Source organism: Miniopterus natalensis, chromosome 11 (assembly GCF_054644295.1).
Source record: "Miniopterus natalensis isolate mMinNat1 chromosome 11, mMinNat1.hap1, whole genome shotgun sequence".
Lineage (NCBI taxonomy): Eukaryota > Metazoa > Chordata > Mammalia > Chiroptera > Miniopteridae > Miniopterus > Miniopterus natalensis.
The window spans coordinates 24388315-24450027 of record NC_142091.1 but is presented as its reverse complement, the minus strand read 5'-3'; the positions used below and the strand labels follow the sequence as shown (position 1 = coordinate 24450027).

The following is a 61713-nucleotide window of genomic DNA, read 5'->3' as shown; positions in this document are numbered from 1 at the left end:
TTGGTTCAATAAAACCTTACTTGCAAAAAAGACTTTCAGCTGTGGAAGTAAAATATATATACTTTTTGTTGTTTAATAGCCTCTAGCCTCCACAATTATTTGTGGGCAACATTGGGTGATTCTGAGAACTTAGCTGAGCCCTTTTATCCCCAAGTCATATCTGAGCCTCTGAGTCACTGACCCAAGTTCCACCGGACATTGCTACAGCCACCACTGAGCCCACCTGCAGCTCTGACACACCCTCCCTCCCAGGGCTCTGCTCGGCCCCTGCCCATGCTGAAACTAGACCGTTTACCCAATGAGTCTGTCAGCCAGGGATGTTTATCATTTTACTGACGTTTTATTAAAGTTGTTGTCCCCAGTGTGTATCTGCAAAATAAAGAAAGGCAAAATCCTTGAAATGCATCTTAAAAAATCAGAATTATGTAAAAGAGATAGAGCTTGTTAAAACAAGAAAACTGGGCCAAAATGGAGCTGCTTATGCTAAGCATCACATCACCAAACCAAGATTTAATTACAATTTCCACTTTCCCAGAAATGGAATCTCAAACCAGTCAATCAGGACTCACCTGATTAGTATAAGTTAGGCAATCTGCCTGATGAGCCCCTGCCATCCCCTAAAGGAAAGTCACCTTGCAATAACCAACCCAGTTTTTTGCCTAGTATGACTTCCCTTTCCTGCTCCCTTCTGCTTATAAAAGACTGTCATTTTGTACAGCTCCTGGAGCTCCTTTCTGTCTGCTAGACTGAATGCTGTCTGATTTTTGAATATACCTTAGTTTATCTTTTAACAATCTAAAACAGTGATTCAGGAAAGTTAAAAATAAAGGGACAGGCAGAACGTTATGAAGCAAATAGAAACAGAAAGGAGAAGTTATGGATCTAAATATCAGACAGATTAGAACTGAGGCTCAAAGGTACATAGAAAGGATAAGTTTCACCATGAAAATACAGCAGTCATGAATATCCATGCAACTTTGATTAAGTATAAATTACAGAAAATAAAACAAGTTAAAAGAAACAGATGAAAAATAGGATATTTTTATGTGATATCGTGAATTATAATAAATATATATTTGGTTTTCATTCCTGTTCCTGGCACAGAGCTCCTAAAACCCTTGGAATATCCTAAGAGATGAGAGCTATAAGGGTGTCTTTTGTTATGTTAATGAAGTGACTTTTGAAGTGTCCCTTGGTAACCTAAGGATGGGAGCTAGTCACTGGAGAAACCAACCTTGTAATTAGAGGGTTGGAACTTTAAGTCCCAATCCCTACTCCCAGCCCCATCCCTTGGGAGGAGACGGGGGCTAGAGATTCAATCAATGCCAATGGCCAGTGATTTAATCAGTCATGATAAAACTTTAGGGAATTTCTAAAACCCAAAAAGGACAGGGTTTGGGGAGCTTCCAGGTTGGTGAACACCTGGCCGTGTTGGGAGATTGGTGTTCCTGGAGAGGGCATGGAAGCTCTGTGCTCTGGCCCCATCCCTTGCTCCAGGCATCTTTTCCATCTGGCTGTTCCTGAGTTATAACCTTTTATAAAAAACCGGTAATCTAGTAAGTAAAATGTTTTCTGAGTTCTATGAGATGCTCTAGCAAATTAATCAAACCCAAGGAAGAGGCCATGGGAACCTTTGATTTATAGGCAATGGGGCCAGTGGGTCAGAAGTCCTGGGCTTGTGACTGGCATCTGAAGACAGGGGGGGGTGGGTGGCAGCCTTGCAGGACTGAGGCCTTTACCTGTGAGACCTGATGCTGTCTCCAGATAGAAAGTGTCAGAACTGAGCTGAATTGCGGAGACACCTGCTGGTGCCCTGAGCATTGCTGGTGTTGATGTGAGGAGAAACCTTGCCCACACATTGGAATTGGGTGTTCAGAACCCCCTTTTACCTCATGCAGTGCATGACAGAAAAATGAACAACAAAACTTAAACAACATTAACAATACGGTAGAATTTATGTACCTCGTAATAGAGTACTCCTTTTTGTAGAATGCCAATGGAGCAGTCACAAAATTGAGAGCATATTAGGGTGAAAGAAAACATAAATAAATTCCAAAGTAAAAAAAAAAAATCAAACTTCTTAATTTTCATGCAATAAAAATAGTCATTAATGTTAAAAATCAGAAACTATAGAGGTCCTTCCTTCTGGGAGGTTAACAATTTTCAGTTGACTGTCTTGTAGATTACAGGGACAGAAGTGCCTCTAACTCCCAGGAACCAGGGAACCAGAATATTCCTTAACTCTATGAACTTTGGAACCATACTGCCTGGTTTTGAATTCCAGTTTCACTTTTACCAATTTGTGTGACCTTGGCAAATTACTTAAGTTCATGGTGACTCAGTTTCCTCAACTGTAAAATGGGTATAGTAATTGCACCTACCTCATACGATCGGTATGATAGTTCTATGAGTTAATATTTATAAAGTGCTAAAATGGATGTCTAAAACACAATAAGCATTATTGAAGTGTTTTGGGATTTAAAAATGAATGAAATACACATAGCAATATATGAGAGTCAATTAAAATAGGACTGAGGAAAATTTACAGTCTTAAGTACTTTTATCAATAAAACTGAAAGAATGAAATTAACTGGCTTAAGCTCCTATCTCATAAAATTGGGGAAAAACAAACCGAAAAAAGTAGCAGGAAGAAATTAATAAAGACATATGCAGAAATTAATGAATTAGATAAACTATAAAATAAGTAGTAAATAAACAAAAAGTTCAGATAATATAGATACTTTTCTAAGAAAAATTAACTAAAACTTATTTCAGGAAAGTTAGAAAATCTAAGACATAAATTTCTATGTTAGAAATATTGAAAGACATCAAAAGATCTGCCTCTTTCAAAACCACCAGTACCAGATGATTCCACAAGGAAGTGTGTGGAACCTTTGAAGAACAGGTATTTCCTAATCTAATTGGCATAGAAAAGGAAAAGAAAATTCAAAGTTTTAAAGTAAGCAAACTGTTGATAGAAAAAACTGACAAACTGCATAATAAGAAAAAAAATTAAAGTTATTTATTAGCTAAGACAATCTAACTACATTAGAAGAAGAATACAATGACTAAATGGGGTTTATTCCAAGAAGGCAATGATGGTTTAAAATAAGTAATATAACTTATCCTTTTAGTAGATCCAAGGAGAAAAGTTATGTGATCATTTTCACAGATGCTGACAGGTATTTCACAAAATTCAACAATTAGTCTTGTTTTAAACACATCCCCACATAGGAACCAATGGATACTTCCTTAAAATGAAAACATTTTTTCTATTTATATAGTTAGCTACTTTAGCCCCAAAGCCAGCATTTTACTTAAGAGCGAAATATCTGAGACATTTCTGCCAGTAATTAAGATAGTTATTATAGTTATTATTAGTTATTGTTAATCTCTTACTGTGCCTAATTTAGAAATAAATTTTATTATAGGTGTGTCTAGAAAAATACAAAGTATATCTATTCATGGTTTGGGGCATCCCCCATGCATAAGGAGGAACTACTGTCACCATTTAGTAAATATTGGGGTCAGTATTCAAATCCAGTTTACCAATTAATACTAATTCTGTACTTGTCTTATCTTCGTCATAGAAATGAACATTGTTTTTCAAAAAAGTCTAAGTCTGGATATTTTTTTTTTACTTCTCCATTGAACCTATCTCAATACCTTAAGCATTGTAGTCACTCAGTTCATATCTACTTGGAGAAATGAAATAAGTGAAATTATCTAGCTGCAGTTTCTTATCTTTCTCTTTCCACTGCAAATATCTCTGGATCTTCACCTTTCAACATTTCTGTGGCTTTTATTTATTTATTTTAACCCTCCCCTGAAGATATTTTTCTCATTGCTTTTTCCGAGAGAGTGGAAGGGAGAGAGAGACACACACATATCCAGTGGCTGCCTCCCGCACGAGGCCATGGCTGGGGATCGGGCCTGCAACCGAGGTGTGTGCCCTTGGCCAGAATCAAACCTGGGACCTTTCAGTCTGAGGGCTGATGCTCTAACCACTGAGCCAAACCGGCTAGGGCTTCTTTGTGGCTTTTAATTTTAAGTTTAGTTCTATCTTGAATTACATTAAGGAGCCATGGGATTGGATTAAGATATGGCTGATTGAATTAAAATAGTATTGGCCTACCAGCCCATTCCCTTTCAGGATGACTCCAAGTGAGAAAGCCCTGTGTGCAGCTGCGAGTGTCTCATTTGAAATCAGGATTAGTGGAAGGTAGGCTGTGTATTATTCTGTTTTGTTTTTTTCTTGTTAAATATGAAATTGAGAGAAAGGGAGAACTTTCTCTATTAAAAACTTAATGCATTTAATTTTTAGTTGTGGGAACATTTTTTACTTTTACCTTAGAAATTGTGATAGATGGAGTTACCATTTCTCCTAAATTAAAGTCTGGGCATTTAGAAGAGGTCTTAGGGGCAGGTCAATAGAATATTCAACAGCTTTATGCTGATGTACCAAAATGAGATTTATTCTCTTAATTTATCTGTTCTTGAGTTCTTGGATGTGGTTGGCAAATGGCACTAATTGGATTTCTGTTACCAGTCTCCCTGAGTAGGTTGATTTAAGCTATTTACCCTCTAGTTGGGGAGGAGAACCTTTTACTCTTAAGTATCTTTGGTTTAGGAAAGATAGGGTATACTAGGTGGCTGCAAACTGCTGTTTAACTATCTGTCTTAGTTTTCCTATTTCGTTTGTCTTGGAATTTTCCTAGCTTCTTACTATTCTGTAACACAACTCTGGTCTACTCCTTCAGTTTCCCACAAAATGAAAAGATTTTTGCCTTGATAAAAATCTTTCTTTAATGGTCCACACTTTAAAACCCCTGAAAAGGAAGGTCCCAATGCACTCTCCCTTCAGGGAGCACACCCGTGCCATTCCCTTCCCCCACTCTTTCCCTCACAGGCACATATCCCCTAACCTCTAAGGGACCCCATGAGACTTGCAACCAGGGGAACAGTGGGCAGTGGCAGCTCGTCCCGGGCTAACCTCCTGAACCTGTCTCCAAGGCCCCCTTTTCTCTGACTCCCCAGTGAGCCAGAGCAGCCCCAGCCTAGGGTCTCGGTTGCTTCTTCTATGTCCTTCCTTGTTTCATTGCCCTAAGTATGTTTTTACTGAGGTCAATAAATTATTGCTTGCTTTTCTATACTTTGTCTCTCTCTCTCTTTTTAAAATATGTTTTTAAATTGATTTCAGAGAGAGGATGGGAGAGAATGGGACAGGGAGAGAGAGATAGAAACATGAAGAGATAGAAACATCAATGATGAGAGATAATCATTGATCGGCTGCCTCCTGCACTCCCCGGACTGGGGATTGAGCCTGAAACCTGGACCTGTGCCCTGACAGGGAATCAAACTGTGACCTCCTGGTTCAAGAACTGACACTCAACCACTGAGCCACAACAACTTTGTCTCTCGATTGAAATCTTTCTTTCAAGAAGACAAAAACCGAGGTCTCTTCATCTGGCCAGTAACAGTTGGACATAAATGATTTTGCAGGATGTTGACAGATTGGATAGGGGTGATGCAGAGTGAATTCAATTTTTGATGAAACACATAGAGCCAGGCCATCAATCCATGATGCTTCATTTTGACGTTGAGTCCAAAAGGGAAAACATATTTTTGGATCTTAGAAAGTGTTCATACAGAATTGAGATTTCATATTATTAGGCAATTGCCTTTTATTCCTCCATCCTTGTTTTTTATTTACTTATTCTAAAATGTTCAAAAGAGATTAAGGCAATACAATTGACATTTAAAGTGGAGTTTAAAATGTTAAAATCTTTTCTTTTCATTTTGGTGATTGTTATTTTATTATTTGATCAAATTTTCAGGTTATTGAAGCATGTATGGGTTTTTGTGTCTTTTCATATTCAGGTTTCAAAGAAATATTTTCAAAAATAGTTTCCTTTAGCGAGATGATAAACTGAGGTTTACTAGCAGTGGAAAATGACATTTTGGAGCATGTGGTTGATCTGTGACAATGAAATTATATTGGAGTTGGTTGAATAAAATTATTTTTACAATCAAATTATTTTTTCAATCATATCTATCATACTAATATTTTTGACTGAACTATCAATAAAAAATATCCCATATCTTTTGTGCAAGAAACTGCTGAATCTTGGATTTAGTTTCTGAATGAATTGGCAAGCTGGGAGATATTTTTCCAATTGTAGTTGCTTAAAGAACTCAAGTTAGAATTGCTGGTGGTGTGTGACATATGTGAGATGTTGATTTGTTGTAGTGGTTAATATTTATGTGTTAGATGATAGTGGCTTCATGCAGTTCTTTAGCAACCTCAGCTGTATTCAGAACAGACCTTGGAATTTGGGAGTTTGATGTTTATTAATTTAAAATCTTAGCATCCGAGGAACATGGCATCTAGAATCTAAGATTTAAAATAATGACATTTCATCCAGCTGTGGGAAAAAAGGAAAATATTTCAAAAAGATATTGCTTACGTGGAATCCACAGACCCTCACAGAGCAGGCCTAGCTAAGAAACTGGGAACCAGGAGTGGGAGAGCGTTGTGATAGCCACTCCTGTCCAGCAGGTGGCGAGGGGGAGGGGAAGAGTGTTTACTAAATACAGGAAAACAAAAAAGTCCTGGAGCTGGGGCAGCCCCAGCAGTTTCCGGAAAAAGCTAAAAGTATCAGATCCACGCACCTAGAATTTTGAAGATTTGGAGTGAAAACACTTGAAGAAACCTTTATACATATAACCAAATCATGTTATTAAAAAAGTCAATATCTCCTTATATGATAAAAACGCTGAACTCTGGGAACCACCCAGGACCTGCTGGAGCAGGAGCGTGGAGTTGTCATCGAAGGCGCCAGCACCCCCCACCTGTACTTTGGCACGTGGAAGGCCACCTTCACTTAGCACACGGAAGACAGGGACCTGTACAGCATTGACTACCTGCACTTCAGGGAGCCCAGAACCTGGCATGCGGTGCCCCCAGAGCACCCAACTTGGCTGCTGTCCTTAGGAACAGGAGACTCAAGAAGCGACTGCCCAGGGCCTGGATCAAGAGGCACCTCTGGGAGGGCACAGAGCACAGAGCTCCAGACCCTGAGGCGGAGGACCAGCCCCTGGACAATGCTTGATCCCAGAGCTCTGCAACTTGTGGTCTTGCTAAGGCTTCGGTGGCTGAGGGTCCTTTGAGGGCCTCTGGACTTTGCTTCCTCCTGTCCTTCCCCACTTCCTCCTGTTTGCCTCCTGTGCATCACGTCTTGGCGCTCTTAATAATCATTGAAACAAGTAAGCAAGAAAAAAATAATTGGAGCTCTGGGGCAAAGTCAAGTTTGCACAAACACTGTTTATGTTTCTGATAGAGCTCCAAGAACACTGCTGGAAGCAGATGGATTCTGGATCCCCAGCAGTAGCATAAGTCACTGGTTGCATCTGCACTCTGAGGTGCTTGTGGTTAAAAGGTTTAGGTTTGACACCAAACAGGTTCAAAACCTAGCTCTGTCACTCATTACAAATTATGGGAGCTTGAGCAAGTTGGCTCACTCTCAGAGCCTCAGATTCCTCATCTGTAAAATGGGACCCTATGCCCACTGCAGATTGCTGTAAGGGCCTTAGTAGCTAATGCATTAAACCATCCTTAAGCAGTGTCCGTCATATACTCAGGGCTCAATTAGTGGTAATTATCATTTTATCTTGATGGCCTCTTTAGAGGCCACGTGGGAATATGAGTTCTGCATGACCTTTGGAAAAGTCTGTCAGAAATAGGAGGATTTTAGCGAAGCACCCTTAAGAGAATAAAAATAGAGGGGGGAAGTCCAAAGGGGACCCATGATTATTGCCCGGGAAGGGAGCTGAAACTTTGTCAGGTAATGAAATTGTGCATGTGTGTGCATGCATGTGCATGTGTGTGTGTATGTGTGCGTGTGTGTGTTACCTTCTGCTTTCCTGCTACAACAAGGAGTGAAGCCTTTGTTTTCTTCTTGGAGCAACAGGGAAGTAGGGAGATGGGGAGATTTTACCTTGGAGGTAGAAAAATAAGAGGGGTGCGGCCCTGAAGAGGTGAGGAAGATGGGTTGAGCCTGTGGCATGCACTGTAGAGAAGGAAGGAGACTTGGGGAGGCCTCCCTGGGTCTAGAGGGGCCTGCGGGACTTAGCTACCAGGAAGGCTTGGTTCTCATTCAGCGCTGACAAGGGGGCTTCTCCTTTCTCTCGACAGCACAACCAGAGCTGTGGAGTGAGATTCTGGTGTCCAGAAATGCCCACCGTAGGGGGCTGTGTGGCAGAGGCTCTGCCTGCCTCACCTGGGGCTTCTGATACAAGATGGGCCTCAGGACAGTGAGTTACGTGACGTCTCGGGACCTGAAACTTGCTGTTGGCCAAGGAAGACCATCAGTCCTGTGGGTGGAGGAACCTCTGTAGGAACTGGGGTTACACAGGGCATCTCACAGCGTCTGCGGTGAAGAGGGGAGAGGTGGGAGCCCCCACAGTGCCAGCGTGATGAAGGGAGTTCAGGCCTCTGAGCCGGATCCTCAGAGGGGTTGCCCTGAAACAGAGGCATTGGGACGAAGCCCTGGTCCTGGGTGGTGTCCAGCTTTCTGCTCAGAGTCCCCCCCCCCCCGCCCCCGGCTTCCCCTCTGTCACTGCTGTGCTGTACCTTCTTGTCACTTCAGTGAACCCGGGGCCACGAGGCCTGCTTCAAAGCGGTGGCTGTGCCAGCTGAGCCAGATCTCCCGGGCTGAGCCACTCCCTGCGTGGCCACTGGCTGAGGCTGTCCCCTCTGACCTGGCCCCAGAGCGAGGGGGCTTTCCCCAGAGAGAGGGTGGCTCCGAGGGACACTCCCGGGGAAGGCTGGCTCTGCTAGTCCATCACACGCGGCCTTGGGTCCTTCGTATGGGAAATCCTAGAAAGGCTGTTACTCTGGACAGTGATAATAATTCCGAATTTGTTGTTCCTTCCCTGTCGCCTCCCCCACAGCCCCTTGTTTTTCTCTGATGGTGAAGTGGATAAACGCTGCTGCTGCTGACGCTCTTTTCCCTCCACCAGGGGCTCAGGGCACTGACGTACCCGCTGGGTGTGCCTGTGCGCAAGGCTGGCTCTGAGGCCTTGCCCTAGTCGCTCTTTTACCTTCCAGCAGCCTGTTTGATGGGAGAACTGGACTCAGAGCCAGAAGAACGACATTTGAACCTGCCCTTTGCCACTCTCTAGTCACCTGACCTGCAGCAAAAGATCATTGATATTCTCTGAGCCAAACCTGCAGTGGGATGTAAAAGTGGCGGGCCTGTAGGAGGGGCTAATTAATTTGGATGGGCACCCATTCACTCCCCCTACCTCTAGGGCAAGCTCAAGGCTAAGGACTTGCTCCCGTATTTTCTCTTTCCCTGATGCTAAGTTCTACTGTCCCTCTTATCACCCATAGGCTTACAGGTTGCTTTTAAAATTTTAATTAATAGACTATATTTTTTAGAGTAGTTCACAGTAAAATTAAGCTGCAAGTACAGAGAATCCCCAACATACCCCTGCCTCCTCCACCAGAATCCACAACGACTTAGTGCATTTGTTGCGATCGATGAGCCTACATTGACACACATTATGCTCCAAAGTCCAGGGTTTACATTAGGGTTCATTCTTGGTGTTATGCATTCTATGGGTTTGACAAATGTTCAATGGCATGTACCTGCCCTTAGAGTACCATAAAGGATAGTTTTGCAGCCTAGAAGTCCTCTACCCATTCATTTCTCTCCTCCTACCAGAACCCGGGCAACCATTGACCTTTTTACTGCCCCCATAGTTTTGTTTTTTCCAGAATGCCATATTGTTGGAATCATACAATATGCTGTCTTTTTAGATTGACTTATTTCACTTAGCAGTAATATGCATTTAAGTTTCCTTCATGTCTTGTGGCTTTACTAGCTGATTTCTTTATCTTACTGAATAATATTGTGTTGTATGGATGTACCACAGTTTATCTGCTCACCTCCTGAAGGACATTTGGTTGTTTGCAAGTTTTGGCAATTATGAACAAAGCTATTATAAGCATTCATGTGCAGGTTTTTGTAAGGAAGTAAGTTTTCAACTAATTTGGGTAAATACCAAGGGGTGCACTCACTGAATCATATGGTAAAACTATATTTAGTTTTGTAAGAAACTGCCAAACTGTGTCCCACCCATTATTTTTATGGGTAGAAAACTTATTTTTTTCTCATGATCTACCACATCGTATTTGTACAAAAGGTCACACATGTTCCCTTGGAAACTCCACTCCTTGTCATGTTTGGCCGGGTTGCAGTGTTACCAAGGCAAGGTCAAGATTCCATAAACAGTCAGGAGCCAGAACACCCAACCTATGTTCCTACACTGACTTGTTGAGTCATCTTTCAATAATAAATCAGCTCTTTCCTCAGTAACTCTACTTCCCCATTTAGTCAAAAGGAGACTGTAGCCGCACTCCACCTGTGCTGGAGTTGCACACAAGTTCAGATGAGTGCAAACATAATTTGTGCTAAATAAATATAGCTATTATTATTACTACTCATAAGCCCAAACTCGTAAGACAAACATTAGAAGTTGTACTTGAATGCAACTTGGAGAGTTGGTGTTTGGGTCTTGGGACCCCTCTGAGATTTATAAAAGGTTTCAGTTGTGGATTTGTCTGCCTACCTGGCCACACTGAATTATTCATAAAGATTAACCATTACATCAATTGAGCTTCTGTGTGTGTAAAGAGTCCTTTTGAGATTTTTAAAAATAACTTCACTTGATATTTATTTTACTGGATTGTGACTATATATGGATTCAAAGTTGCTTTCTCCCCTAATGTTGGTGTTACCTTGCATCCTTTACATAGGACACCACAAACAGTTGCTAGGAATTGGCTACAGAGATAAGCAGGAAGATCTGAGTGGAACAGGAGCCCGGTGAGGAACAGCCCCTCACTCCAGCTGCCTTGCCCATGCCCCGCTCTGTGCACCGGCCTCCCAGAGGAAATTCCCCACATGCCCGCGTTGCCCCTCCTTGCCGCTGACTTGCAGCAGCTGTGGTGCAATGGTGAGGCCCTCTATTATCATTCTGTTATTATTTTGGTGGTTCTTTTAGAGATAAGCCATTTCAGGGAGAACACAAGTGGGGCAGAACTGAGCACTGTGGGGAAGGGTGTCACTGTTGGAGGTGCCACCCTACAAAATAACGTAACGTTTGTGTCGCTGGGTTTCTCATTTTCTTACCTCACCTCTGGCATGCTGGCATCGGTATACTTGTGCCCTAATTGTTCATCCTCTCCCTCCCACAAAAGGGACTGCATCCAGCTTTCCTTGTGTCATCCTTCAGAGCCTTTTCTCAAAAGATTCACATGGTGTCTGTGTATTTCAGGGCCCATTCATTCATTCATTGCATTTACTGAGCACTTACTGCGTACCAGGCACTGTCCTTCTAATTAGAGACACACCAGTGAAAAAGACAATGTTTCGACTTCCCTGGAGCATTAGAAAGAGTGATATATAATAACATGTCAAGTAGTCGTAAGGGCTGTTTGATAGGGCAGACTTGGGGGATGTGGTCTTTGAGTGTGTCACCTGAACACGGGCCTGAGGGGCATCATCTATAGGCAGAGGGACAACACGTGCAAATGCCCTGAGGTGGGTACATCCTTAATGTGCTCACAGATTAACAAGGTGGGTGAAGAGCAGGGGTGAGGGACCGGGTCTGATTGGGGGATGGGCACAACATGCCTGACCTCAGTGAATGCATACTCCTCCAGAAAACCACTGAGTGATTGGAGCAGTCTTTACGTAAGCTGGGTGGGAGGAATTCAGGGACCACAGAGCCTTGGAAAGCATTTATAATTAACAGCCATGCTTGAGAATGGTTCTGTCTTTCCCAGAAGATGCCAATCCTGAGAGCAGAAGCTCTCTCTGTTTTGGTTTCCTGTGGCATCAGCTAACACGGTACGTGTCTGACTCAGTAGGTACTTCGGACTTGTGTTGGATTAGGTGGGACTCCGGCAGACACAGCCAATCCCTGGAACTCACTAAATTGACAACAACCATTTCAACTGTTTATAAGCCACCTCAGATGGCAAGCAGTCAATATTTTGAAATTTTGCAGTGGCCCATATTTGAATAATGCAGACGGCTATGAAGCTGGTGTGAAGGAAAGAGGCACGTGGCTCCTGGGGAGTCTGCAGCAGCAATTGTCTGGAGAAACAGCTACAGGGCGAAAGGTCAGGCGAGAGAGTAGAACAGGCACCAGATTTAGAGTGTGAGGCTATGCACAGCAAAATCTGGGCTCCAGATAAGGATACTATTCAGGAAAGTGCTGGATTAGAAATTTGTAAAGGTCTCAGAATCCATTTTCTGTGAATGTCAAGGGTCCATTGAATTCGCTTCTCCTACCTGAGAAACTCCTTGGGGACCAGGCGGCCTCACCTCTCCTCTCTTGTGATAGCACTTTGACTGTGCTTACAGATGACCCTCTAGGACCCTAAGAACTTTATTTTTATCTATGGCTTATCTCATGGATTAAACCAGGTTAATACAAGTGGTTATTATCTTTCTTGGTTTTCTCTGTACTGGGAGGACTGAATGAATATTGTTGATTGAAGGAATAAATTCCGTGAAGCCATCAAAAGAAATGAAAAAAGGCTTAATATGATAAGAAGCAGCTAAAATAAATGAAAAGTCCCTACTATAGCATTGGAGCTTTCACACTAATTATCTTTTAAAATAAGCTACTCAGTTCTAAGTTGAAATAACTAAGTTGGGGTTGAAATAACTTGCAGAGCCAGAGAATAAGCTGTTTCTCATATTTCAATACACAATCTTCATTCATTCACTCAACAGATGTTGTTAAGCGCCCTTAGTGTGCCAGGCACTGTACTAGATGCTAAGGATACAGCGTAACATGGAGATTACAGTCTACTTGGAGAGACAGACAAGCAATTAGGCCGTTTCACCGCGCCACAGGCTCTCCTCAGCAACCACGGCAATATCCAGGCTCTCCCCAAGCTGATGGTTTCAGAGATGTATCTTGTAAGTTCAGGGCCAAAGCCTCATGGGGCTCTCAGAGGGTTTCAGTCTGTTCCCAGACGCATGGCAGTCCTCTGGTGGCTTTTTCTCACTCATGCTTGACAAATGGACACATGCTGTCTTATTGGGGGATGATGACTGCTCCAGGCATCTCTAGTCCTTCCCTGCCAGTTCTGCAGGGGCAGAGGGCTGGCTTTAATGCCCCACTGGCTGGCTGACTCTAAGAAGTGAGTGTGGCTTACTGTCAGACACCCCTTCCTGTGCCCATGTCATGGACATTCCTTGGTTCCTTTAGGGTGCTGGGCCGTTAGATTACATTTCCTGTGTTCCATTCTGTCTCCCCACTATCTATACCCCTGCTATGGACTGAATATAACCCCACCCCCATTTATATATTGAAACCCTGATCCCCAATGTGGTGGTATTAGGAAGTGGGGCCTTTGGGGAGGGATTAGGGCTTGAAGGGGAGCCCTCATGAAGGGGATCAGTGCCCTTCTAAGAAGAGACACAAGAGAGATGATTTCTCTCTCCACCATGTGAGGACACAGCAAGAAGGGAGCTGTCTGTAAACCAGGAAACAGGCCCTCACCAAGAACCCAACCACCCTGCCACCCTGACCTTGGATTTTCTACCTCCAGCGCTGTGAGAAATACATGCTGTTAAAGCTCCCCAGTTCATGGTATTCCATTATAGCATCTGGACTGGACAAAAACACACCCCACACTGCTTGTCGAAAGTTTACACTGGCTTCTCCAGGAGAAAGGTATAAAGAAGGGAGCTAAAGGGCCAGGCAAACACAGCCACTGTGTGATGAGTGTCAGTGTGCCAAGAACCCTGACTGCAGTTTATATACATCATTCGTGTTCCCTCCAATTGCGCAGTCTGTAGAACCCAGCAGATGGAGATCCGAAGCCCAGCCCTGCCATTTATTAGTGCGACTGCGGGCAAGTGACTCAGCTCTGAGGCCGAAGCTCCCAGCAGAGACGGTGGAGCTGAATGGTCATCGCACGAGTCAGACCCAGCTCTGCACTTACGAGCTGTGCGGCTTGGCAAGCTGCTCTTCTGAGAGCTCCCTCTTCTTCTTCCTTGAAGTGTAAATGGTCATAACAATACCCACAGCAATAAGGGTCGTGGTGAAGGTCAAAGGCATTCATATAAGACACTTTGAGCAGTAACCAGCTTGAGGTAAAAACAAACTATTATTTCACATCTTATTGAATAATTAAACAAAAAATTAACTTCAGCCTTAGCTGGTTTGCTCAGTGGTTAGAGCATCAGCCCTTGGACCCAAGGGTCCTGGGTTTGATTCCAGCCAAACGCACATACCTTGGGTGAGAATTAAAAAAATAAATTAACTTTAGCACAGTCTTTGGCAAGAAGCACACAGCAGTCCAGTTATTATTGATATTTTTTTATCATTACTTATTTTGTGCTATTTTAATAATATTATTAGTGTCATTTTTATTATTTCTTATTACTATTATTACTTTCGGAGTTACTTAGGGGTGGCAGACCTGCGATCCTCCCTGCTAAACTACTTGACAAGAGAGCCATGAAGGAAAAGGGCTGTAGCTTCTCACTCAAAGCACAGTCCAGATGTGAAGCACAGACATCACCTGGGGACTTGGATGAAACGCAGAAGCTCAGGCTCCAGCCCAGACCTGTGACTCAGGGCCTGGCTTCACGGACTCCCAGGTGAGCCACGGGCAAGTCTCAGGCCGGGGAGCACTGATGCAGCGCAGGGGTTCTCCACCCGCCGGAATCACCTTTGAAACAGGCTGATGCCTGGACGCCCACCGCCCTTCTCCTCCAAATCTCCCTGTTAATTGGCTGGAGGGCAGAATGGTGACAGCTCCCTGGCCATGCCCTGCACAGCCCAGTGGAGAACCCACGGGGAGGGGGGCTGCAGGGCTGGATGGGGGTTGGCTCTCCTCAGACACTGCCGGGCAGAGAGCTGGTTTGTTTCCTTTCTCCTCTGGCCCACTGGAAGTACACAGGGGTATGGAGAGGGCACATTCTTCACCCCCGCCCCCGCCATTCCCTGTCTTCATTCCAGCTCATGGGACACGTGACAAGGCTCTGTGCAGGCCCCTTGGCCAACGTTTCTGTTTCTCTTTGTCTCGGGTCACAGTGTCCAGGCTGTGTTGGGCCGGCGCTGCTTCTCTCACCCACAGTCAGAGGAAACCCAGCCAGAGAGCAGACCTTTCCTGTGCGCCCTTTGGCCCCTGGTGGGAAACTCACAGTGTCGTGTCCCCCCCTCCCCGGCTCAGGCGGGTCATCTAAGTGAGCATTGCTGTCAGGACGACGCCTCAGGCCCCATCCTGAAGTCAAGGACTCCCCCCAGGCTGCCTACTGTTTTCTGGGAATGAGGGTCCTGGAGTTGTCACTTTCTGAATTTTCAAGAGAAGCTGCACAATTGGAATTTTATTTAAAAATCTTCACATTTTAAAATGTTGGTAAATAGTTCAAAATTTTTATTTATTTATTTATTTATTTACGTATTTATTTTGAGTATTTTTTTAAAAATTGATTTCAGAGAGAGGAAGGAAGATGGAGAGAGAGAGAGAAACATCAATGATGAGAGAGAGTCATCAAGCGACTGCCTCCTGCACCTCTCCCACTTGGGGTCAAGCCCAAAACCAGGGCATGTGCCCTGACCAGGAATTGAACCTCAATCTCCAGGTTTGTGGGTTGACACTCAACCACTGAGCCACGCTGGCTGAGCAAGTTAAAAAAATTTAAATAAAATATTTCCAGAGGCTAGAGTTGGCCCATTGACCTCAGAGATAGGCCCCCTGTTGCAAAGTTCACCTGGGTTCCATGAGCCCATGGCAGCTAACCTAAATGATTTTGCTCTACATTTGGAGCTCATCAAAAAGGTGAGACACCTCTAAGTCGTGTGGCCAAAGGTTTGTAATTCAGGCTACTTGTTGGTTAGGTGGACCTTCTGCTGAAGGTTCACCCTATATATGCCTAGGCCTAAGCATGGCTGTTTCCGACTCTCACCATTTAAGATCACTGTTTGTCCATCTACGGTGACAGTGGACCTCTGCCTGACCTGGGCCAGATGTCATAGGAGTTGTGTAGAGTTTGTCATATTTCCCTAGAACAGCAGATCTGCAGGAAAGAAAGAAGGATTTATAATCTCGGTCTTCTCCCTCTCTACCCCTCCTTCCTCCCTGAATAATAGCCTGGCATTGACAGAGCTCCTTGTTTCCTGCTGCCACATCTGTCCCAGTGACCAAATGCTTCTCCCTCAATGTTCTCTTTATACAGGATGATGTGACTTGTGTTTGTTGCTAATATTAGACTTGCAACAGATGCCCTGACTGCTGGGTTCTGGGTACATGAGGAGCAGACAAATAAAGCGAAGACAGAGGGCTCAGATGCCCAGTGATTTTCACAGCAGAACTTGCTGCAAGGGACAGGGGTGCCACTATGCTAGCAAGGTGATGGCGACAGGCTTGTGAGAGATGTAAGAGATGAGTTCACCATCTACATAACTTTGGAAATGTAGGGAGAACTCTAGGGGGAAGCAGGCAGGGAACATAAAACATCAAGATATGGCATCTTCCCATGGAGACAAACAGTAATATCAAGGTCTGTGGTGAAAATGACAAGTCATCAAGACACCACTGCTGGCCAAAGTCAAGACCCAGGAGAGCCTGAAAGCAAGTCAAGCGGACAGTAGATAGGTCAGTGAACGTGGCCGACGTCATGGTTCTTTCTGCTCCTTTCCATTGTTTCTCAATAAAGCCCCTTTTTAGACAAATTAAAGGAGGGTGGTTACATACCATGAACCTCTTGGGTCTTAGTGTGAACCACTGGGACTTTCTTAGCCCCTCTCTCGTCTTCAGAATGCTCTCATCTCACTTTTGCAAGATATTTTAAGAGTGTCTTAATATCTATGTGTTTTCCCCCTCAAAGTTTTATTTAGTTGCCTGAATCCTGTGGAAGTTCATGTGTACAGTAAGATAGAGATTGTCTCTGACTGTTGCCTCTTAAACGTGCTACGTCCATTGGTCAAAGTTGACTAATCAAGGATCATCTGGTCTCAGAAAGGTTGTGCTGAAAACGTTCTGTGCTCTAAGTGTCTTATCTTGATTTGGAATTGAATTTTCAAGTTAAATTCTGCAGCTAACCTGTCTATAAATGGAATTTAATCTTTTTGAAAATAAGACCAGAGCCCTAAAATACCTGTCTTATAAATTCTAGATTTTTATAATTGTGATTCCCACCCCCCAAATGAAAGTCTGGCCTCCTACCTATAAAGCAGGGGTGGGGAATGTCCGGCTCGTGGGCTGTACATACAGCCATGAAGTCATTTGGTCTGGCGCTGCCAGGGCAACCGCAGGAGGGACTTGAAATTCAATAAATCTAGGAGCTTTTTTCATAGTTAATTTTTAAGTTGATGATAATTTTTTATGGCCCATGAATAATGTTATAAATATTCAAATTGCCCTTGGCAGAAAAAAGGTTCCCCAGCCCTGCTATAAAGGAACTATATGGAAGAAATGAGCTAGCATTTACTGAGTTTGCTATAGGGTTAAGTGCTTCACATTGGTTATTTCAGTCAATTCTCATATCAACAATACGAGATAGGTGTTATTGTCCAATTTGGAGATGAGGGATTAAACTCAGAGAGCTCAAACAGCTTGTAAAGAGCAGAGCTCAGGTTTAAACCAAAGTTTCCTGATGCGCCAACCTCTGCTTTTTCCATTTATCTGCACTTTTGGAGCTTCTGTACAATTCCCAGATGCTGTCACATGCACACTGAGACAGACACACACAGACAGAGATAGAATTGAATGTTTTCCTTACATTTTTTCTAGTGATAAAAATAGGCAGAAATTGTTTTAAATTGATAAGTAATTATAATGAGATGGATACTTGGGCAGATGAATTTCCAAAAGTTCCCTGTTGAAAAGAGAGATAACCTGGTAGCTTGGACTGTGAATTCCAGGGCAGCTGAGACCATGTTTTACTCACTCTGTGTCCCAGCAATTTGCCCTGAGCCTGGCCCATGAGGAGCACTCAGTATTTGTTGAATGAATGAATAACTGTCTCCTCTATCCATGTCAGTATTTGGAAGAAAGAGACCATCTACTTAATTGAAACAGACTTTCTTCATCCACTGGGGAGAGCGTTGTCTTCAATAATACTGTCATAGGCTGAATGTTTGTGACTCCCAAAGTTCATATGTTGAAACCCAATGTGTGACTAAGGTGTTTAGAAGTAGAGCCTTTGGGAGGTGGTTAGGTCAGAGAGCAGAGCCCTCATGAAACGGAGCCCTTATCAAAAAGGCCGCAGAGAGCTTGCGTGCCCCTTCTGAGGTGTGGAGACACGTGTCTGTGAACCTGGTGGGCTCTCACCAGACACCGATTCTGCTGGCAATTTGATCTTAGACTTCCCAGGACTGTGAGAAATAAACGTTTGTTGTTTATAAGCCACCTACCCAGCCTATGACATTTTATTTCAGCCTGAAAGGACCATGACAAATCCTAAACAATATTAATAGGGGTTAGGCAAGAAAGCCAAGCCAAGCAGTTCATCCGTGTCTGGAGAAGATAGATTTTGGGCCTCTTGCTTGACCAGAACCTCCATTTCATGTCTGTGTTATGGGGAAGGATGACTAAGTGCCTCAGTGATCCATGAACAACTAGCAAAAATGAAATCTTCCTGAGAATTTTCCTAAAATTTATACTTGCTAAATCTATAATGGTTTCCAGACTTGAACTGAATTTAATGTTATTTGCTTTAAAACAGTATTTTGCTTTTTTCTTTTGTAAGATAGTTTTTCTATATACAATTTTAAATATATAAAAATAGAATAAAGTAATTTTACTTATCATGCAAAGATAATTATTCAACTCTTCTTAGCCTTTTGTTATCCTTTGCATATGTTCACACAGTGTGATCATACTTTGCATAACATTTTTTATTCTACTTTTCCAATTTTCTTTCCACCCCCCACCCTGGAAGGTGTTCTTTGTTTTTTTTCTTTCTTAATACAAAGACAATATATATTCTAGTTAAGTAAAAATATACAGATGAAAAATTTAAAAAAATATTCAAAATAAAGAAAATTTAAATGGCGTAGTTTAAAACAGAATGTTCTGCATTCTCACATTGATATTTTTAAAAGAAACATGCAGTCAGCAAGGAAAAAAAAATAACCGGGGAAGCTCATTCTGATCCTCTTTCTAAATACACAGCATACACTCACGTCTGCGTGTCTATTATCTGAATAAACTCCTTTTGGGACCCAGCAGTGGAGCTGAATTAAGGTTGGTGGGAAGATGCTTGGGAGTCACTCCTTGGACCAGCCTCCAAGGCTCATCTTGCTAAGGCTCTCGTGGCTGAGGGTCCTTTGCTGGCCTCTGGACCTTGCTTCCTCCTGTTCCTCCCCACTTTCTCCTGTTTGTATCCTGTGAGCCACCACTTGACATTTTGGAGCAATAAATAGATTAGATAGATAGATGATAGATAGATGATAGATAGATAGATAGATAGATAGATAGATAGATAGATAGATAGATAGATAGATAGATAGATAGATGATAGATAGATAGATGATAGATAGATGATAGATAGATAGATAGATAGATAGATAGATAGATAGATAGATAGATAGATAGATAGATAGATAATAATCATTGGAGCTCTGGGGCAAAGTCAAGTTTACACAAACTTTATGTTTCTGATAGAGCTCCAAGAACACTGCTGGAAGCAGATGGATCCTGGATCCCCAGCAGTAGCATAAGTCCCCGGTTTCATTTGTACTCTGAGGTGCTTGTGGTTAAAAGGTTTAGGTTTGACACTAGGCAGTTTCAAAGTCTAGCTCTGTCACTCACTACAAATTATGGGAGCTTGAGCAAGTTGACTCACTCTCAGAGCCTCAGATTCCTCATCTGTAAAATGGGATCCTATGCCCACTGCAGATTGCTGTAAGGGCTTAGTAGCTAAAGCCTTAACCCATCTTTTAACAGTGTCCGTCATATGCTCAGGGCTCAATTAGTGATGATTATCATGTTATCTTGATGGCCTCTTTAGAGACCACCTGGGAATTCAAGTTATTCCTGCCTGAAGTAATCCTCTAACATCTAGACAAATATACAAAGACAGTTAACAACCCTAAGTACCTGGTAGTTCTATGGGCTAGATGCCTGTTTCAGCGCAGGCTGACGGAGAGAGATTGTGTATGTGTACACATGTGTGCTGCTTCTGGTGTAACTGACATTCTCTAATATTACTTTTAGCTGTCATCTAAAGTGTCACTTTGCTAGAAAGAAGACAGCTCTGCCCACAATTTCAGTTGAGCATGACTCAGCCTCCTGTCGGCCTGGGTGTCAACATCCCTTCTGACTCAGAGGCCTTCAGCCTCTCACTAGAGGATATGATCCAGGCATGCTTTCTTAAATTTAGTCATTACTAGGATAAGAAATCAGGCATTCTAACCCAAATAGGAGCTACTCCTCGATCCCCTCCCTCTCTTAGTAATCTAAATGGAGTTAATTTCCTTATTGTGGGTCAATATCTTATAAGTGCTAGACAATCTTCAGAGAGGAGAGCAAAGAAGTAGCTTCAGGGGCTTAGAAGGTAATTATTATTCCAGTTGGTGAGCCATTGTTTCAAGTATCTTACCATTAAGTGTGACTTTTTACTATTCATTGTCTTTCCAGAGCTGCCTCTCCCCAGATTAGCCTAGATGACCCTTCTCTGCCCTCATGACACATAGTACTTCCCTTAAAGAGCAGTCCTCACTCTGTACCATAATTGCTTGTCTGTCTATCTTCCCTACATACTTCACCTGGTGCAAAGGTCTGTGTCAGCTTTGCACTGGAACGGAGCCGGATACCGTGTGAAGTCAATGTGACCCAACTCACTGGCTGCGTGCAAGTTCCCAGCATGGGCCTTCCCCGGTCTAAGGCGGAGCAGCTCACAGAGGTTGCCCATGAGTGCCAGCCACCAGGCTTAACTTTGCTTCCCCTGAGTAACTGGCATTCATCACAATGGCTAGCTCATGGTGGATGTTGTTTAAAAAACACACATTTTGAAAATAAATGAATGAATAAAAGCCTGAGACTCCAAATGAAGTTACATAGAGAAAGGTTTTTTTCTTTCATTCATTCATTTACTCACTGTATTGAATACACTATGTTTACGTCTAAGGGAAAAGGTAGCAATTAGATACAGGGGAAATGCTAGTTTCATAAACACAATTAGAAGGGGCCTTTAACCTCACATAGGGCAGGAAGGGGCGAGGGATGAGGGCACACTTGTTAGGAAGGTAGGAGACTTGAGGAACTAATGCTTATCTGGACTGTGTAAAAAGAAAAAAACGAAAACCTAAAAGTAAATGAAAGAGGTGAGGGTATGAAAGTGTGCGGCGAGAATTCCAGGCCACGGGAAGTAGTTTATGGTGCAAAGGCTCAGGGACTAGAGAGAGCATCGCACGTTCGAGGAACTGCGAGAGCACAGAGGGCCCGGTGGGAGTGGCAGGAGATGAGGCTCGAGAGGGGTCTGGGGACCAGGTGCAGAGTCACCCTCCCAAATGAATGGGAGGTGATTGAAGGGTTGTAAGAGTAGGATGACATCATCAGATTTATTTTAGAAAGTCACTGCAGCTGGAAAGTGGATTGGCAGAGATGAAAGAATAAAGCCTGGGTGTGCGAGGCGAAGGTGGCTTGGTCTCAGGTGGTGGTGGTGGAGGGGATGCAGTGGTCATCGGAGCACTGAGGCAGTGACGGGGTGGGGGTGGAGAAGCACTTCGTTGGCTCATGTTTTCAAACAGCTTGAGATGGAAAAAACCAAACAGCAGAAGTACAAGTAGAATATCATTTTATTCCACATTGGCCATTACTTTTCCTCCTCAGGCCTTTGCTGTTGACAGACATTCGATTGGCATGGACATGGACATGAACGAAGAGGCCCAAGAGGATCTGGTTTGAAACCTCCTGCCCCATGAGAACAGTGAGTGGAAAAGAAAAGGGACTGGAGGCAAGAGGTAGCAGTGAACCATCAATGGACTATGTGTGGTACATAAAGATGCAGCTAAAGAGTCTTCCCCTGGAATGAGCAGTCTGCAAAAACTAAAATTAGATCAAGGCACTCCTACCCTGTAGTGTGTTCTGGAATCTTGGGGTGAGGACATTTGTAATTTGCAAAACTATGTTCAATATTACAATCATTTTATATTTGGAAGGCAAGCAAACAAAAAGAACCTCTTTTGCTTGGTGCTATAAACTAAAGGTAATAAAGCAGACAAAATCATCCTGTGGTATGTGCAAATGTTCTGCGTGTATATGTGTCAGGGGCCTGGGGGAAAACTGGAACGTGCCCTGGGTTCGGGATGAATGGCAGAGACATTTATGCTTATCCAAGGGTGGGAAAGGAATCCAGAAGGTTTGAGAAACAGTGAATTAAAGCAATATAAATACTTTAGTTATAAAGACCAAGAATTTATTTTATTTTATTTTCTGTATTTGTTAAAATATAACATAAGCATCACATTTGACATCTATTATCCAGACTCTATAGCAGCCACTGGGATCTAGAGACAAAGAAGACATCATCCTATCCCCAGGAGCACATAATCTAGCAGAGAAGACAGACACAGGAATTATTAATACCTTAACATTATCAGTACCATAACAGAAGCACTTACAAAGAACACAGGGAGAAGAGGGATTGATTTATAGTTGCTTATATAGTTCTTTATAGTTGACAACATGAATCGACTTGGGGAACATGTATAACCCCATATAATAATATAAATATAAAAAAATGCTATAAAATCTAGAATCCTCACAGCTTCCTAGGAGAGGCATTATCCACAAGAGAGGACATGACCAAGGTCTACAAGGATGAGATGACTTGGCTGAGATACAAGTACTAGATGGCCAAGTTCATCAACCCCAGATCAAAGGGAACTCCAAGTTTAGCCTCTTCTGTGACATCATATTAAATGTGCCTGGGTGTTGCTGTTTTTTTTGGTGGTGTTGTTTTTTGTTGTTGTTTGTTTTTTAAATGAAGATACAAATTTAAGTTTCATTTTAGGGACCAAACCTAGTCAACATTTTCAGGAATTGAAGCCTGTATGTAATTTGTTCTTAAGCTTCAAAATATGTTCTTCTCACAATCAGTCTCCTGCTTTGTAGGTTCACCTTACAGATTTGCTGTGACTCAGATGAAAGGCCACGCTTGGGAACCAGACAGACCTGGCTCAAATGTGGCTCAGGACTTGCTGGCTATGCCATCTTAGACAAGCATCAACATACTCTTGTCCTCAGTTCCCCACGTGACACACTGGGGAAATAAGATTAGGTAAGATGTAAGTAAGGGCACCTGGCCCTGAGTAGGTGCTCTGGCTCTACCTCTACCACCGCTGTCATCCGAGCTACCAGCCCTCACCTGGATTATTGCAAATGTTTTTCTTCATTCATTCTGGACCACTCCCATCTGCCCATTTCTGCACAGAGAGCAAATGTGATTGTGGCACTACCGTTGAAAGGTGAAAATCCTCAATATGTTTTATACTATTTCTTTCCACACTGTAGGTCATGAGCCATGAGTGGGTCATAGAAACAATGTTGTAGATCACCACTGGTGATTTTAAAAAGCAGAATACAATAGAATAGAAATGCCAGGTTGCAACGCCAATCATGAGCGTAAGTATTATTACATGAAACTTATTTCCTCATTGAGGGTCCTGTCAAACATGTTTGAAGGCCTCTGGCTTATGATGCCCTGAAGGATATGACCCCGCCTCCTTCTGTAGTCGCATTTCTCATAATCTCCCAGTTCTCTGCTCTAGACCCACGCCAGCCTTTCTTAACTTCTGCAACACATGCTGTTTTACTCTTTGCCCATTTATGTCATCTACTAGGTCTCAGCTCAGACCTCACTTCTTCAGGGCAAAGTCCTAAATCCCTGTGGGGGTCAGGTTCTCACAGATCCATGGTCGGTGTTTAATTATTCCTTGAATAGCATGCTTCTGTGATTAATGACAAGCTTCCCCACGAGGCTGTCGTCCTCACGACAGCAGGACCCCTGTCCTTGTGTATCACCGGGCCCAAGCGAGCACACAGGCCCTTGGTGGGGCGAATGATGCCACGAACCAAGCAGCCTGTGAGCCAACGCGGTTGCTGGGTCTCCATGTTTTGGTATTGGTTTTGTTTCTAAGCCTTGCACCAGGTGAACCACAAGGGCTGTACTGGCTCTCATCTTAGGCACTTCCTAGAGCAGGATTTCTTATCTCAGGTCCCCAGGCTTCTGATCTGCTAAGGCTGCATCGAAGTTGTGTTCCCGGGCAGGCGGTTGAGCCTTCCGTTGGGAGGGGGGAGACTAATTTTCATCGGATCTTTGAGGGGGGGTCTCTGCCAACCTTCTCCAAAGAGGCACAGTTCTTTGGGCATCTCACACCGCCCCTCTGCCTCCCCAAGGGTCCCCGAGGCGCGCTGGCTCGGGAGGGCTCGAGGCGCGCAGCCGGGGGCCGCCCCTCCCCGCCCCGTCCACGGGGCCGACCCGCTCGGATCTTCCTGCCTCGGGCGCGCGCGCTCCCGCCGCCCGCGGAGACGAGGCGGGGCGGCGACAGGTGCCCTGCGTCTCCGGGCCCCGCTGCAGCCCCGGGGACTTTGTGTGCATGCCCCGAGCCGCGGCCGTGGGCCTCTGCAGCCACCATCTTCAGGGAAGGAGGGTGCTCGGGAGGCGCGGCCTCGGGACGCGGGCCCGCCCCCGCCGCCCCGCCGCGCGCTCGCCCCGCCGCGCCGCGCCCGGCTCCCACTTCCCCTCCGCCCGGCTCGCGGCCTCGCGCTCCCCGCCGGCCCACGGAGCCCGCCCGCGGCCCCCGCGCTCGCAGAGGCCGCCATGGGCCCCGCGCGCTGGCTCGCGCTGGGCAGCCTCCTCGCCCTGGGCGCGCTGCTGGAAGGCCGGCTGGTGGGCGAGGGGGACGCCGGCTTCGGCGAGTGTGACCAGTTCTTCTACGCGGAGACCCCGCCTGCGGGGCTGGCGGCCGAGGGCCACGTGAAGATCTGTCAGCGCTCCGAGGGCGCCGAGCGCTTCGCCACCCTGTACAGCACCCGGGATCGCATCCCCGTGTACTCGGCGTTCCGCGCCCCGCGCCCCGCGCCCGCCGGCGCGGAGCAGCGCTGGCTGGTGGAGCCGCAGGTAAGCGAGGGGGTGGCCCAGCCCCTGCGCGGGGCTGGCCTCCGGGGGCGCCTTGCAGCCGCCTCGGGGGGTTGGACGGAGAAAAGCAGCCCCCGCGCTCTGGGTGGCAAGGTCGGGAAACCGGGGTTTCGGATCCACCCACTGCGCCCTGGGAGTTACTGCCCATCTCTCTCCCGTCATCGCCACCGCGGGAGCTCCGGGATCGTGGTTCGAGCCTCCGCTTTAGCCCAAGGGGGAGGCGGTTCTCGCTACATTTCTGTGTAGACAGCCGCAGTGCTTCATTCATTTCCTGAATAGTGAGGAGCGTGAGACCAAGACCCCGGAGATCCTTCAGATTAGCGGGAAGGCTCGTCTGGGAGCTCACAGGCCTTGGCGCTGGTCATTGTCACAATTTTTAGGGGGTGGATGGGCATTTTCATGCCCATTTTGCAAAAGGGGAGATCAAGGCTCAGGGGCAAGAAGAGATTTGGGGAAGACCACCCAGCCCTAGGGCAGGCCTTTTGGCTAGAAATTCACTGCCTTTCTACTAGGGAAAAGATTCCCCTCTGCAGAGGCCCCCCCCCCCCCCCCCCAGCCTGAAAACCCTTCCCTATGCACACAACATCGAGTAAATTATACCTGAAGTTGTGTTGAGGTAGGACAATAAAATGAAGGTTTAGGTTTTTAGAAATGAATGGGATGGTTACAAATAACGTGGAAACATTGGCTACCTTTAATTAATGCAAAGGACAAACCTGTTTTTCCTGACTCTTTATGTCTGTATTATCAGACCACTTGGAAATCATGTCAGCTCTCAAGGTATTGTGTCATGTTTGGTGAGGGTGACCAAACACTCCGAGAGGCCCTGCTGAGCCTTACGTAGCACGATGCTGCCCCACCTCAGCTCAGCCAGCCTCCCCTTTGGTCAGTTCTCCATCTCTCACCAGCCTCCCACCTGCCCCTGCACCTGCCCCAGGGGCCGAGTCCACCCCAGCTGGCAGAGGAGCTAGGCCACTTAACCTCCCCATTCATGGTGGCCACAGCTGTGCAGGACCACATGGGTGAACTGGAGACCTGCTTTCAGGTGCTTCATTCAGGACCCGGGGGTGTGATCTCTTGAATCTCATTCAGATATTTCTAGCTCTGAGAGTTTGGCCAGGGCTCAAGCAATCTGCACCTCAGTCTCCTTACCTTTTCCACCTCCATTCCCCCTCCCTCACCTGCTGATGTCAGAACCTATGAGATCAGGCATGTGCAAAAGCCTTTGTAAACTGTGCACACTTAAGACATATAGTATGTAAAATTAGTTCGCCCCAGCTGCACCCCGAGCACTCTGTACTGTCCTCCAGCTCATTAGGCATTGTGATTGTGGGCCTGTGAAGAAAAGAGATGATCTGGCCTTTTCTCCTTGAGGAGCTCATGGACGCCTTGGGAAGACAGAACATACATGTGAGGAAGACACAGGAATGCACGCTAAATAAATTTCAGTTCAATTCAATTCAGAACATACTTGGTAATCTCCTACTGTGCACCAGGCACTTAGGGTGCCAGGAGAATAGAGTGTAGCTCTTGAACTCAGAGGCTTTCTGGTCTGCAGGTGAAGCATGCTGGGTGGAGAGGTGGCTTATATGAGTTTTTCCATTGACTAGCTGTAAACTTGGAGATAAGAACAGGATGGCTCTGAGGAATAAACGAGTTACTATAGACAGTGTTCTCTGAGAGGTGCCTGGCACCTGAGTACTAGGTCCTTGTGACATAAGCAAAACCCCATAATTTAATAAAGGTAAACAAAGTCCTATTATAATTAATCTGTCTTGGAGGTGATAGGGGAGAACCTTAGGGTTGGGGTGACATTTGTGCTGTGCCTGGAAGGATGAAAGCAGAATGCAGAAGGGAGACCGGAGGAGGAAGGCGTTAGGAGCGGAGGGAACATCACAGGAGAGAGATGAAGATTAAGGGATTAGTGATTAGTGTAGGGAGTGGTTGGAGCAGCTGAAAAAGTGCATGGATTACAGTCTACTCACGTGTTCAGAATGAAGGGGAATAATGGAAGGGAGGGGTCAGGTGTGAAGGAGTAATCAAGGAGGGCGTAGGGAGGCAGCAGTTATTGAAGGAGTCACAAAGGAGCAAGGTTCGGCAGAGAGGAAGCAGACAGAACCTCACCTCGCCCTGAGCCTCTTGGGGGTGGGAGCGGGGAATGAGGAATGGGGACTGAGGAGATAAAAGAGCTTGGGGAAATAGTTGCAAGTGGCAGCCCTAGAGGTGAGACATATAGCAGTTCGGGAAAGTACAGGAGCCAGAGTTCTTAGCTGGGGAGGTCGGAATGATCACAGTGGCTGATGCCTCCCTCTGCAAGATGGACTTGTGTCCCCCTGACCCCCTCCCTTCCCTTCCCGCTACAATGTCAGGTGAAGTCGGCCAGGAGCCAAAGGCTGTCGGGAGGGGGGAGAAGCTGCAAGATGAGATGCAGGCGGGCTCTGGAGCACACTGCAGCAAACCTGACCGCCCTGCGGCCTGCTCCCCAGGCTGCCTCACTGCCAAGGTCCCCACTGCAGAAAGACGCCCAGGGCTCAGCGTGGACTTCTGGCTGCTTCAAAGCTATTTGAATTCTGAGTCACCTGTGCCCACATCACCTTTTAATGAGGTCAGCGTTACAGAGAGGCTGAGCAGACAGGGGAGGAAAGGCAGAGGCCAAAGGAGCTTTGGGCTTGCCTTTGGTTATGAGTCAGGCAGGGCTGCGCTGGCCCTGGGGCTCCCAAAGCCCGGTTCAGTAGCTTTCATGGCTGTCCTGCAGTTTCTCTTTGAAAAAACAAAACCCCTAAATTGAAGGATATAGAAACTGAGTCACTCTTATACTTAAAACCTTTAAAGTATTGGCTGCCCCACACCTGCAGGACAAAGTTCACCCTGCAGAATACAGTTTACAAGGCCCCTATGCCCTGTCTCCAGCCCCAGGCTCCTTTCCTGCTCCTCCCCATTCTCACATGTGGGCTTCTAACTATCCAGCTGCCTTGAGTGCCCCTCCTAAAGCGTGCGGTGTGTTACATCGTTTCTTTGCTCAGGCTCATTCCTTTGCCCAGTATGCACTTTCTACACTGCCCGCATCCTGCTCCTCACTTCTTCCTCCCCTACTCCAGCCTGTAAAACTGCCAAGGTGTCACCTCTTCCCGAAAGAATTGCCCACCCGAGTTAGGTCCATCCCTCAGCGCTCCTATAATTTCTCTATTTTTGTACTTCCCACGTTGGTTTATGATTACCTGCCTATGTGTCGGTCTTCCCAACGTGAGCCCTGAGGACTGCACCCTACTCATGCTTGTATTCCGAGTGCCCAGGGTGTAGAAAGCACTCAATCAGTATTGAATAACATAATTTGATATTAGGGTCAGGCAGGCAGAGAGCGGGTGAGATGTTCAGCTTGGACTTTCTTGGTGGGGAGCTTACTGCTGCAGCAGCTTGTCCTGTAGCTGGCCAGTGGCCACTGCTACAAACATAGCCCATGTGCAGAGCTGGAACCTTCCTCGCAGTCCACCCCATCAGTCCTAGCTCTGTCCCAAGTGATCTGGACCTCTGCTCTGGATAACAGCTCCTTAGTGTCAGACACACGGCCCCATGTCTGCCCGTGTTGGGGGAACTTAAATGGACTCTTCTGAGGAATAGAATGAGAGCTTTAAGAGGGAGCAGAGAAAACACAGCTGCTTAGGTTTTCTTGTTGTTAATCTCCACCCAAGGATTTTTTTCCATTGATTTTTAGAGAGAGTAGAAGGGAGGGAGAAAGAGACAGAGAGACAGAGAAACGTGAGAGAGACACATCGATCGGTTGCCTCCTGCACGCACCCTGACGGGGCTGGCAATCCAACCTGCAACCCAGGTACTTGCCCTTGACTAGGAATCCAACCCGCGACCCTTTGGTGTGGTGCTGGAACTCTAACCACTGAGCAACACTGGCCAGGGTGAACTGTCTTAGCTTTTATATGGAATGTGGTCACCTTTAAATTGAGAATGAGAAGGCAGAAAGAGAGAGAATATGTGTTCCCATTCTCATGATGCCAATGAGGTGGAGGTTTCTAGTCATGACTCCAGAGACCTGAGAACTGGGTTCTAGTTTAGTACAGGGAGCCTCAAACCATGTAGTTTCTCAACTCCTTTCCACTGATGGAAGAATTTGTGGATGAGGTGCCAGTAATGCCTTTCTGAAGTACATTGTCAATTCATGCTAGAAGCTAACATAATACCCTATCATTTTATAAATGTGAATACTGGAAGGATATGCATGGTTTTATATTCAGCTTATACTTATTTAATCTTGCAAAAATACTGTGAGGTAGATACCATTTACTTCATTGTAGAGGTGAGGAAACTGGCTCAGAGAGGTTAATTGATGTGCCCAAGGTCACACAGCTTGGATTTGGACTCATGACTATTTGCTCCTAGTCCATGCTCTCTCCTTACCATATTCTCTTACCTCACAGTAGATCCATTACATTAATGGTGGTAGGAATTTAATGCTTATCTTTTATGGGAATCTTAATTTCTACTCCATTTCTGTTTCTCAATAGTTGAATTACAAGTGAGAGCACATACTTGGTCACATTGGTGTTGATGTAGTTTCAGTGGAACTACAGTGGAAGGGACATTCTGGTGAACTGCAAAAGCATCCTCCTAAAGTGCCCAGTGAGGTCACATTTCAGATCTGAGTAAATGCATGTGAAGAGTTGTCACAACTTAGAACCTTAAGTTCTTGATCTTTAATTTCCACCAATGTCTATGGCCGTACCACCCTGAACACACCCAGTCATGTCTAATTTCCACCAGTGGCTTCTTGCCTACACACCCTAGAACTGTTAGACACACTGTCAAATTTATTCCAACATCAGTCCTTTTCTCATTGTGTCAGAGAACAAATAGATAGTAGACGTCATACACTTAAATTTCTGTGTAAGGGATGCAGCAGATAGGACAATTCTGATTCTTACTCCCCAGTTAAGAGACTCAAGTTCAGGTTCCTGCTTTGCCACTTACTGGCTATGTGATCTTAAATTCTTCCAGTACAATTTTTCCCATCTGTTAATTAAAGGTAGTAAATGTTAATTTCAGAAAGTGATTTTTACAAATAAATAAGATAACACACATAAGCATGTAGCATAGTACCTGAAATATGGTAAGGTCTTAGTAAATACTCACGTATATACTCTATTAAGGTCTTAAGTTAATTAGGTGTTAGATTCACACACACATGAATGTTGGAATAGATAGACGACTCTTACAATTCTATAAATCTTTCCTAAAATGTAAACTAGCCCTCTGTGTATCTTCTCAAATGCAAGGCCTATGTCCCACATTCAGAAAGTGCATGGTGGAAGATTGAATGAATGGAAAATTGAATGGATAGATTTAGGTAACTGAGAAAACAACAACAACACAGGTGCCAGAAATACCTCTACCCTCCCTGTCCTGATCAACCAAGAGCTGTGTTGTCACAAAACATTCAGTGAGCAATTACATTCCAATCTATTATGCTGAGCCTGGCTAAGGCTGGGAAGCACCTGACTGAAAGGGCTGATACCAACATCAATCGCTCACAGTTTCTTTACTGGAGTGCAAACAGCAAAAACACCAGTCACGAGGGCTATTCATTGCATTTTCTTCCTTTTCTGGCTTTTTATTTACCTCTAGATTCAGTGTTTCCATTTGATTTGTGGTCAGTCTCAGGAGCAAGTTAAGCTACTTGCCCTATATTGGCAGTACGTTTTAGGGACATTTTGTCCTGAAACAGTCTAATGGTGGTGGATCTGTGCGCCATTCTTTCAGTTCAGACTTAAATTTGGACAATCCAGGAAAGGAACTATCGTTTATTGATCCCGTACTACATGCAAAGGTCTTCACAAATTAACTCATTCATACAGTCTAGGTATTATGCTCCATGTTTTATAGTTTAGGAAACTGAGGTTCAGAGTGGTTACATAACTTACCCAAGGTCACACAGCTGCTGGATGGCAAAGCCTGGATTGAAGCTTGTGGCTGCCCACCTCCAAAGCTCTTGCTTTACTTTTCTCCTTAGTATTATTTCTTCTCTGTCCTGCTGTCCTCCAATCACAATATCAGTGTTTTCTCTCCATATTCCAAATTGACTGACTAGATTTGCTACTTTATTTTTATTTGGATGAATTAATTCAGTTCTTTGGATGATGTATAGCTTTGCTTCTAACACACAATTCTGAAAATTCCACCTCTGGATTGTCATTAGCTCAGCTGTTAGCTCATGCTGATTGAATGGTGCTTTCCTTGAGAAATACAGGTTTTATTCTTGGGGTTTCAGATTTCTCTTCCTTTTATGCTGTCAGCTTGACAAGTGAAAATTTGAGAAAATAAGTCCTCCCACTTGCCAGTAGCTGTCGCTTCCGATGATCTGGTCTTGCTCCTAGAATTACTGTTGGTTCACGAATGTTTTCTCCTTCAAGTTGCATATCATGCCTCCCGATTGGTTACATGCCCTTGTGTTCCATAGAACCTGACATCAATGGCAGCGATAATTCGTCGCCTGCTGATATATCTATTCGGCCACTGAAAGGAAGGAGAAATAAAGAAGAAACTGACTCATAGGGCGAACCAAAAATAGAAGCAGCATTTAGTATTCCAGTCATGCGCTTACTGACCCAGTGCCTACGGAATTGTGGCTCAATCAAAAGGGTCTAGCTGAGGGTGTTTTACATTTTGAATCAAAACTGAAAATAAGGGTCTTTTATTTTGCAGAGTAAATAGTGTTTGAAAATATAAATTGCATGTTCCCATTGACTTGCACCTTAACTTTAAGGATTACTCTCTCTTGAGTTTTGACTGACCTTCAGTTGGCAGGAATACCTAATGCATTCACAAAACCCTGGGGCCTCCTTTGATTAATTCATCAACAGATATTTATTCCAGCACCTGCTATGTGCCAGGCACTGTCCTAGGCCCTGGGAATACATCAGTGACTCAAAAATCCCTAATCTCATGGAGCTTAGTATCTAATGGAGGACATAGGTGATAAAATAAATAAAAGGCATAGATTATTAAGTAGTAAAAAGTATTAAGGAGAAAAATAAAGCAAGGTAGAAGGATATGAATTATCAGGGAAAAGGTTAAGTTTCCAGGGAAGATATCACTGAGGCAGTGACTCTGTACAGACCTGAAGGAAGTGACAAAGCCAGTCATGCAGGTACCTGGGGTATGGATGGTTTAGCAGAGGGAACAGTAAGTGCAAAGGCCCTGAAGCATGAGTGTTCCTCCAGGTTTGAAGAAGAGGCCAATGTGGCTAAAGAAGGCCAAGGAGATGAGGTAAGACAGGTGGAGCAGGAGATGGCAGGCCATTTAAAGCCTCCTAGATGATTTGTAGGAAATTTGGTTTTTATTCCATGCAAGACAGGAAGCCATTGTACCAACTTTGAGCAGAGAGTTTTGGTATGATCTGATTTACATTTTAATAGCATTATTTTGGTTGCCACATTGAGAACAGACTGTATGGGTTCAAGGACAGAAGCAGAGAGACCGGAGAGGAGATTTCAATAATCCGGTAAGAGACAATGGTGGCTTGGACCAGGGCAGCGGCAGTCTAGTTCTGGATATATTTTAAAGAAAGAGCCAAGAGCCTTTGGGGTGAGAGAAAGGAAGGAGTCACAGATGACTCACGGACTTTGTCCAGAACAACTGGAAGAATGGCATTGCCATGAATAAGATGAAGATACTAAAGGAGAGGCTGATGTGAGACGTGCTAAGTGTGAGACACCTTCAGGCTTTCAGTGGAGCTGAAGTAGGGGTCTGGAGCTCACTGTGTACTTACCACACACTGGGCACTCTCCTAGACTTTTTTTCCACATGTAATCTCAATCCTCACAACCACCATAGGAAATAGGTGGTGCTGTTTTCCTTCTTAGACAGAAGAGGAAACGGAGGCACAGAAAGGTTCAATTATTCCATTTTCATGGAGATAGGAAGTGGTGGAACTGGGGTTTGAACTTGAGCTGACACAAGGGAACACAGGGAGCTGCTGCCTCCGTTACCAAATCCATCGATGTATTAGGAGAACGTCTCTTTAACTCTCCTGAATGAAGGTCCTCTTTTGAAAGTTCACACATTCATTTATCAGGATCCTATAGAGCAGAGCGTGTTTCCAGCCCCATAGCCTTGTGCCAGTGAATGTCAGGTGCTCACAGCCTCCGGCGTACCTTCGTGCTGCTTTGGGCTGAGGGTGCTGTTGCCCCCTTTTGCAATTTCGCTCTATTCTCATGGTGGTGGGCACTTCCTATGGTCATTACTCTCACAGACATTCTCCTTAAGGCACCAGATTGGGGTGGAGGGGAATGGATCATCTAGAAACTCGGGCAAGCAACAAGTATTGTTCCCTCGGTCACAGTGAGTGTGGCAGGAATAAGGGAGGGGCCTCATATCTGTGGGGGCATGGAGCTGTTGCTGCTGGGGGTGGGTTGGGCACTGTGCCCGAGCCTTAGGTGAGCCCTGCTCCCGACCCGAAGCCAATTGCCCGAGGGTGAGTATAAACCACACCCTCCAGAGATCCACCTCTAGAGCAAAGGTAGAGAGAGGACAGGCTGATCTATCCTTCAGCCCTACTTGGTCAGTTCAGGAGCTCCTCCCATGCACCCAGCCTGGGAGTAAAGCCCAGGGAAGCAAAGCCGGTTGACAGCACACTCTGAAACTTAGCCCCGCAGTGCAGTAAGCCCTGCTTTGGGATCGGAAGAGCGCCTTTGCTCCAACTCAGAACACCCGGTTTCCTGAAAGTGCAGAAACTCTCTTTTCCTCTATGACTGGTAGTAAGCTGAAGTCCGTCCCCTGTGCAGGTCCTTAGGTCTGTCCTCATATCCCAGGTTATCTGGCTTCCACCCGTGCGGTACATGAGCCTCTGCTGTGTGTTTGGGAGATGGCAGTGTTGGTTTCAGAAAATCTCCTGGCCATCGCCTTACTATTTATAGCTAAGGGAAGACGTCCATCCACATCACATCAGTTTGTTGATTCAGTTCACCAAGACGCATGATTGAATAGGCACCATGTAAGGAAATGGCCACTATTTATGTTTCTGAAACACTGGGCATCCACCATGGTCTGAGGACACACGGAAACACGGGGGAAGGAAAACCAAGTTTATGAACCGTAAAAGATCTTTCCTCGTTCTTGGCTGTCTCTACTGCGTCTGGACCTCGGCACCCATGATAATATCGGACGGCTCCCTCGTGGCTGAGTGGTCCGTTTGGGATGGTTGATGACTTTGCTTCTGCACCTCGACTGGACAGACTTCACCCCTGTGATCCCCACCTCTGCTCTCTGAGGTCCAGGCTCCCATCGTCTTTGTCTAGGCCTCTCTGCAAAACTGCTCCCTGACTGGTTAATCCCTGCCGCCTGGGTCTCCCCTAGCCTGTCTCCACTCCGAAGCCAGAGAATCCTCTCAAAGCACTAATCCCATCATGTCTTCAGCAGTCTCACTGGCAACCTTTTGGGACTCCCCATTTTTTTTAGAGAAAGATAAGCCCTTATCATGGTCTCCAGAGCCCTGCCTGCTCTGTCTTGCATTCCCCTCCCAGCCTTATTTGGTGTCACAGACCTCACCAGGCCTTTACCTCGAGCCACTTTGGCTTATTTCTGTGTCTGTTTTTAAAAAAATTTTTTTTAAATTTCCATGTTTTCTTCCATCATAGGGCCTTTGGACCTGCTATTTTTTTGTTTTTGTTTTATTGTCTCCCATGATATTCCCAGCTATGTCAACCACCCAGAATACTCTCTAGGAGCACCTAACATACCTTTTTTTGCTAGGGTGTTACAATTATACATTTATTTGCGTGACTAATTGAGTTCCACCCAACTAGACTCTAAGGCCCATGAGGGCAGGGCCCAGGGCTGTTGTTCCCCATTGAATCCTCATTGTCTAGCACAGGGGCCAATAAACTTTTTCTCTAAAGGGCCAACTGGTAAATATTTTAGGCTTTGTGGGCGATATAGTTCTCTCTGTTGCAACTATTCAACTGTGCTGTTTGAGCACAGAAATAAACACAGACAATACATAAATGAATGAGTGTGGCTGTGTTCCAAGGGAGCTTTATTTATGAAAACAGGTGGTAGGCTGGATTTGGCTCACAGGCTGTGGTTTGCCAAGCCCTGGTCTCGCATAATGTCTTCACTTAGTAAGTGGTTAATAAATGTTGAAGGTTGAGCACTCAGCAAATATGGATTGAACAGTGGCAGTGAAATATGAAGGTTTTCAATCCTATTCCTATTATGATGTGGCCCCCATAGATCTAGACCTATAATTTTCAACTAACCTTCTTAATGTGGTTGTGGTTGTCATTATTTATAATATTGAGGGGTTTTGGGTTATACAAGTAATGTATGCTTATGATAAAAATTTTTTGAGCATTTTGGAAGTATATAAAGAAAAAGATCTCACTTCTCACAGATAATAAATCTTTACAGTTTGTGTGTGTATGCACGTGCATGCTAACATTCCAGAAATGTCTATCATTCAGAGACACATGTATATTTGCATATCCATTATTCTAGTCAACAAGTTTCAGCACACACTTTTGGACTCTGTGAAGCCACATATAACAAGCTCTCAAACCACCATCACATCCATGGAGTGGGAAGGTGAGGGGGCTCTTTCGATAAATACAAATAAGTTATTTCATTTAGAAATAGAAGACCTAGGCATTTCGAATGCAAAGTCCAGTTTATCACATTTTTCTTTCAAGCTCACATCACATTATAACTCATGGACGGTTTAAAATAATCCCACCTTCTTTCCCCTCCCCATGTCCCGAGCAGACATATCCTTTCCTCTTGAAGGAGACAGAGGCCCAGGAGTCACTGCCCAAAGTCACAAGGCCAGTAAGTGGCAGGGCTGACAGATGGCCTCATTTCTAATCTGGTGTTTTAGTTCTAATTCTAAACCCTGCCTCTGTATAGTCCATGTTTACAGGATTTTGAAGAAGAGTAACATTTCAGAAACTCAGGAGAAAAGTCAAAGAAATGGCCATGACTTTGCCTGAGGGCAGACTTATTAGCCTCAAGTGAGAGTTATGCTGTGGAAAACGGGCTAAGGGCTAAGTCCCCTTCTCAAATGATATTTATAATGAAGTGTAAGTTTTGCCTGTTGCCTTTGGAGAAAGGCTCTCTCTTATAGCTGTAATCTTGTATGGAGATGGCCTAGGGGCCTTTCCCAGTTTTCAGGTGAGGGTGAGTCCATAATCGAGGTGACAGTGGCATCTTGCGGGCCGCAGTTCTGTGCCCAGGTAGCTCACTGACCAGGCTCGTTACTGCTGTTGCTTTTGCTGCCGTCAATATTGGGTACCATTCTGTTCCTCCAGTCTGGCCACAGGCCAGGACCCATGTGTTTTCTCTCATTCATTTACATAATAAATGTGGTTGAAGCCAATCAGAGACAAGAATTTATCATAAATTTGTTCTCTATGAATGAATTGGGTTTAAGAGGTAGGCAGGTGGGCATGGAATTACAGGGATCTTCAGTGACAGAAACAAGCTGACCCTGTTCATTATCTGTTCATTTATTCATTCCTGGTCAGCAGATCTAGAATTTTAGCATAGGAAAAATGAGTAGTCAGACATCCAGCTGCTGACTGATACTTTTATCAGTATTATCATTATCATCAGCAGCAAAACCACTTATTGAGTTCTCAGGACTAAGCCAAGAAGTAGAGCCTAAGACATGGTGCTGGAACAAGACCCCGCCCCTGCCTGCAGGTGTCCTGTTACTTAGTGGGGAAGGCAGATTGTGACCAAGAAAAAGTGGTTTATTTGTCTCTTGCTACACTATTAGCCCTGAAGGGGCAAAGACGGAAACAGAGTGGTTAAGAAAACAGGTTTTGTAGAGAGACAAAACTGGCTTGCGTCCCAGCTCTGTCATTTACCAGCTGTGTGGCCTTGGACATGTTACTGAATCTCATGGAGCTCAGTTCCCCATCTATGGCATGGGGCTAATAAGTTGTTCCTGTCCTGCAGAGGAGTTAGGACGATGCGGTGTGACAGTGTGTACAAGAGGCACTCTGCACTGTGTCTGAGCACTCAGTGCAACTACATTAAGTATGTTGAATAAATAAGTAACCTTTGCTTCCCAGGTTATGCCTGCCTTGGAGGTCACCAGGATGAGGCTTACCATGGCCCCAGGTCCCACCCAGTATTATTGCTGAAATGGTTCCTTGGTCCATGCTGGGAAAGTGAGAGGTGGCCAAACAGGAGAAGAAGACGGGCTGGGCCAAGCGACAGATGCAGTACACTGGCGCTTTGTCAATGTTATGCCCACCTTTAGCAAAAAGAAGGGCCCCAATGCCAACTCTGAAGACCTTTGTCATCCTGGCTTTGTCTAATAAAGCCACTTAGCCCTGTCAAAACAAAAGTCCACATTCCTGCTCCACTGCCACCTTCCCTGTGACTGGTCTCAGTTTTTTCTCTGAGTTCAATTGCTCCTGCACTGTCCTCTATGTTACATTGTCCACTGATACCTTCCCTGAATTTGGTAGAAGTTCTTCTCTCTGTCCCCTGGGGTACCCCCCTGATCTGTTCCCAGACTTCTGGGACCACAGCAGCCTTGTATCTTCATTTGTTCCCGAGATTTAATCCAGGTATCTAGAAGGTTCCACACCTACAAGGTCCCTGCCCCAATTCCCTCAGGGAGCTTAGTGAGTGAGTTCTCATAAGAATAGGACTCCTGATGTTTCAAGCTTGTTGGTGCATGACCCATAAGTTTACCCAAGCTTACTTGGGTGAAGGGTAGGGCTGTTGTAAGAGATCTCTGGTAGAGTTACAGGCGCAGGGACAGAGATACCCAAAGGCCTCAAAGGAATCAGAGCCGAGAAACTTCTACAAACCAAAAGGTCACACTTAATCTTCAGATTCTTTCTCCTACATTCTTTCTTCTACCTGCTTTCCCATAGATCAGCCTGACAACCAGCCCTAAACCATATCTAGCAACTTTCACTCCCTGACTGTTAGTCGCTGGGTTCCTTGGATAGAAAACCCGAGAGACTCATCTGGTTGGTTGCTGGCCAGATTGGCTGTTCCTTGGTTGTGACTGGCAAGGCAAGGGGGTGTGTAGGAGGGGGCCATGCAATAACAAGTGCTGCTCCTTCAGAGATAGTGTCAGAACTACTCAGCTAAGTCAGAAGTAAAAGTTGACCGTGGCGTATTGATTGACAGGGGCTGGTATACCTGGGGGTTGGCTGGGAGGGCCCAGAGTAAGCAGCCAGATTAGACTAATTGAAGGACCCCTCACTACTCAGCAGAACCTGTTCTGTGTACCATCCATGCGTGTCATCCATGCTACCAATGCCCTGAGGTGGCTGTGACCTCCTAGGACTGAGTGAGTTGGGTTCTTGGGAAAGATCTCACTGTAGCCGTATCAACCAGGGTCCTGGCCAGAAATACATGGAACTCTCGAATTAGTTTAACCAACAGAACTGAATAAAGAAATGATTTCTAGAGAATTAAGGGAGTCAACAAGATATGGTGAAGCGCCTGGGACCTAGCCATCACAGGAAGCTGTCACCATCCCTGGTCTTTGGGGTCAGGGGATGCCTGGTGGGAGCCATGAGAAGCTCATCTGGAGCCAGAACTGCAGCAACCAGGTGGGGAGGGAGCAAGGGAATAAGTACTCTGCTCTTTCTCTTTCCTCCCACCGTCCCGTTGGCTGCTCCAGTCAGAAACCAGAGGGCAAGAGAGCTCAGATGGTGTGGTCCTTAAAAGTCAGCCTCCTGGGCCACAGAGCAGGGCAGAGAAGAGTGGAGAATGGGTCTGGGAGGCCAAAGGGACTGAGCAGCACAAGAGCTGTGAGGTCAAAACCCAGCCTTGGCATCCAAGTAGAATGTAAGCAGCAGAGGGGAATGGTGAAGGCGTCCCCAGCCACTGATGCCATGGGCGGTACAGAGAGAAGCGGGGAAGCCTTTACATTATAGCCACGTAACTGACATGGCAGGGGACAGGCCTTGGCCTGTTTTGGTTGAATGGAGGAGTTCTGAGAGGACCCCATGAATATTGCCAGTTTATCATTAACCAGGATGTTGTTGGATATGTTAGAGTAGTGAGGTATGCTCAAAAGAGTATAAATAGCAAAAAATAGGCTTTTCATTCTGCATGTAAATAAGGCAGGAAATCCATGTTTATACATTTTTATGATCAGGATATTAGCTCCTCTGATAGGTGGAGGACCTGAATGGCTCTTTAATACTTGGCTCTCTCCCCTGTTATCATCACAGCTCTTGCAATTTGGGGATAATACCTGTCATAAAGCATGAATAGTATGTGAATAAATTAAGCCCAGCTGGGGCACTACCAAAGGTGTTTTAAATATTTGTTTTTCAGTGTGGGGTTCATGGAACCCCTGCATCGGTATCACTTGGGGTGGTGGTTGAAAGTGCATTTCTGAACCCCACTCCAGACCTAGTGAATAGACCTCTGGTGTGAAGCACAAGAATCTGCATTTAAAAAAATAAGGACCAGGGTGCTTCTAATACAAGTTGAATTTTGAGAACTATTAATTTAAGGACACATTAACTGGTTCCTTCTAATGGCTGTCTAGGCAGGGGCTCAACTCCACCAGACTGATAAATAAGAATGTGATAAAGATCTGGCCCAGCCGGTTCTTAATTTAGAATCATCTGGGGAACATTAAAAGCATCCTGATTCCCAGCCCTGCCCCTACCCCAGAGGTTCTGATTTAATTGTTCTGGGGTAAGGCCTGGAGGTGTTTTTGTTTTTAAGCTTCCAGGTGATTCTGACTGGCAGCCTGGCCTAAGAACCTTGAATCTTGTCTGAACTTGGAAGGTGGAAAAAGTGAGAATTGGAGGCAGCTCCACTGAACTGAATTCTGTCCCACGCAGTTACAGGCTAAGAATAATTGCTCTGGAAAAGAAAGCGGAATCCGGGGTGGAAAACAGGCTTCAGTGAGTAATGAGGAAGGAAACCAGAGAAGACCAGGGCTGATGTAACCTGAGAAGGTACTGCAGTTCTGGAAAGGTCTTAAAGGAGTCGGTACCCTTTCTGAGGCTCCCAGGAGTTGGAAACTTGGAGCTTTGTGTGAGAAGAGCAGTCCGAGGCGTCCCATGGGAGTGTGTTTGCCCTCAAGGCCGCAAGCGGGCCTCCTCGAAGGCCTCCCTTGCCTGCAGTATTGCTGGTGTAGGTTTGGTACATTTTTGTTTTTAATCCCTCCACCCCCTTTAAAAATTTTTTTTAATTTTCAAGAAAAAGGAAAGTCTGAAAAGGAAGTGGAATATCCTTTCATTCTTTCTCCCGTTCCCTTATCTCCCGACTTAGGAGGAGAGAACTCTTCAGCCATTTGTCTTTGCATCTCTGCAGTTCACCCAACACTTGCAGAGCACCTACTGTGTGCACATCACAGGGAGCGCTGCCAGTGCCTGGTACTCTCCAAAGGCAGGAAGGTGTGTGAGTGGCCCTGGGAGCCCGGAGGAAGAGTGGTTCACGGGAGGAAGTCAAGGAGGACCTGGAAGCCTGGGTGCTGAAGGGTTGGCCAGGGAAGGAAAAGCTGACATTTCTCTTTCCTTAAGCAAAAGGGAAAAAAAAGAAAGAAAAAACCCTTCTAATTCTTCTAAAGCCTTCTCTGTCCCCAAAAGGATAAAGAATATTTTAGATGCCAAGGAGGAAGGATTTTTTTTCTTCTTAAATGGGTGGGTCAGAACTCTGTTTAATCCTTTCTCGAGCTCAAAGATCTGGTTTGTTCCCCTCAATGTTCTTCATCAGCTCTGTGGCCCCGGCAGCTTCCACTCTTCTTTTCTGAAAGGCTCTTCCTTGGTGCTGGGGGTTTTCCGTGGTGAGTGGATACTCTTAGGACTCATCCAAGGCCTCAGATCTAGTTCATTGCAATGTGTGTGACTGCAGAGGGCCTGTTTGCACTGTCCAGCACCGGCTCTGATAAGATTATCTGATGCTCCGATTATCAGCTGCACTATCCTGTTTCTGGTAAGGAGGGGCCCTCCCACCCACCTAGTGATAGGCAGTGGGGTGATAGCATCTCTGTAATGTTCCTGTATGTATCATAGTTCAAAAAGTTGTGAACAGGAACAAAATTGGAACATGCCCTGTTCAGTTCATCTGACTATTTAACTCCTGTTGAAAAATAAAAATAACCCCAAGGGACCTAGCTTCTTTCCCCCAGCAGCATTCTAGGAGCTCACTTGATTGCCCCTTGATCACAGGATCTGGCCTTAATCAAACCTGCACATGCTTGTCTGGCCTCTGCCTAAGATTCCCCAGAGAAGGAAATGCCGCCCTTCCTGAATCATTGCAAAGCTTCATAAGCTTTTTGGTGTTTTTTTCTTGATGACAAGCTTTTCCTCGGGCAGATTTTGGAGCAGGTCTAGAGGACAGCTCAGCCATACTCTCTGGAGCCTGTCTGTTTGCATCTGCACACGAGGGAATCAGATGGGCGTCAGAAATTATTGTGGAGGTCTAATGGGATAATTCAACAAATACTGGTCACTTCCTGGTTGAAGGGCCATCATAACAGGTGCAGGGAGCAGAGATAATCGGCACTGGCTCTGACCCTTCAATTCAGTGGGACAGAGAGATGGACAAATGTAGTTTCTCTGCTTGGAAGACTTCTCCCCACTTTGTCTTTGGTGGTCAGCCTGCCTAACTTGACCATCCACTGGTGTCCCACACTCAGCACTGTCTGAATCATGCCAGGTACCCATCACAGCAGGGTCACACCTGGCCCTCCACCTGCCATTTGCGGACCCACTGCCCCTTCTCTTCAGTCTTCCCCTCCCCACGTCCCCTGAGCCTGTCTGTTCCTCACCTGCACTGGCACCTACTCAGTCTCTCCACACTAGCAGTGCTATTAGCTGTCACCTGTAGCCTTTTCTCTCTTCACACTAGCAGTGCTATTAGCTGTCACCTGTAGCCTTTTCCCTTGCCTGCCTAGACTCTGAGGTCAGGCACTTCAGCTGTTTGCAGTGACAGGGTCCCCACACTTTGCTCCCACCACAGACAGCATGTAGGCCAGTTTGTTCTCTGCACCTGTCCCTGGACTGTAGGTCACTGTTGTGGGTAAAATAAGTACCAAACTACAACCCTGGTGTCAGCAGAGCTGGCCTGCCCCCTTAATCCTGGTTGGCCTTTGTGGAGCCTTCCTTTCTTTTCAGCAGCCTTCCTCTTGTGAATTCCCGGGCACAGTGACCTCAGGAGACTTGCAGACCATCCCTGTTCTCCCTACGTCCTGCCCACCATGCCCCCACTTATGGCAGAGAAGCTGGCCACCGCTGCCCTGAACACTCAGAATGCCAGTTCCCCATGCATTCTCCTCTCTGGCCTTCTCGGAGGAGGTTCCCTCATGCCAGGCCAGCTCTCCTCCACGAGCTCCCAGTGTCATTCCCTTTGCTGACCCCCTCCCCTTTCCCACTGCTGCAGTCACAGCATAGCAATCAGCAAATGCCTGCCAAGAACCCGCCACACACAGGGTCTTCATTGTGAATTAGCTAGAAAGAGTAGAGTACATGAGATGATCCCAATGTGTGAGCAGCGTACAGTCTGTAAAGATGGAAGGAGCAACCAGGAGCCGCTCTCAGGCACACCGGCTCCCCTGATAACTTTCCTCTTGACTTTTAAACCCCTGGTGGGTCCACTGTGACTGCTCTTTAAGACAAATCTTGGTGACTAATTATAAACTTCTCCCCACCCAGCCATTCCAGCCCCCTGTAAAGCCTCCTCGAGCTCTGTGTTCTGGGACACTCTGTGACACCCCCACCCCACCATGGTCAGGGCTGCCCTCGCTCCCTGGCTCCGTGACACAGTCCCCTGACTGGCCTTGGAGGTCCTAACTGGGACCTTGCTGAGTTCCTACTCTTCTGGCCCTGTAGGGTTCTTGGTCACGTCAAAACACTTGTGCAGGCTTGGTGCCAGGAAGGGAGTTAGGGCCTCCCCTGCACCTGCCACGTCTCTGGTCTGTTTCCCAGGAGGCTTGTGCAGTTAGTGTGATTCTGTCCCTGGAGGAGTTGAGAGGAGAGGGAGGGGGACAGAAGAGGAGGCAGAGGAGAGAGCATGTGGCTGAGCAGGGTGTGGCTGGCAGGTGCTGGAGCTTCATGTTTGTGTTGTCCTGCAGATCACTGTCACTTCCAACAAGTAGCTCCTCCTCCCTCCTCAGTGACAAATTCCCCTGTGGCAGAGCTGTACTGGGTCACTGTGGCCCCTGAGGTTTGCAGGGATTTCACAGCCCAGAAACCCTCAGGGACCGGGGCTCTGCTCGGTGGCTCACTGCTCCTCTAGGCCACCACCTTCTCAGCATCCCCCTGGAACGCCCCCTGGTACAGAGACCTAAGTAGCCCCACCCTCCCAACACCCCCTCTTTCTTGGGCTCTGTGTGGGGGCTAGAAGACAATCTTTTTTGTTTGTTTATTTGTTTGTTTTGTTAATCTTCACCTGAAGATATTTTTTCCATTGATTTTTAGAGAGTGGAAGGGGGGGGAGAGAGAAACATTGATATGAGAGACACACATCGATTGGTTGCCTCCTGTACTCGCCCCCAACTGGGGCCCGGGATCGAACCTGCAACCCAGGTATGTGCCCTTGACCAGGAATACAACCCGAGACCCTTCGGGTACAAGCGCCAACCTTCTAACCACTGAGCCACACCAGCCAGGGCTGGGAGACAATCTGCTTATCCCTGTAAATCCTGCTCCTCAGTCCAGGGCCCTGTTCATCTCCTGCCTTTACCTAAAGACTTCTCGAAGAAGAGGTCTGTTTCTGTACCCTCCTCTTGCCCATATACAGTCACTTCCACCACCTGTCTCCCTTCCAGAGCCTTCTGTGGAAATTGCCCTTTGAAATCTCACTGAGGATTCTTTAATCACGAAAGGCCTTGGCCTTGGTCTCCATCTTCACTTTCCTCTCTGAGGCAGGTAATCCTCTCCTAGCCAAGTTTTCTCCAATTTTTTGATGCGACACCAGACTGTGGATTGTCCCACGGCTCCCTCTGTGCCTCCCAGCTCCTCCTGCTGCCCTCCAGAGTGACCGCCCGTGTCTCTCTCATCCAGAGGCGGGGCTGCCGATGGCATGTGGCGAGGAGCTTTGGAGTCTAAGATGCTGGGCATAAGCCTCGGCTCTGTCACTTCTGTGTTGGATGACCTTGTACATGTCACTTACCTGAGTTTTCATTTTCCCATGTGTCAGGTGTTAAACATGCCTACCTGGTAGGGCTCGGTGCGGAGCAAATGGGATGCAGCAGTGCTGTCTGTAGTCATTTGCAAACCTGCTCTGTAGCTTCCGCCGTGTCCGAGTACCACCTTTACTGCTGTTTATTTGAAATTGGCCTTTACACTGATGTTAAATCAACTCCCTGGAAAACCAATTTAGTCTTGTTCTCAATAATAATATCCATGAGATCGTGCATATGAAACACTGGCTATATTTTCCTAGGACACAGTAAACATAAATTTACAGCAATTAAAATAAAGACGCTCATTTGTGTACTTCTAATTATTCTCGGTAAGTCTCCCGCCACGGTGCCTGACCACAGAAAGTGGGGGAACCAGTTGAGTGTTTGTTGTTAATACACCTCCGTGGCTAACTGCTCATCTGGAATTCCAACCTTGCTTCTGCTCCCAAGCTCCAGCTCTGAATCTCTAGCTGCTATAAAATATTTCTGCCTGTCAGTTTTGTCTCATTTAAAAGTCAGCCTGTTTACTTGTCCTCCACTGTCCTTCATCTCCCGGTGACCCCATCTCTGGCCTGTGACATCATCTTTCAGTTTCCACAGACCCTCCCAGGCCAGCGCTCACGTCCTCCCGGAGCCTTGCGCATGGCCTTCCTGTTCCATTCCCTCGCCTCCTTTGCGGTCCAGGCTTTCCTGCCCAGGGCAGCCAAGTGGATCTTCCTGAAATGACATGTCCCTAGAGATTCTCTGGTCCTTAGACACCGTCAGGGAATTTCCACTGTGTACAGTGGAGCAGAGCAGTCATGCGTTATAGCTGTTGAAGTCAGACCATGTGGGTTTGTGGTCTCACCCTCGCTGACTGTGACACTGGGCACCCTCCTCAGTGTCTGAGCCTAGATTTTTCCTTCTGTAAAGGAAAGTAATAGAGATCCTGTTAGGATTAAAGAAGATACTTTATGTAAAGCACTATCCTGGTGTCTGGAACATAGGGAGTACTCACTGAGTGGTGGTTAATTATTCATCTATAATCTGGTCCCCTGCTGTCCTTTCCAATTAAACCTTTCTCTTTTCCTTACTCAGAATCCTGTTTTCACAGGCTACTTGTCTCTGCCTTCAAGCCTTTGTGTAGAGGTCTTAAGCCTTACTGACCTTTCTATTTCTCTAAATTTATCAAAGTCTTGCACATCCTTCTAATCCTTCCTCAGCTTTTGCTTTCTCCAAGAAGTAAGAAATCTTCCTTGACTCTACCCACTGTGCCCTTCCTCTGAAATCTGATTGTTCTTTTTTCTTTATACCATTTATTTGGCACTTAACATAAACTGCATTACGCTATTGTTTTTTTCTTGGTTTCCAGCGTAACTTCGTATGTATCTGTCTTGTTTTCCTAACTAGAAGATGAGTTTCTTGATGTGAAGGCCTATTTTGAGGCATATCAAGTGTATAAAGCAGCTGTGGTGGGGCTGGGCTTCCTGAGCTCATGCCCTGATGCTGCTACTCACTAACTGAGTGACCGTAAGCAAGTTACTTAATCTTGATGTGACTCAGTTTCTTTACTTGTCAACAGGTGATAATAATAGTACCTAGTTTTGTTAGTTCAAATGAGTCAAACTTAGCACAGCCACTGACTGATTTAATGCATGTAAAGTTCTCAGAATAGTTCCTGGCATAAAGTGCTCGATAAATGGTGGTGGCTGCTGTTGTTATTATTATTATTACCACCAATTCTGATGCTTCCTCTTACAGCACTAGTCACAAAAATATATGCTTATAAATATTGTAAATTATTATAAATTAATAAATATTGTTGAATAGGTGAATATTTCCCCTCCAGTACTCATTTTCAATTTTCTATCAGTCTATTTTTTTTTACATGCATATTAGCAGGAAAACTGAAAGTCTCCTTTTGTTTAATTCCAAAGCAAAAAAGAAATCCCATGGGCTTAAATAGCTTTTCATGTCTGGCAGAAGGAAACAGACCAACTCATGGAGAGAAACTATTTTTTTCTTGGTACTAAATTTGAAAGGAATTTTTTATAAGATTATTTATGGAGCAGGATGCTGGTGGAGGGAGGAGCTCATTTCTCTAAAACCTACTTAACATATTGTGATTAAGGGGAAAAAAGTTTCCATGAACCACAGGAACAATATCAAATGACCCTGGCAGCCCAGGGGGACTAGGTCAGCAGGGAGGAGAATTACACAGTGAGATCTTTGTACCTGCCCCGACTTCAGAGATTCTGCTGGGAAACCAAAGAATAAGATTAGTGGTGCCTACAAAAGGGCAAGTATAGCCCAGAAATTGTAATCTGAAATTACCTCTGACATCATAGGAGCATTTTTGTTTTTAGGGAGCAGTGTTGTCAGTAATTTACTGTAATTGCAATAACCGGGTCATTAAACTGTACCTGCGGAGAGCATGGAAAAATACATCTGCCCTTTACATGACACTAGTCAAAGAATATATTAGATTTTTAAAATACAATAGTAGTACTACTTTTAATACAGTTTCCCTTACATGCATTAGGTATTTTAGTTGCACACACACTTTGTCGCTCCTTCAGAAAGTGAGAGCCTGCCAAACATACTTGACTGTGGAGTTAAATAAGCATGGTAATGACAGGAAGCTGTTATAGTGATTTTATTTAGCTTTTCAGATGGTTCTTTAACAAATGATAATAAAACATTATTCATCTTGGGATCAGAAGAAAGATTTGTCATAGGTTAAAACTGGTTTTAAGACAAAAAGTAGGAATTATAAGGGGCATTTCTCTCAGTGGAGGTCAGTTAGCAGACTATTATAAGGCCCCGGGAATTAATATGGTTTATAAATGATATGGTGAAGTGACTTCATAATGTAATATCTAATTTTTTTTAATCCTCACATGAGAATATGTTTTTATTGATTTTAGAGAGAGAGAGAAGGAGAAACATTGATGTGAAAGAGAAAAATCCATAGGTTGCCTCTTGTACACGTTCTGACCAGGGATCAAACTCACAATGTAAGTATGTGCCCTGACCAGGCATCAAACCTGCAACCTTTTTGGTGCACAGGATGATGCCCCAGCCACCGAGCCACCATGCAAGGGCATAATATATAATTTTTTGAATGACTCTACATTGCAGAATACAAAATCAATGGAAATAAATTACAGGAAGATGGAAATACCTATGAATGAACAGCGAAAAAAATTATAGGTAATAGATAATGCAAAGAAATGACAAAAAACAAACAGAATCAGATTGTTTTTAAGCTGGTTGATGTGATTTAGAAAAGAGTTGGGAGTCCCTATATCCTATTCTTAGTGAGAAACTTTTAGCTTATGAAGTTCTTGACATCATCAGTAAAGCTGCTGGAAAATACTGTTCTACTTTCACCAAACACTTAACCAGGAGGTGGTCTAAATAGAAAAGAAAAAAAAAAGAGATTTAAGCAAGGTAAATAAATTTGGGGGTAATAAATCTGTTGAGTTATAAAAGTTAAGAAGGCATATTTTAGGAGAAACTTTTTAAACCTGAGACAATGAGGAAAACAGAATGCCTGGGCAGATGTGGAATTTCTTTCCTCCCACCGCAATCACATAGAAATATTGGATTTATATATGTGTGTGTATACACACACACACATATACAAATTCATATTTCAGCAAAAAAGTAAGAAAGAAATTTTCAGATGCCAGAAATATATAAGAAACCAGTGGCCAAAGCTATGTGTGGGAAGCCACATGGATGCTAGGTCTCTAACCTGCGTGGGGACAGGAGTTAAGGTTACATACCCTATTCATGACTTGAAACTGGAACTAGGCTTACCGAGTAAAGCTGAAAGCTAGCAAATTGCTGCAGCATTGATGAACTAGACAGAAAAATTTCCTGCAAGTTGCCCACCCATGTCATGAGTAGAAATACAAACCATCCCAGAAGTAAGTCTAGACTCATCATCTTTCCTTTGTATAGGTTCAAATTTGCACTGATTCCTCCCTGTGGAAACCCTGAGCTGAAAAAATAACTCAGAAACTAGTTCATAATTATCGAACTCTTTAGGGCTCTGGTAGAGGCAACTGCAAAAGTAATCCTATTAACTTTGTTTTTTTCAATAAAGCACCATGGACCTCTTAAGAAGACAAGCTTACCAGCAAAAAGTGAAAAGCACTTACTATACACACCACCTTGAAGTTAACCAATAGAAGCAGCAAAATAAACCGAAAAACCAAATAACATAGAGAAATCTTAAAGGGACTTTAAGATAAGCATGTCTAAATTATTGAAAGATAAAAAAGAATTTCACAAGAGAAAATAATTAAGGAAAATTTGAAATAGAACCATATAGAAATGCTAGAAAAGAAAAAAGAATCATTGAGTTAAAAAAAGAAAACAAACTTCAACAAACAGGTAAACTAGACATAGCTGAAGAGTGATCTAGTGACTTGGAAGATATATCAGAGGAACTCACCTAGTATACAATATAGAGAGTTGATGAGATACAAAATATGAAAAAGAAGATAAGACAGAAAAGACAGAAAGAGAGGTTTTGAGGTGTATCTAATTGGACCCTCAAAGGAGAGAATAAAGTGTTTATAGAAGGTCAACATGTCATCTTATAAGACATCCTTTGTTATTTTTGTCAGAGAGTAATAATAGATTAGATAAACCTTGGGAAATTTATTTTTTATTTCTTGTTTTAATTTTGTTTAGTATTATTCACACTCATTTATCTATATTAGTGTGTTGAACTAAGGCTATGACTAGATAAGATGCCTGACACTTCCTTGGTCTCTGATGGAGGGGAAGTCCTGTGCCATCACCAGAGCTCTTTCTCCAGCACCCAGCCACAGCTGATTGGACAGGGGTGAGCATTTAACTCAAGGATGGCTATTCCATACGGTTGTCTTGACATGACCTGATATTTAAAGTTGATCTGGGTAAATCGGATCCTGTCTCTTGAGCATTTGAAATAGAAAATTAAGTAACAGAAGTAGCTAAGATTGCAGGTTAATGATATGGTCAGTGGCCAGGGAGGCCATGGTGATCCATGTGCAAGCTCGAGTGGTGATGGAACAGAGACCATAGGTCAGCAGAAGGCATGAAGTAGAAAAGAGCTACACAGAAAGAAGTAGGTGAAGAAGCCAGGAGGGAGAGATAGAAAAAGTCCAACAGGTCAAATGTGGCTGAACGACGGCAATCATTAACGTCGAATTAGTCTCAGCCACAGACTCTTGCTGCCAAAATTTCTTAGAGCTGCCTGGAACCCATTTCTGGAATCCAAGCTCCACCACAGTTCTGGGGCTTTGGGAGTCTATTGGTTCAGCTTCTCTTGGTTTCTGTGCCTTTCTATCCTTCCAGTGAGCCATCCTTACCGGAGGCAACATGAATGAGTGTTCGTTGAAAACAGAAAGTCTTAAGGAATACAATCCGGAGTCAGTTACTCCATACAGCTTATCCAGGTGACCGTGGCTGTGCAGAGCCCCTTTCCTAACTGTTTCACTCCGTTCTGTGCAGCGGGAGTGCAGGAGGCTGTGCTGAGTGGACTGATTTTGGTTTTTCTCCGGGAAGTTTCGCTGTGCTTGCTGTTCTCTGGTGCCCCTGCTGGTGTAGAGGAATAAAAAGGGAGTAGCCGGCCGAGGAGCTACCGTAACAGGAACGCTGAGCCAGGCCGCTGGCCGGTTTCTAAGGGTAATAGTAGCCTGGGGACGGCGCTGGCCAGCTGCCCTCTGCCTGTGCCGCCACACCGTTAGACCGTGAAGCTACTGGCTCAGCTGCCAGGAGCCCTGGGCAAAGCCAACAAGGAGGCATGAAGGCCAGCCTGCAGCTGTGCCCTTCTCCCTCCCCCTGCCATTCTCGCTAGCCTGGGACTGCAACGCCGGGCATCCAGATAGCAGCTTCTCTCCCTGCAACCTTGAGGAACTTCATTTATTCCATGACCCGGAGAGAAAAGGCAATTGCAGCTAGTGCAACACTCTTTCCCAATCTGTGACAGAGAAAACTGGTATCACAGTGTCCATTAGGACGGGGGAAAGTGTGGCTTAGTAATAAAGGATGCATGCTTTAGGAATAAAAGGACCGATTTCGGTTCAAACCCTGTTCCTGCTAATTATTAGGTGACTTTGAGAAGTTACACCATTTTTCTGTGTCCTGTCTTAGGACACTGTAAAATAAGGTAAAATAAGATAAAAATACCTTCCATATAGTGCTATGTTGAAAACAAGTGTTGAGTAGTTTAAACTGTACTAGTCCCTGACCCCACACCTCGTCACTATATAGGTACAGTATGCAGGCCTTCTGTCTTGATTTCAAACATTATATTCTATCTTGTCATCAAACCGTAGAGCCAGATATGAAGATCAAAAAAATGTAGTGGATATGGGGCTCTGCAGAAGCAAGGAAAGGGGGAGGGAAGATGTGTTCTCTCCTGCCTGTGTATCCACAGCATATAGTTTAATTATTCCTTTTGCCAGGGAGGCCCAGGGCACAGAACCCATTGCAGAAGTAGGCCCTGGCCTCGCCAGCAACCTCGGTGCCATCTGGCCCATTTCCCTTGTACCTTTGAAGTGTGGGCAGGAAAGGATTAACCTGGTTGCCAGGTGCACAGCCACAGCAGAAATGTGAAGCCCCATGAACCCAAGTGGCCTGAGAGGAAGCGGAAGCAACCAGCTAAGTCTCCTCTGACCTTGGCAACTGGGAGGCCATGTTCTAGAGCTTGAGACTAGTCAACCCACAGTCCTGGTTTCTGCCTCTCCTCTCTCTCTTCTTCTCGCATTCACTGCTCTCCTTTTCTTCCCCCTTTGCCTCTCTCTCTTGCTCCTTCCCTTCCTCATCCAAGAGTCTCTCTTCTCCGCTCCTGTTCCAGGCCTGCCATCCACCCCTGTAGGCACTGTTTCATTCCTGGATGGCCCTTGGGCTGAAAACACACCTGCGTCCTGCCTATGCTCTGTCACCGGGCTACCAATTTAAAAAAATCAGCTCCAGATTTTCCCAAGAGGGGATCAAGAAGTTGTAGGCTAAATGCAGACAGGATGCCTAGTAACCATGGAAACATGTGCATCTTGAAATTCCTGACTTCACACCCAAGACTCCACAATCTTGACTCTGTCATATCTTGATCTCACGATTCAGGAATGAGGCTGATAGTCCCCTGTGGTATATCTTTCAGCCACAGGAGAGCAGCTGCAGAAGCTTTACAAAATGAATGAGCAGCTTATCTCTGTCCTCTGGGGATCTGATGGGAGTGGAGAACATCTAGGATCATTGCTGATTCTAAGACTGGGGGAAGGGATGGAACAGCCTTGAAGGGTAAGGCTATGGAGTAATCCATTAGACTTCAGGAAATATTCCTGCTTTCGCATCAATTTGCTCACCCATTGCCCTTGGTAACCGTACACATACTCCCGTGAACATGCCCACATTTGCCATCGCAGAGCTGAAGAAAAGCATGGTTGGTTTTTCTCCTGTAAAGAGGCACAACACAGTTCGCATGGCCTTGACTTCCTTGGGTTTAGTGATGGATATTAGTGAGTAGCCCTAACTCTACGGAATCAGATATTAAGAATTTACTTATTTTAATTTGTTTCTTTTTTGTTTGTTTCCCTTTGAAAGTAACACATAATATAAATAATGTGTGGGTTGATGTCGGCAGGAGAGGTGGGTAGGAGAGATATAGGGAAAAAACCAAGAAAATAGAGGGAGAAAATCACTAGCATCCCCAGGAATCAAAAAACCATTGCAGACATTTTCTTCTGTGTCCTTCCAAAGTTTTTCTTGCCTGTTTTTAGACTTAAAAAATTGTTTTTATTTAATTTCATATCCTGTCTTTTCCTTTCAGTCTTATAGCATATATTTCCTCATCATTACAAATTCATCATAATTACAAGTGCTTTTTAATGGCTTTGAGATATTTCTCTGATAGATATAACATACTTTATTTAACTTCCCTTGTTTTTGAAAATGTGGGTTAGTTCAACTTCCTGCTATTATGCCTGTCTGTCATGATGACTATCTCAGGGCATAAAGAAGAATTAGTACCTTGAGATGCTAATGTGTGTCAGTCCTTGGTTGGGTCCTGGGGGAATATACAGGGCCCCTGGTCTGGTTTGAGAGGTAAAAACAGAGTTCTGCGTCGATCCTGAGCTGATTCTTTTTTTCCTTTCAAATTGGGAAAGTGAAAGTATACATTATACTGCTGAATTAAAAACAACAACAACAAAATCCCCAAGATTTTATACACACACACACACAGTTTGGGGCAAGAGTAGGTTTATTGGTGCATTATTGTTACATATCTAGATTGACCTAGACAGAATTGTTAATAATACTAAATGTCATGGGGAGATTAAGTTCAAACAGCAATTGGTCAAATTATAATTTTTTTTGTTAATCCTCACTTGAGGATATTTTTTTCTTGATTTTTTTTTAGAGAGAGTGGAAGGGAGGGAGGGAGGGAGGGGGAGAGAAAGAGAAAGAGAGAGAGAAACATCGATTGGTAGCCTCCTGCACACACCTCAACGGGGCTGGGGATGGAACCTGCAACCCAGGTATGTGCCCCAGGTATGTGCCATTGACTGGGAATTGAACCCACAACCCTTTGGTGTGTGGGCCAATGCTTCAGCCACTGAGCCAAGCCACACCGGCCAGGGCTTTCAAATTTTAGTCTTAGTTTAGCCTGGTAAGTATCTGATAACTACAATAAGCTATATGTTTTCCCTCATTTGATTTAGATGCTCTGATTAGAGTTGGTTTTTTCATATATCCCAAAGTATATAAACATTCATTAAGAATGTGCTCATTACATTGGTGGCTGATTATCTGAATCACATTTCTGACTCATTTGGGCCTATTGAGATCTACTTTCCTCTTGCTTCATTTTTACAATGAAGTTGAATCGCATGGAAAAATATTCCAAAAAAGAGCTATGAAATTCATAAATCCACAGCAGATTAGAAATGAATGTCATGATGGTGTATTTGTGGGGGGGGGGGTGAGTGTGATAGTGCGATGGGGTATTACCGCGGAGCAGGAGTGGCGGAAACACAGAGTAAAATAGGAAACAGCGTGTTTGAAAGATGCTTTCAAACATTGGGATTGGGGGATGTTAGAATGAAGTGTGTGTGCACCAGAAAGCCAGACTCAACCCTGAGTGTAGGAAATGGACTTTTGTTAGAGTCTTGGCAGGGTGGTTCAAGGGCATCCTCACTGCCAATCGCAGATGCATCTGATCACTCCCTCTCTTCTTTCAGATTGATGACCCCAACAGCAGCCTTGAGGAGGTGACTCATGAGGCTGACGCCACCACCACTGTGAACAATCTGGGAAGCAAGCAAGCCTTGAATACAGATTACCTGGATTCCGATTACCAGAGAGGACAGCTGTACCCATTCTCCCTCAGCAGTGACTCCCACGTGGCCACATTCACTCTCACAAATGCAGCTCCGATGACCCCGACCTTCCAGGAGCGGTGGTACATGAATCTCAACAGCCTCATGGACCGGGCCTTGACCCCACAGTGCGGCGATGGGGACGACCTATACATCATCACGGGCGCCGTGCCCTCAGACATCAAAGTGAAAGACAAGGTGACCATCCCTAAGTTTGTGTGGCTGGCAGCCTGCTGTGCTGTCCCTGGAGGAGGCTGGGCCATGGGCTTTGTCAAGCACACCAGGGACGGTGATGTCATAGAAGATGTGATGCTGAAAGAGCTGGAGAAACTGCTTCCATCTAACCCTCAGTTGTTCCAGAACAACTGTGGTGAAACAGAGCAGGACACAGAGAAAATGAAAAAGATCCTGGAAATGGTTAACCAAGTCCAGGATGAAGAGCGGATGGCGCAGTCTAAAGAAAGCACTAGTCCCCTCCCCAGCACCAGGAGCAAGAGGTCGGCTCTGCTGCCTCCAGAGGCATCTGAGGAAAGGAGCAGCTTTCTGGGGAAACTTGTAGGCTTCATCGCTACGCCGTTCATCAAGCTCTCCCAGTTAATTTGCTACCTTGTGGTAGGAATCCTGAAGAACACTGTGTATATCCTGTGGTATGTCACCAAGCAGGTGATTAATGGCATAGAAGGTTGCCTGTACCACCTGGGTTCAGCCACTGTCTCGTACCTCTTGGCCATTGGGGAAGAGCTGGCAAGCATTCCCTGGAAGGTACTCAAAGTCATAGTCAAAATCATCAGGGCCATTCTCCGGATCCTTTGTTGTCTGCTAAAGCTTGTTTGCCGCATTCTGGGCATCCCTGTCCGAGTCCTTGTGGATGTGGCCACTTTCCCCGTGTACACCATGGGCGCCATTCCCATTGTGTGCAAGGACATTGCAGTGGGCCTTGGTGGTGCCATCTCTCTGCTCTTTGACACTGCTTTTGGTACCATGGGTGGCTTATTTCAGGTTGTATTTAGTGTTTTCAAGCGAATTGGCTACAAGGTTACTTTTGAAAATTCTGGGGAGTTATAGAACTCAAAAAACTAATAGTGGCCAGTCACAGTAAATTTGATTTTTTTCTTTAAATAGAGAAGGCTGGAATACTTTGTCTGTACAGTGGGTTTTTGTTCACTCTCAATTATCATTATTTTTTTGGCCTTTCCTGGGGATGTCTGTATGTTTTGGCAAAGGAAGATGGTACAGTTTAGACTTGACCCTAGAGAAATGTTCAGAGTTATGTGTAGGTCATCTGATGTGAAATGGGCAAACTTCTAAACCATAACCTTCGCTTATTTACTGATACAGATGACCAGCTGAGATATTCTGGTGTTCAGTGTGATCAGTAAAAATCACAGAAGAGGGAGGGAAGAATTAGAAAGAGGACAGTCTAAACCAAAGGGTTTTCTGAGACAATGAAAAAGAAACCTTGTTCCTCCCATCACTCTCTGAGACTCAAGGCAAAACTGATAGAAATATTCTTGGCCAATGTGTCTTTTGCTTCTTTCTCCATGACTCAGCTGACCTTGGTGAGGTGCAGACATGCTTCCCTGTTGAAATAGCTTTCTTAGGATATGGAATCTGCTATATCCCTTAGCTTTCCGTGGTTACCAAGGATCTTTAAGATGTTTTTATCTCCAGAGTTGAATTTTGCAGCATTTTTTTTAATGTAATGGTAAGCATTTTATGCCAAATGTGGCATAGCAAATTTTGAATGCAAGGGCAAAGATTGTTTGCCTCTTGAACAGTGTAGGACAGTCTTTTGGGGTATAAAGAAGAGGGCACAAGGGTCAGAGCCCAGCTCTGAGTAAGTGCAGTAGGTCCCAGGCCATCCCTAGCCAAGCTTGGATTAACTTGAAATATATTAAATCTCTGGCTGACAAGCTTGATCTCAAAGACCTACATATTAAGCTAATATGAAAATTCAAATTCTGCAGCATACTAGATCATTCTGTCTTATACATCAAGCAAATACCCAATATAGTAAAACATGCTGACTTCTTTCCTTAAAAGATTGTTTTGGTATAAATGTATAGAAAAGAGCCACTGAACAAAAACTATTCTAGCCATCTGGAAAGTTTATATATGTATAAACTTGATTAAGAATTATCTCTTAGGCAATTATTTTTATAGTGTGTTTGAGGCTAGAAAACATAACTCTCCCATTGAAGCAAATTCTGTTTGAGAGCTAATCCCCACTCTTTTAATCAAACACTTGTCATTTTAAATCTTGCACTGAAAATGGTAAGAATCTCCCAAATTTTGCTCTGCCTTCCACAGCTGAGAGTGAGTGGTCTGGATTTTTCTGAGTGCTGTAAAGAGTTGCTGTGAGGTGAAAAAAAAAAAAGACAAAAAGGGGCCACGTGTAAAGTATTGATCTTGGGGGCGCAGGCCACCATTCATCTGAAAGTTGGATGCAAAAACTTGGGGCCCAGAAAGACAACGAGGAGAGAATGATGGTCAGCTATTTGTATTGGGTTGGTGGACGTGAAACATGAGTGTAGTGAGTTACATTTTGCAGAAAAATAATTGACTTGGACCCAGAGTAGAAGAGCAGCCAGCGAGCTGGCATCCTAATCAATCTGTGATGCAAGGTTGGGGCTTATGACCCCAGACGGTCCGTGATAGGGAGCTGTGAACTGAATTGTAGCATCTTAAGCAGTATTTCACCAACAGTTCTGTGTGTGAGCATTAACATCTGTAATTGGGCTTCCCTTCGTCTCAGCCGTGTGAAGGTACATGGAAGGGCAAGGGTACCGATGGGTCAAGAATCCTGCCGATGAAAGAAAGAAAATCTTAGAAGTGACCAGAGAGACAGTCTGGCCAAACCTTCATTTAACGAGGAGCCTGAGGCACAGGGAGGCAGCAGGCTTGCCTTCAGTTTCTCGGCTACCTGATGGCATATCAGGAGCCAGGATCTTTTCCACGTGTCCCGTCACACCTGGATGTCAGATATGTGGTGTATGCGGTACTATTCGGCTGCCTCCCTGGACCATGGCGGAGTTTTCTCCATCATCCATCAAACACTCATCCGTTGGATTCATCCTATGTGGTGACACTATTGGCCATCCATGCGCAACATCACGCTTCCTACGTCCCACAGACTCTGTATTCCCACATAGTACGTACATATTTGCAAACTGAAAGGCCCAAACAGGGCATCCATGGCAGCTTGAGCCCCTTGGCACCATGCAAGGAGCAGGGTATCCCAACTGCTCCTTGAGAGCCTTTTGGAAATGTCTTCTGTTTCACGGCTTCTTGTTCAGTGTCTTATTTATTTATTCTTGCATGGCCTTTTTTGAAATCTGGGAAGGGATAGTAAAGCAAAAAAATATCCTTAGGTTTAGGTGGCTGAGACTCTGCACTGGACCACTGGAGATGGCCGTGCCCCCGGTTCACAGGCGCCGTGGCCCAGCACGTGGCTGGACTGCTGGTCTGTTGCCAACCAGCTGCTTTGGGTTTTGAGGTGGGAGTTTGGGTCGATACACCCCAGCTCTGGCTTAGAGATTTTTCTGTGGCTCTGTTACGGTCCCAGGTCCTTGGGGAAGTCAGCCACCTCTTCATCTTTAGGGAGCTGGTTTTCTAGTGTGTGGACGAGCCACGCTTGTGGACACTCCTTTTCAAACATCGTGCCTTTTGAACGTTGGCCTCTCGCTCGGCATTAGCACTTCCACCTAAACGCAGACTAGGAGTTTAGAGAGGGAACTAGAGTGAAGCGCTCCTCGTTCATCCAGTCATTCATCCATCCATTATGGGTTTGAACGTCAAGGATGCAGAGATAAACGCGGCACGGATCCCATCTTTGAAGCGTTCAAAAGCCCAGTAGGGAGACCACCTGACACAACTGCATGGTAAGTGCAACAGCAGAGGTGCTAGCAGGCTGCTCCCTGGGGTGCAGGATGCGAAACCACAGGAGCATGGGAATTCCGGAGGCCTTTAGAGAGGGTGTGAAAAACATCAGTCTGACATTTTCAAGCTCTGTACAATGCTGTGCACCTAGCAATGCTCAATAAAGTAATTGTTGTTGACAACTCATTAGCCACTTTGTGAAATGTCTGAAGGGGGAGAATGCTAATGGTCAAAGTGAGGTTTTGGGATTATCTGTGATTTTTATTGTTTTCCATTTTCTTCTTGATCCACTCAAGCAGTTCCCACTTACATTGGCCTTTTTTTCTTTTCTTTTTTTTTTTTTTTAATTTTGAATTCGACATGGGAAAATATAGAGAAGTTTAGATCAGTGAAACAGGCCTTAGGACCACTTTTCAGCGTTGTTTTTCTGAGAGCTACTTGGGATGTGAAGTATTTGTGATATGTCCTTCATAAATAAGCACCAAAGGCGTATTGCTTCACTGATCTGAATCACAAAGGAAATGATACACACACTCAATTATGTGCTTATTCATTAGGAAACTCCCGCAGTGTCAGAGATAACAAGCAGTCTCAGAAGGGGGTGCTGTCTTCTCTGTGGCCTTTGGTAGGGCCCCTCCTCTGGGTGGAGGTGACAGTAATTCTTGGCTACCTCTCCAGTGTGGGCAGGGTCTTATGTGTGACTTGTTCAGCATCTCCCCTAAGCTCACCACACTATAGGTAATTTTTAGAATTTCACTATGAGCAACAGATTGTGGACTCCTTGACTGTCATAAACGGGTTCTCAGATTTCACATTGTCTATTTTTGTAGATATTTTTCTTCCAGATCCTGGCTTGATCTCTAACAATTATGTCCAAAGCAATTACAGTTGACCCTTGAACAACACGTTTGAACTGTGCGGGTCCGCTTATATGTGGATTTTTTTCAATAAATACCTGTGCTGTTTTTGGTCTGCAGTCAGGAATCCACGATGCGGAGGGCTGATAGTGTGCATTGTTCTGCACCAATTTATTTAGGGGAGTTGCGCCTCCACAGATTTTAATTCACAGGGTCTTCTGGAACCAATCTCCTATGGATACCAAGGGACAGCTTAAGTTTTGGGGGAGTCAAAAATTATGTATGGATTTTCAACTGTGTGGGAGGTCAGCACCCTTAACCCACTTGTTTAAGGGTCAACTGTATTTTTAAGCTTAAATTTCAACAAAGAAAGTGGTCATGACCTCTTGTGCTTGTTTATTGTGTTGAGTGTATGGGAGTCCACTGTGAGGTGCTCTCAGGAGGTGGGCTAAGGTTTCTCCTGGAGGCAGTATCGCCTAATGATTAAGAGCCAAGGGTCTGAAGTCAAAAGCACTTAGGCTCGAATCCTGGCTTTACCAGTTACTAACTGTGTGGTGAAGTGGGCAATTTACTAATCTGGGCAAGTTACCACCCACAGCCTTGACTTTATCTATAAAATGGGGCTAATTATTTGTACCTACTTCAGAGGGTCATTACAAGAATTCAATGAGTTAATGAAGATAAAGCATTTATTACCATGCTTGTCACATGGTAAGTGCTCAGTAAATGTTAACTGTTGTTGCTATAGCTGTTGGTAATAACATCCACACATCTTGGATGAAATTGGCCAGCCTTGGATCTCAGGATGTTTCTAGATTAGAACTGGAAGGGTCAGGGTCTGGGAGTTGAGGTCACGAATGAAAAGGAAGGAATCCAGCGACTCATCAGCGGTGTCAACATACTGAAGAAACAGGTAAGGGTTTGGACCTAGAGCCTAGAAAAAGCAGGCTCCTAGAACAGGAACTCAACCTGTTTCCAGCTCCATTCAGGAAAGAAGGCATGAGCATTTCTGGTCTCTGGAATAGAGAGGCATTTTCCATCCAGGCTTCTTCCTTGCTGAGTTCACAGCCTTATAACAGATTCAGTTTTCCAACAACCCTATTACTTGGAAAAGAGTGAACTAGACAAGAGTATGTACAATTTAGCTGCTGAAAAGAATTATGGCCCCTACTGTAAATAGTCATTTTTCTTTATTCTTCAGCCTCTTATGAGTTAAAGTGTTATGAATTAGTCTTCAAAGACTAATTGATCCTGGTAGACTTGCTGGACCCCCCATGGATAATTGACCTCTAGGCCCTGTGCTAGAATGATGACCCACCTATCCCCCACATTCACCAGGTACAGTCTCCAAGAGGCCCTGCCTGTTGTCCTCAGTGCCACCTCTGGGTGAGCTCATCCAACCTGTGATACCTCCATCAAAGCAGATGCTCACAACACATTTTGACTCTGCAGACTTGAGCAGGATATAAAGATGCGTGCTGTTTCTGAAGGTTGCATAATACTTTTTTTAAATAAGAGATTTTTTTTGGTTAATTCTCACCTGAGGATATTTTTTCTGTTGATTTTTTTGAGAGAGTGGAAGGGAGGGAGAGAGGTGGGGAGAGAAAGGGGGGGAAAGAGAGAGAGAGAAATTGGTTGCCTACTGCACATGCCCCTATCGGTGCGGGGGGCCGACACTCTAACGACTGCCAGGTCAATAAGAGATTATTTTTATAAAGAAGAATCCACACTAATCAGATGAACGGAAAGATAATTAAGAAATAATAATAAGAGGTCTACTTATTTTATGTGTACTATCGTGGCCCACTTACTGGATCGTTCTGGTTCAAACATTAAGAATCAGGCTGGCAGATGCTCAGAGCTCCTGGACTTAGCTCCAGAAACACCCTTTTCATTGGCAAGGTCCACTCTCTCCTGGCCTGCTTACTGGGCATCTTCTCTCTGCCTCCCACTCCAACTGATGCATGTATTGGGTGCCTCCTGGCATTCTAAGGTTTGACTCTTCAGGACCAGCTTACTTCTTGAAATAGTTATACCCCAGAAAGATCACTTTTCCAACCCAGAACCCCCTTCCCTATGGACAGCTGCTCACACAGTCCCCGCCAGGAGAGGTCCTTTCTCCTGGGCACATTAAACACAACCAAAAGGCTCCTGGGTGATGGGGGAGAAGTTTACAATGGTAACAAAAGGATTGTGACCCATTCAACTACCCAGAGTTAAACTTACATGGTTTTAAAAGTATGGAAAAATGTAATTCATGCTTAATGAAAAGGGCTCTGAGAATATATGTAATAATTTCGTGATAGTGGGGTACGTTGATGCCTAATAAAGATGTTTTGAACCAGCTCTCATTAAGATTCTCATTTGTGTCCATAGGCCCTTACTAAATACAAATATAATTTTGGACACTCCTTGCCCATCTGAAAAAGTTTATAGGCTTCTTTTTCATCTGAGGTTGGCAAGCTGACCCATATAGAATCCTAGGGTTTCCAGAAGTACTTTTTCCCACAGGGATTCATCTGATCTTCCCAAACATTGCACAGACCAAACATTGGCAGGTGCATCCAGTCATCCAGACGTTGTCAGCAGGAGTCTAGGGCTCCTCTCCTCTTTCCTTAGGGAGGATTTGATTCTCTTTTGGGTAGGAAAAGGGTACACTCCCTGAGCTGGACCAATAATATTAGGCATTGAAAAGAAGCCATCAGATGAGTCATAAAACAGTAAGAGCTGAACAAGAAGCAGGTGCCAGAAAGTGGAAAGTCACAGGGGAGTCCCTGAGAACTGGCGGAAGCTGCCCAGACCTCTCCTGGCAGCCTGCAAGCGGAAGGCCAGCCCATGCCTGCCACTGAGTCATCCATCCCCAGGAACACCAGGCAGCAGCGCCTCATACTATGTTTCTGGAGGTTCTCTCAAGTGTGCTTCCTCGAGATATTTATTGATCAGACAAATCCAGGTGTATCCTGTTCACGGCATCTAGAAGTAGAGTTCCAGGGCAGCGGAATTTCCAGAGGTGAGTGCTCCTGGGACCCAGAAAAACCTGAGTTTACTTCCTTTGAGTTACTGCACGCTTTCTGGATGTCATCATTGGTATATTTACAAAACAGGGCCATTTTTTAGGATCTTGCCAAATTGCAGGTAATAAATCTTTGCTTTGGGGCAAGTACTTTTATATCATGAGTCACAGAGATTCTGATCAAGTTTTATCAAGTCATCTCTCCTATTTGAAGGTTACCAAAAGTCAGAGAAATCCCCTGGGACACTATCAGGAAGGACAGCGAACTATCATCAACATCGTCACTGTCATTATCCTG

The 61713-nt window shown here is 45.0% G+C and overlaps 1 protein-coding gene across 1 annotated transcript; it reads left to right on the top strand.

Annotated features, from left to right (window-relative positions):
• The first annotated feature begins 24861 nt into the window (after window positions 1-24861).
• ENDOD1 (endonuclease domain containing 1) lies at window positions 24862-57731 on the top strand. Its single transcript, XM_016206688.2, has 2 exons — window positions 24862-25166; window positions 53529-57731. Exons 1-2 carry the CDS (start codon window positions 24867-24869, stop codon window positions 54729-54731), a joined length of 1503 nt encoding a protein of 500 aa, XP_016062174.2. The 5' UTR covers window positions 24862-24866; the 3' UTR covers window positions 54732-57731.
• The last annotated feature ends 3982 nt before the right edge of the window (window positions 57732-61713 follow it).

Excerpts from the sequence above, each read along its gene's own strand:
- ENDOD1 (XM_016206688.2), top strand. The coding sequence starts at position 24,867 with ATGGGCCCCGCGCGCTGGCTCGCGCTGGGCAGCCTCCTCGCCCTGGGC. Across the intron at positions 25,167-53,528 it reads GCTGGCTGGTGGAGCCGCAG|ATTGATGACCCCAACAGCAG; the intron begins GTAAGCGAGGGG and ends CTCTTCTTTCAG.